Source organism: Vigna angularis, chromosome 3, assembly GCF_016808095.1.
Source record: "Vigna angularis cultivar LongXiaoDou No.4 chromosome 3, ASM1680809v1, whole genome shotgun sequence".
NCBI classification, from domain to species: Eukaryota; Viridiplantae; Streptophyta; class Magnoliopsida; order Fabales; family Fabaceae; genus Vigna; species Vigna angularis.
The window spans coordinates 17,233,415-17,302,476 of NC_068972.1; the positions used below are offsets into that span (position 1 = coordinate 17,233,415).

Genomic DNA, 69,062 nt, shown 5'->3' on the forward strand with positions numbered 1-69,062 from the left:
ATATAAAGTTTCACCTCAAAGCATTTTAAATTTGTACAAAAGATAGGTAGAACCACCTTTTGTAAGGAAATATGTCCACTGATTTTGACTTTATAATATGGCTATTGATACATGATAGGAAAAGGTCGTGTAGAGAAAGTGAGAAATGCAAAAACATTAAATGAATGGGATCTGGATCTACTATAAGACCTGTAAAATCTTATTCCAGGAAAATGAACCCTCCACCCACATAAAACAGCTCAAGTGTTAGCTCGATCCATTAATTTCATGATGATAATGCAGCAAGAAAGGACTATATATATGTTATATAAATATAAAAGAATGAATAAATATTGATTCTGTACTACACAAGGAATTAATATGAATTGAGAGAAAAATAACAGGTGCAACAGATATCAATAGAAAGGAATAGGTCGAATTAAATTTTTCTTTTTTATACATATGTGGTCATTTTCATGACAGCTGAGAGTCGTTGGCGATTTTACAAAGAACAACGGTAAAGTGTCCGTTACTGGGAGTTATTCTTTGCGGCACCGGCAGGGTTAGAAACAGTGCCTTCATTACCGGCCAACATCAAGTACTTGTCCTTGCGGGTGAGTCTGGTGCAGTTAAATCCCAACGCGGTTCCAATTTGAGATTGAACCTGATTAGCCACTTGAAATTTGGAACCTTGGTCAACGTGGGTGGTGGTCGTGTGAGAAAAGTGTGAAGGGAAGACATGGTGCAGAAGTTGAACAGTGTATACAGGAGAGGGATTCATGAGAAAGAAGAATGGGTCCAAGCATTTGAGTCCTCCAGCAGTGGTTCCGTGGAACATAGTAACGTGGGTATCAATTGCGACCGGCACGATTTCATCGCACATTTCTGAGAACAGAGGGCTGAACCTCAATAAATAGGGTTCTCTACAAGTGGTCCCCTCCGGACACACCACTAGGTCACCTTGACCCAGCAAGTGTTTCATCATTTTGGCATCCTCGTTGCGGTTTCTCGTTAACCGCACCGTTTTGATTGGAGACAGCACCTCAGACATCCTGCTTAGACTGTATGTCACTGCACTCAAGTTCCTTTGCAGGGAGAAAGAGATGTAGAGAGGGTCTAGCAAGGTTCTGTGGTTACACACGTAGATATTATTATTCTTATTACTATTATTATGGTGGGGGCGTGTGGGTGCAGATATTGTGAGACGTAGGCCAGTGCTGACCAACAAGGGTGTTGCCATGTTAAATGGGAGTGAGACGGCTAAGAAAATGCGAATAACAGAGAGGATAAAACCGTAGGGGAGCCACATGAGGATTGCTATGGAGTCCATTGGTGTGGGTCTGAGTGCTAATCTTCCATCATGAAAAATAACGGGTCTCGGGTATCTCTCCCTTCCGAGCTTTTGCCAGCTTCTCTTGTCTGCTTCTGACACCACCACCACTTCCTATTTATTGTTCACAAGGACAAAATAACATGTGAGTTTGAAATTTCGATACCTCTCATCACTTCTCACCCAAAGTACATAAATGCATGGAATAATAATACATGCATATTTTTTCATTCAAAACTTACCCACTCAACACGACTTTCGGTAAAAAAAAAACACATACACCACATCAGAACTACTTTACATTACAACTACTTTCGGTAACAAACTCTTTATTATTATTATTATTATTATTATTATTTTCCATATCTTTTGTATCATTTTTAATAACAACTTTTTCTTAAAACTCACCAAGACTGAAAAATAGAAAAGGATGCTCACTAACTCTACTAAAGAACGTGTTATTAACCTCCCTTTGAGTGAATAGATCATGAAGTTGAATATTGTTCTGCACTTTTTGATCAAATTATATATAAATAAGTTTATACTTTTTATGCGATGCAATATTTCTTTGTTAAGGAACAGAACGTACATGATTCCTTAAGATGAAAGAATTCAAAACTTGTACAACTGAAAAATTGTTATAATTTTATTTCAAAATTATTACTACTACTATTATTATCTGAATATAATATTTATTATTAAGAAACCGTTGTTATGCTTATTAAAAAAATTGTGATTGTCAAACAGATAATATATTTTTTTGCAAAAAAAAAAATATGTAACTTAAAAGGCGGGGAAAAAGGGGAAACCTTGCAGTGAGAGAAAAATTCATGGTCCCGAGGGTTGTTGTGACTTGTAATTCCGATCATATCAGAACATCCTTTTCCTTCTTTAACTAGGTCTAAGACATGCGAAGTTTTGTTGTTGTCCATCAGACCCAGGTAGTATCCACAGAACATTTTGAGCTCTCTTCCTACGACGAAATCAAACTCCAGGTATTCTCTCAAGAAGCTTTCCACCATCACTCGAGGGAGTCTGCTCACACCCACTTGCTTCCCTCCTTTTTTGAGTGTCTCAAACATTTCAGCACCAACGTCTTCCAACAAGAATTTTGGCAGCACGGACCGTCCCACTCTGAAGCTTGATGCTTTGATCCCCAAGAAGCATGTCATCACCATTATCTTCAACCCCATCTCGTTTCCTACTACACAAACAAAAGGGTATAGAAGAACCAAAACTATGGCCCTGAGGAGTCCTCCTGCTTCAAAGGCCACTAGCATGAAATATGGAAACAGAGAAGAGGATTTCAACAAAGCATTTTCCACATCAAACACCAACGTGTGATCGTTGAGGTCTGATCTGTGAAGGAGAGAGGAGAATTTGGGATATTTAAACTGTGTTGCACCCGAAAAAGAATTGCTAATTGTTCTGTAGAAACGAATGAGATTCTTGAATTGTATAAAGAGAAAACGGTACCAGAAAAAGAAAAAAGACTTGAAGAAAAACGCTTTGAACAATTTAGCCATGGAAACTATCGATATGGGACTTAACTAAACTCAACACGTTGCTAGCTGCTATATGCTGCCATTCTCAGTAGGGGAAGCTTGGTATTTATAAAACTACGGATACCTTAAGAATACCTTAACACCCATACTTTTGTGCTATTATTACCATATTGACATCCTAGTTTGTTCGGCTAGAGCTGGTCTCACATGGTTTGCCAACTACACTTTTTCTATTAGTTTTTGTGTTGACCAATTCCCCAAGTCCATTATAATGTTTGCCAACCTTTTTCGGCGTCTTCACTCGTTTAGTAAATATTACAAAAAAGTTTAACTCTCGTTGACTTGAATCACCTTGAGAATTTAAAAGATAAAAATGAAACAAGTACTACTATATGCTTGTATGCTGTAACAATAAATTTCTTTGTCGGCACACGCTTTCAAGTGGCATTATGTGGCAAAGGTTTTTACAAATCATTATGTTGTAAAGCTTTTCACAAATGATTCATTTCCAACAGCAGGAAATGGCTAGTCAATTAAGTCACATACATGATGATGGTAATAGTACATAGCTGCCAAAATTTGGGTAAAATATCTAAAAACAAATGATATAAGTCTTCAATGTGGAAACTTATTCCTGTTGCTCTCAGTAAACACCAACTTAGAATGCACGCTATGTTAATAGTCCCATTAGATTATTTTCATGTAAGTTTAATTTCATTAAAAACATGTGGATAAACTTTCTAATATCATACCAATAAAACTCGACCGAAATATGTGTATGATGAAAGAGTAAACTAAAATCAACATTGACAATTTTTTACATTATCTCTTACTCATGGTACAGGAATGACAAAGTGGATTGAGTTTAACAGATTGACCCATATTCAATTTTTATGAAATTAATATTACAAAATTTAATTTTAATACAAAAAATAAAATAAATTTTCTTTTAATTCAAAAATTTAATTTCAATCATTTAAAAATAACAAAACTTCTTCTTCCATCGTATAATTATTTTTTGTTGGCAATAAAAATATAATATCTTCATGATATATGATGTAAAACGACTTTGTCACGCAAAGGGCATGTTCTCCCCACCCAAGAGGCACTTTTTCAAAATTCCTTGTAGTTTAAGTTTTTTAATGCACAACTAATTGAAGATCTGAAACCCTTAGGTTTTTAATGCATACGTCAGGGAAGATATCGTAAAAGACTTATATGATATTGTTAAAAAAAATCATATAAAGGGGGTTAAAAGTTAATTCGAACACAATTTTAATTTTTTGTCCATTATATTATATTATGAGTTAAATATATTTTAAGTTTTCAAACTTTAACAAGAAATTGAGATTCATTTTTATATTTATTTTTAATATATTTTAATTTTAAAATTTTTTAAATAAATAAATATAATAATTTAAATCATTACATTAGATATTTTTATATGTCAAATTCGTTTCAGGACTAACATTTAAATTGTTTATACCATATAATATTTAATCTACAAAAAATTTAATATAATTAAATTAAAAAATTATATTCATTCATTTTTTAAAGTTTGAGAACTAAAATGTTAGAAATAAATTTCAATTTTATCATAAAATTCAAAAACTAAAAACATATTTAATTTTTAAATTATATATATCTTGAGCGAGGTTTTTTTTTAATGATCACATGAAGAGTTTATAAAAAAAAAATAGTTGGTTCATTACAATAAATATTAATAAATTTCATTCTTAGTATAATAAATATTAGCATATTTTAGTTTTAGTAGGTTTGTCTTTTTGTAAATTCATGGAATGTAACTGAATACATGATACTAAATCTGTTTGCATACATGAAGTATCATATTGTTAGCAAGTGTAGATGGGGAACAAGGCATGTTGGGCTAATGGATTAGATTACTCCAAGCGTTCTATAACTATATGTATTATTGGCTGATAAAATAATATTTTGTTTTTAGTAAAAAAAAGCTACATGCTTAGTATAATAATTTACTTTAGTTATGTTAATTTTATTTAAACTTCATTAATGATTAATTTAATTAAGCACATATAGTTAATAATTATCACTTATGTTTATTAAAGGAAAAACTAATGTTAATACGTAATTGATTTTAAAAAAATCACTAAAAATTTTAAATTTATAAAAGCAAAATACAAAGAATAAAAATTAAAGATAATTTATTTTAATAAACAAATTGATAAACATTAGTGCAAAATAAGTCTTTCACATATTGAGTTCAACATTAGAATACGAAAAAAAAAACACACGTTAAAGATGACCAGTTGTAGTTTTGTAAATAGATATTCAATTTAGACGTCACAATTTATACATTTCTAACATCATATGATCATTAGATGCGAAATTCTCTATTTATGACGTTATATTAAATAAATTTCATGAAAATGTTTGACACGAAAGTAAAATTGTACTTACATATGACATCGAATGCTCTAATTTCATATGTCAAAGAGTTATAAGACATCAGTTCATAGTTTTTATTAGTGTATAGTTTTGATTAGTTCATAGTTTTATTTATGATAACTTTAGCGTATAGTTTTGATTAGTTCATAGTTTTATTTTTGATACCTTTAGTGTATAGTTTTGATTAGTTCATACAGTCTTGAAAATGAGTTCTAGATATATGAAATGTCAAATCTGTGCTGGTTTTCTGTTTTTTAGGTTTAGTAAAACTATAAAAATGAAGGAATTATTAAAAAAACATGAGATGAATGTCAAAAATGATAAATTTCTATGTCAATTTTACTACTTTTTTCAATCACAGAAACTTGTGCTTAGCGGTAAAGGTGTAGTGCTCCATAATTATGGACATCGAAAAATCCTGATTTTAGACATCATTCAACGTCTTTTTTCTAATTTCGTTATAAAAAAATGTCATCTCTCGCTATGACGTCAAAATTTTGATAGATGACAAAGGTAAAAAATAACAAACATCAAACCTCGTTTTTGTAATAGTGAAAAGACATGCAACATGACACTCCTTGTAATGAGTACCAAATAATTAAGGAGGAATGAATGTCATTTTGTGCATCTAAAGTTTGTGGACTTATGGGTTTGTTTCTTAATGTCTTTTTACAATCACACAAGACATACATTTGTGATTTACAATTATAAATTTGTTATATGTTACATGAAAAAAGAGCATCCTAACAAAGGCAAAAGCTTAACGATACATCACGCATACTCTTACAAGATGGTTATACATTATTTGAGAAACATTTGAGAAAGTCTCGTGTAGAGTCTTTAGGACTTTGAGTCCCCTAACCTAGTATCTACACCTCATAGGTATAAGATATGGAAGGCTGCTTGAACTAAGTCTGATGGGCACATAACATCACAATCACCTGAATCGATATCTAGAAAAATTGTTAGTACAAACCTTAAGCCCAAAACCATAGTTCATATGAAATGTTTTATGTTTAAACTTGATTATGTGGTGCATGATGAGTTAGTTGAGCAAGAGACTAAAGATTCATTTATTCTCCATGGACGGAACGATATATACTCACAACAGCCATTGGAAAGTCAAAACACCCAAATCGTGTGCGTATATATATATATATATATATATATATATATATATATATATATATATATATATATATATATATATATATATATATATATATATATATGGGGTTTTCTAACGTCAATTGAAAAAATCTTACAAAAAATCAAAAACACTTACAAAAAATCAGAAACACTATAGCGTCAATTGAAAAAATCAGAAACACTTGCCTTTAAACAATCTTACAAAAAAATGATTTTATAATGAGTTTTCATCTTATAATTTTTGTCTTATCTAATTTTATCCAATTTTCACAAGCATAAAGGAATTGGTAATTGACCTGCAAAAAATCACAAATACTTGTTGTTAAACAATTTATTACAAAAAATGATTTTATAATGAGTTTTTATTTTATAATTTTTGTCTTATCTAATTTTATCTAATTTTCACAAGCATAATTACATCAAAGGAATTGGTAATTGGCCTGTAAAAAATCAGAAACACTCGTTGTTAAACAATTTCTTACAAAAAATGACTTTATAATGAGTTTTCCTTTTATAATTTTTGTCATATATAATTTTATCTAATTTTCACAAGCATAATGACATCCGAAAAAATTGGTAATTGGCCTGGAGGGTTTTTTTTAGATATGATGATTCAACATATGCAGATGATGATATTAGAGATATTAGTGAAGATGGTGAAATTGAAAAGATCTTGAATGTACTTTTTCCGGAAAGTGAATATGTCAATGACTCAACTCTTTACCAAGGCAAATTGTTTAAAGACAAATTGTTTAAAGGCAAGTGTTTCTGATTTTTTCAATTGGGGCTACAGTAGGATGACAGAGAAAAGGTTGGAGTGAGAGAAATGAAAGAGAAAGGAATGAGAGGGGTGAGTAAGGGTTTGGGGGATTTCTTTTTTTAAAATTTTTTTTAAGGAATCCATAATATATAAGAGTATTTTTGTCTACTAAAATCCCAACTGAAAAAAAAAATATAAATATAAATATATATATATATATATATATATATATATATATATATATATATATATATATATATATATATATATATATATATATATATATATATATATATATATATATATATATATACTGATTACACAAGTCAATATAAATGATTGATTGATGAAAATGTTTCATTTGTTCGTTCTCGCCTTTAAATCTTTTCAAATATATTAAAACAAAAACATATGAGTCACTCATAAATCTATCGTGAGATATCTGTCACAAATCTAAGTTTTTTTCTCAAGTCATTTTCTGTCACAGCATAACAAAAGACAATTGCAACTGCAACAAGTAGGATAGAATGCTAGCATTATTCAATCCTTACATCAACCAAAGTTTATTATAATTATATTACATTGTTTTTATTGGATTGAAATGAATTATTATTTTAGGTTGCCACTTTTTTAATACACTTAATCAGAGTTTGAATTGTTTATATAGATTCACAAGTTTGAAACTAGATAAGTTTTATATAAATCTAGAGAGAGGCATTCTGGTAATTAGGAAAAATAGTTTTCTTTTGTAGTGTATTAGATTATACTTTTTTTTTAATTTTCTTGTTAAAATATAGGAATCATAAATTTTATTGCCTCTTTAATTAAATTGTTTTAATAGTTTTATATCATAAAAATTTCAAGTTCGTAGTTTATTTTTTTATTTGAAATAAAGATTAGAAAGTCTATTTAATGAAATGTTAAAAAAAACTTATAAAAGTGAAAAAATTATAATCCACCGTTTGTTAAATTTTAAATATTGTAGTGAGCCGTCTGCGAGTAATTATATTTATAACGTTTCTTAACATTTTCCCATAATGAAAATTTTGTAATACTTCAAGGATAATAAAAATTCATGTCACATTAATACAATTTATATATACTAGTAAAATTATATATATATATATTACACGCATGTAAATTACCTTATAATAAAAAATAATAAAATTATTGTTGTTATTATTATAATTGAAAAATTAAATATAAATAATTTTTATAATTTTATTATAAATAGTTTTTATTTATTTTGTGAGTAATCTTTTGATTAAAAATAATTAAGTTTAAAAATATCAAATAGAAAAAAGATAAATTTAGAAAAACATACATGTAAAGAATAAAATTGAAACAATAATTATTTTAATTAAAAAATTATTTAAACAAAAAAAATTAAAAATAAATGTAGACACAAAAAGAAACCTCTTTTATATATATATATGAGTTTGCTAACGCGTACGCCTGTTTTTCAGTTGGTACATTTTAGCAATGTGTATCGGGCTTTAGTAGATAAAAATACCCTTATATATCATGGATTCTAAATTTTAAGGTTAAGGGTATTTTAATAATTTTCATTCTCAAAACTAAAAAAAAGAAAAAAAGAAACCCCCAAACCTTTACTCACCTCTCTCTTTCCTCTCAAGTCTTTCTCTTTCATCTCTCTCACTCCAACCTTTTATATGTCATCCCTATTGTAACCCCATTTAAAAAAATCAGAAACACTTGTCGTTAAACAATTTGCCTTTGTAAAGAGTTGAGTCATTGACATATTCACCTTGAGGCAAAGGTTCATTCAAGATCTCTTCAATTTCACCATCTTCACTAACCTCTCTAATTTCATCATCTTCATATGTTGAATCATCATCTCTGAAATAAACCCTCCAAGCCAATTACCAATTCCTTCGGATGTCATTATGCCTGTGAAAATTAGATAAAATTATATACGACAAAAATTATAAAATGAAAACTCATTATAAAATCATTTTTTGTAAGAAATTGTTTAACAACGAGTGTTTCTGATTTTTTTCAAGCCAATTACCAATTCCTTTGATATGATTATGCTTGTGAAAATTAGATAAAGTAATATAAGAAAAAAATTATAAAATGAAAACTCATTATAAAATCATTTTTTGTAAGAAATTGTTTAATCGCGAGTATTTCTGATTTTTTCCAAGTCAATTACCAATTCCTTTATGCTTGTGAAAATTGGATAAAATTAGATAAGACAAAAATTATAAAATGGAAACTCATTATAAAATTATTTTTTGTAAAATTGTTTAACGGCAAGTGTTTCTGGGTAAGTAAGGATTTGGGGGGTTTGTTTTTTTTTTTAGTTTTGAGAATGAAAATTATTAAAATACTCTTAACCTTAAAACTTAGAATTCATAATATATTAGGGTATTTTTGTCGTAAAATCCAATACATATTATTGAAATGTATCAACTGAAAAACATGTTAAACCTCATTCATATATATATATATATATATATAATATTATTCTATTGCATTTATTAATCTTTGATTGGATATATTGATAATTCTATTATTCCACATTATTATCTGACAACTGTTTTTAATGAATAATTTAATTATTAAAAACCAGTCCTCATTTAATTATTCAAAAGAAATTAGTTATGAAGAGCTTGGACCAGTCTAATAAGTTGGATTGTATGATTGAAGTTGATTTGAGTGCCAGAGTCCAATGCGATTCGATAATCTTATAAAATAGTAAAACCAGTAACGATGATAAAATATGGATTTCCAAAGGAGTGGAAGGAGCAAAAAGTGGTGTGTCTCCTATCTGATAACAGGAATGGAAGCAGAGCATGTCGATCGACCAAGAAATGGCTGTTTGAGCCGGCCACGGTTTGAAATCTATGTGAAAGAATGCGTATATGGCTATTGGATTGGATTTGGTCATATATTTTTATTGGTGAAGGCAACGAGGATGGGGACATAACCCAAAATCAGACAACTCTTACGTCCAAAATTCTTACATCATATCACAAGTTATTTGGGGAACAGTAAGCGACGTCGTTCGTTGAATCTGTCAAAGGATCCATTGTGCCGGCGCCATGCTTTTATTGTGGCTATGTGACCATGCTCTATGGACCATTCACCATACTTCAAAACATTCAAAACCCATGAAAAAACAAGGATTATGCATGACTCTATGTACCACTTCGAAAAAAGTCACGTGAAGTGATTCTATTAGCATAATCTTTTCTCATTTTCTACCACTTTCTACACCGTTCGTGCAGAAACTGTGGATCCTCCATTGTCGGCCATTTCCCGATATGCTCAAACTTGGACAGCATTATCTAGTTAGGCAAGAGTGGCCCCAAAACAATGTTTCAGATACACATATTAAGGAAATTTAATTCATGCATCCATTTTCTCTCAGGAACTATGGTTTTTCTGCATTCACTCGTTCACCTCCAACTCTTTCTTTTTTTAAATCATTAATGCATGAATAATTACCTTCCTCGTTGAGACTCACACATGCACTTTAACATTTTATGTGTATTTTTTCTAACTTCATTAAGAGTGTTTTTCTAACAAATAAAAGTGAAAAATATATGTTTTCAAATGATAAATAGTGAAAATTGAAGAAAAAAAGTAACATAGTTGATACTTGATCATCAGAATATATTTCCTTAAGGTATATTTTAAAAAAAATTATGGAAATTTTTAAAAATAATAATTTATATATCGTAATAAATAAAAAAATTACATAATCAAATAGTTTAATATAGTACGAATTTTTGTTCTAATAAAGTTGATATTATTTTAACATATTTATTACAAACTTTGACTACTTGAAAAATACTTATCTATTGTGACACGGATAATAAAATATTAATTGTTTTGTATATATTCTTTTCTTGTTAATGTTGACGGATGGATCAACTGTCGATCAATCGACTAGCACATAGATTGACTGCTCGATTGATCGATTAATTATAAAATAAATGTTGGATTAATATTTAGTTAATGTTGTATCATGATAGATTAGTAAAAAAGTAGTTTATAACATTAACTACAAAGATATAAAGTATGGTTGTATACAAATAAATCAATATATTTAGTATCTTTTTAAGCGGTCATCAATTAATTTTAGTATTGAAATATCGTATGTAAGTAACATATGAGTGGTGTTGAGTTATGGATCACCTATTGATTTTAACAAACTAGATAGGATTAGATTAATTTTGAGTCTTCTTTCAATAAATACGGAATTAATTTTTAACAAATTAATTTATAAAAACTATACAAAAAAAATTATTCAAATAAAATAATTAATGTAATAAAAGAAAATATAGATAAACAAAATAAACAAGAGATTTGATAAAAAAACTTAAATAAAAAATAAATAAAATTTAAAAAAAAAAGACATAAAAATAATAATAAAGAAAATATATTGATTTCACTTATTTTTCAAAATAGGATTCATCATTGTTTATCTAAAGATTATTGTTCAATTAATTATTGTCCTATATTTTCAAACTAATAAATGTAAATTCTCAATTAATTTATTAACATTCTCACTATTAACCAAAATACATTATCAATTAAAAGTAAGAACTTTGAAGATTAATCATAGTAAATTTAACTAAGGTTTATGTAAAGTAGACCACATGAAGAAGAGATATTAAGAAACAATCAAACAACAAAAATTGCAAATATTATCATGTTGTCAATGCTAGTTATGGTCTAACTAATTATCTTCCTACTTTTAAATGCTAGTAATAGATCTATGGCTTAAATTATAGGGTCTTAATCTTAATGCAAGTGATACATTCAAGCAATCACTGAGGAATCATATTGAAATTTAGTGATTTTAGGCTCTAAGGACATGCTTAATTGTGTTTTTATAAATAATAATTGAACCTTTACAAAAGAGGAATAAAGTAGTGAAATCTAGTTTCAACATGTCTTTATCATCCTGAAATCAACCTTTCTAATTTCAAATTGTTTCATAACATGTTACTTTGCAAAATTGACCTTGTTTTCTTAACCAAATTTGTTTCCACACCTTTCATGCATCATTTATTGTTTTATTCGAGTCAAGCTAGTTTGAGACTTTGTGTATTTTGCCAAATTCTTGTGGATAGAACATTTGTTATACTACAAACTACCCTAGTATGTTTGTTGGAAAAAAAATTGATTGTTTTGGTCCATCAACACTAAACATTAACCAAATAACACAATTGATAGATATAAGGCTCGTTTGGTTCCCAAGGGATATACTCAAACCAAAGGCATTGACTATTTTCATACTTTTTCTCTAATAGTTAAATCATTCCCATTCGGTTTATTTTTTGTCTTTAGCAAGTGTTAAGGGTTGGATTCTTCATCAATTAGATGCGAATGATGTCTTTATTCATGGTGAACTCAACGAAGAAATGTAAATGAATCCTCTCCCTGCTCATGCTCTTTCTCGTTCTGTGCAAGTTTGTAAATTTAGAAAATTTTTATATGGACTAAAGTAGGTTGATAGTCAATGGAACTCGAAATTGACTCAAACTATAATTGTACTTGGTTATGTTCAAATTACAACAACTCATTCCCTATTTGTTCACACAGAGTCATTTTTTCACAATTTTGTTAATATATGTTGATAACATTATGTTGGTTGGCAATAATCTTTAGGAAATTCAATGTACTAAAACTCATCTTCATAACTCGTTTATTAGTATCAAAGATCTTGATATTCTTTGATATTTTCTAGGTTTTGAAATAAGTTGTTCACGTTCTGGTATTGTTCTCAATCAATGGAAATATTGTGTTGATCTGATTTCTTATGGTGGCTTATTAGCTTGCAAACCCGCCACTTCTCCCATGGAACCATCTTGTTCCCTCTTTGACAATGAAGGTTCATCGCTTTTCAATCCTAGTGAATATAGAACATTGATTAGACGTCTGTTATACCTCACTCACATCACGCTAGATATCAGTTTCCCAGTTCATAAACTCAATCAGTTTGTTTCATCTATGGGAACCTCATATGACAATAACTCTTCATATAATAAGATATTTGAAAGGATGTCCTAGTCTTAGTATATTATTTCCAAAAGTTTAGGTTGATTCCAAAAGGTCTATCATGGGTTATGATAGGAGGCTAATTGTATATGAGAGGAGGAGGAAACGTTAGAAGTTAGTTAGCCTAACTGCTGTCAAGACAGTTAGGATAGTATTGTATAAATAGGGGCTGAGTCTGATGGAGAGGGGACTTTTGGCAGTTAGATTGTTGACAGGCTTTGTCCTGTGGAGGGGGTTAAGCCCTTTGTATCTGTAGTTGCACAGACCATTCTTGTATGAATAATACTCAGTTTAATTCCTTTGTCTATATTGTGTGCCTGTTACATGTGGTGTTGGAGGTTCTTGATTAGGTTTCACTTTCGAAAACCTATCAATTGGTCCGACCTGCCGGATCAAGACGGGAGATAATCGGTGATGGAGAGCAACATGGAGGGGAGATTAGATAATCTGGAGATCACGGTAGAGGAAATTAAGGAGGAGACGACAATGATAAGATGCGACCTGGAGCAAATGATGAGTTTGATGGGCGGAGGCACGAATAATCAAGAGGGAGGCTCCGAACGGGGTAATAGCTCAATGAATGATAACCATAAGAGGCGCTATAATGGGGAATACAGCAGAATTGGAGGAAAAGAGTTGACTTACCCGGGTTTGAAGGATAAGAACCACACATTTGGATTAACAGGGCAGAGCGCTTCTTCGACATACAGAAGGTAGCAGAGAAAGATAAGATAGAGCTCGCTTACATGAGTATGGAAGGTAGTGAAGAGCTATTGGTTCAAGATTTGGAAAGATAAAACCAAGAACCGTTCTTGGCCAGGATTAAAAGCGGTGTTGATAAACCGTTTTGGAGGGGGATTTCGGGGGACGGTGTACGAGCAGTTAGCGACGCTGCGACAAGAGGGGTCGGTGGAGGAGTTTACCCGGAACTTTGAGATGTTATTGGGACAAACGCAGGGCTTGTCGGAAGAACTGGCACTGGGATTTTTCTTGGCTGGGTTAAGGAAAGAAATCAAAGGGCAAGTCTGCATCCAGGACCCAAAAGAATTGAAGGTTGCCATAAGGATAGCGTGGGACGTAGAAGATGTTATATCCAGAGCGCGGGGAGGAGGTTGGAACGGCGTAAAGTGGAACTCAGGGGGTTTGCGAGCCTCGACCATAGTAGTTCGAGGAGAGGTGGAACAACAGCCTGCGAACCGTTCGGGAGGCAGGGCGGAGGCGAGCGGGTCAAACCGAAGAGAAGTTCCATTGCCGGCGAACAGCGTACGAGGAGGAGTCGGCGGAGGAGGCGACAATCGAGGGAGAATGGTAAGGAATTTGCCTTATCCCGAATTTCTTAAAAGGCGAGAAGAAGGGCGGTGCTTTCGGTGCAGAGGCCCTTTTGCTCCCGGTCACAGGTGTTCGGAGAATAGTTTGAGGGTGTTGCTCCTAGCGACTGAAGGCATGAACCAGAAGGAGAAGCCCATGGAGCTATCGGCTTGTTCGGCGAAGGGGTTGACCCCTCCCAAAACCATGAAACTGACTGGGAGGATAGGAGATCGGAGAGTGGTGGTTCTTATAGATAGTGGGGCCAGCCATAAGTTTGTCAGTCGAAGGGTGACGGATGAATTGTAGTTGTCGATAACCGATACACCACCGTACGCGGTGAGCCTCGGCGATGGGCACAGGAGAATGTCGACAGGACGTTGCGAGAAGGTGCGAATAAGCTTGGGGGAAGCTACGGTGGAGGAAGATTTGTACGTTTTCGAGCTGGGAGGAGTGGATATTATATTGGGGATTGCGTGGCTGGCGACACTGGGCGAAGTGGTAATAAATTGGAGGGAAATGTCCATGGCTTACGTGTTGGGGGGTAAGAAGGTCCGCGTGCAGGGGGATCCGGCATTGTCCAGACAGCTGGTGGAACCCAAGGCGCTGCTAAAGTTTGTGGACGCTAAGTCATGGGTGCTTGTTTAGGACTTGGGCCGAGTGGAGCAGGAGGGAAACGGTGAGTGGATGGGTGATTTGACAGCGAAGCAAAAATCTAAACTGGGTTTAGTATTGCAGGCGCACCATCTTGTATTCCGGGAGAGAGAAAACTTACCTCCACCTCGAGATATGGAACACCACATTGTGCTGAAGGAAGGAGTGAACCCTATAAACGTCCGACCTTATAGGTACCCCCATCTTTTGATGGGGGAAATTGAAAAACAAGTATCAGACATGTTAAAAGCGGGGATCATCCGGCCAAGTAAAAGCCCCTACTCCAGTCCGGTGATTTTGGTGAAGAAGAAGGATGGCAGCTGGCGCTTCTGTGTTGACTATCGGGCTTTGAACAAGGCAACCATCCCGGACAAGTATCACATACCTGTGATAGAGGAACTATTGGACGAACTGAGTAGAGCTAAATACTTCTCGAAAATTGATTTAAAGGCGGGATATCACCAGATAAGGATGGGTGAAGGTGATATCCCTAAGACGGCATTCACAACGCATCAAGGCCACTTTGAATTTTTGGTGATGCCCTTTGGCCTCACCAATGCGCCGGCCACCTTTCAAAGTGCTATGAATAACTTGATGCAGCCCTACCTCAGGAAGTGTGTGCTCATTTTTTTATGACATTTTAGTCTATAGCCCTATGTAGGACGCTCATATGACACAACTAAAAACAGTATTGCAGTTGTTGGAGCAGCAGAGCTGGGTGGCCAACCTTAGCAAGTGCGAGTTTGGGAAGCAGCAGATTCGCTATCTAGGCCACATAATTTCAGCAAGGGGTGTTGAGATGGATACAGATAAAATCCAAGCAGTGCTGGACTGGGATGAACCAAAGAGTGTGAAAGCTTTAAGGGGGTTCTTGGGGTTAACGGGATACTACAGGCGGTTTCTGAGGGGATACAGGAAATTGGCTAAGCCTTTAACTGAGCTGCTTAAAAAGGGGAGGTTTGTGTGGACGAAAGCAGCGGGAAAGGCTATGGTAGCGCTCAAGACAACCATTACGTCCGCACCAGTCTTGGTCCTACCCGACTTCAACCACAAATTCCACGTGGAATGTGATGCGTCGAGATGCGGTGTGGGAGCGGTGCTGATGCAAAACAGGAGGCCCATCGCCTTTTACAACAAGGCCCTGTCGGAAGGCTCCTTAAGCAAATAGATTTATGAACAGGAGATGATGGCTCTGGTGATGGCCATCCAGCATTGGAGACCATATATGTTGGGGAGACGGTTTGTCGTGTACACGGATCAACGCAGTCTGAAGTATCTGCTGGAACAGAGGATCACGACTTACAGCCAGCAAAACTGGATAGTCAAACTCATGGGCTATGATTTCGATATTGTGTACAAAATTGAAAGCTCGAATAAGGTGGCAGACGCGCTGTCAAGAAAGAGAGAAAGGGGCGTGAAGGACGTGGAACTACAGGCAATTTCCCAGCCTTACTGGCACGATTTTCAAGAAGCGTTGAAAGAGGTGGAAGAGGATGAATCGTTGAGGAAGGTCATTGATAATATCAAGAGGGACCCAAACAGCCATGTCGCATACACTCTGGAGAACGACAGACTCCATTACAAGGGGCGGATGGTGCTAGCGGCAAAATCGATTTGGATTCCAAAGTTATTAGCGAAATTTCATATGACCAGTACATGAGGGCATTCAGGGGTGTTCCGCACTTACAGAAGGATAGCTCAATCCTTCTACTGGATAAGCATGAAGAGAACGATCATGGAGTTTGTGGCGGGGTGTGTGATATGTCAGCAGCATAAGTATATGGTCGCGTCGCCCTAAGGCTTACTACAGCCCCTGCCTATTCCCCAAGTTGTTTGGGAGGAGGTGAGCATGGATTTCATTGTGAAATTACCCAAGTCCCAAGGCTATGACGCGATCTTAGTGGTGGTCGATAGACTAAGTAAATACACTCACTTTATAGCGTTAAAGCACCCCTATTCAGCGAGAACCATGGCGGAGGTCTTCACCAGGGAAATTGTACGGTTGCATGGTATTCCTATGTCAATTGTGAGCGATAGATATCCTTTGTTTCTTAGTCTGTTTTGGAAAGAGCTCTTTAGGATGCGGGGAACGCAGCTCAAGATGAGCACGGCCTACCACCCTGAAACCGATGGCCAGACAAAAGTTTTGAATCGAGTGGTGGAGGGGTACTTGAGATGTTTCTGCTCTGAGCAACCCAACAGCTGGAAGATGATGTTGTCATGGGCCGAATACTGGTACAATACCAGTTATCAAGGGGCGGCAATGTGTTCTCCCTTCGAAATTGTTTATGGTTGAGCTCCACCTTCACTGAGTAGATTTGTACCTGGGGAAACTGCGGTGGAAACGGTGGCACAAGATCTGATGACGAGGGATGAGGCGCTGAAGCAATTAAAATTCCATTTAAGTCGTGCCCAGGACTTAATAGTTCAACAAGCTAACAAAAAGAGGAGAGAAGTGGAGATCAAGGTGGGAGAATGGGTATATTTGAAGATTAGACCCCATCGGCAAGCTTCAATGCCTGTGCGTCTGCATTCCAAATTATCGACTCGTTATTTCGGGCCATTTCAGGTGGTACAACAGGTGGGAAGGGTTGCTTATAGATTACAATTGCCAGAAACATCCAGGATACATCCATTTTTTCACGTATCCCAATCAAAGAAGGCGGTGGGGAGAAGAGAATCGAGGGAGACCTGCCAACTGAGTTGCAGGCCGAAGGGCCCACATATTGGCCAATGCAAATTCTAGAAAGGAGGCACAAACAGCAGGGGGAAGAGAGAGTTCCACAGGTGTTAGTAGAGTGGCAGGAGGGTGGTAGAGATGGAGCCACTTGGGAAGATGTGACAACTATGCAGGAGCAATATCCTGAATTCAACCTTGGGGACAAGGTTGTTGAAAGAGAAGGGGGTAATGATAGGAGGCTAATTGTATATGAGAGGAGGAGGAAACGTTAGAAGTTAGCTAGCCTAACTGCTGTCAAGACAGTTAGGATAGTATTGTATAAATAGGGGCTGAGTCTGGTGGAGAGGGGACTTTTGGCAGTTAGATTGTTGATAGGCTTTATCCTGTGGAGGGGGTTAAGCCCTTTGTATCTGTAGTTGCACAGACCATTCTTTTATGAATAATACTCAGTTTAATTCCTTTGTCTCTATTGTGTGCCTGTTACATGTGGTGTTGGAGGTTCTTGATTAGATTTCTCTTTCGAAAACCTCTCAGGTTATTATGTGCTAATGAAAAACTCTTTAATCTCGTAGAAGTCTAAAAAGTAGTCTATAGTGCCCAGATCTTCTTCATAAGCAGAATATAGAGCACTAGTTTTGCTTGTATATGAACTTCAATTGTTGCAATATTTATATCTTAGTTTGCATGCTAATATTTCTGAATCTATTGTTATTGTGACAATAAATATGCTATTTGCATAGTTAATCCCACAAATTTATGAGAAGACAAAATATATTGAAATTTATTATTATTTTGTTTGGTCTAAACTTCAAAAATATCTCATTCATTTAATTCTCGTTTCTTCTTTTATTCAAGTTTGATACGTTCACCAAACCTCTACATTCCTGAATATTTCGTAACAATTTATCCAAGTCGAACATGAAAGATATACATGCCTGAGCTTGTGGGGTGCTATTAGATAGTAAATCTCATATTATATGATTTTTTTTTAGTTTTGACTATATTGTAATTACACTATCAATTGTAACTACATTTATGTATCTATTCTTATTCTTATCTTCGGAATTATGTTTTCTTTTTCTTGTTCATTTCAAAACTTTTCTTTCAATTTCAAAATTCTTTCACTTATAGCATCTATATTTACTCTTTCGAAATTAACTCTTATTTAAAACAAGTATCCTATATCATTTTCTTGCACTTTTCTTTCTTTTGCTTACATTCTTTACTTTAAGTTACTTGAAATTTTATGACATGATTGTACTTAATTTCTGCACCCTATCAAATTTCTTCGTGCATCCCATTATTCCAGATTTTATTTAATTTCTGCAACCTATCGAATTTCTTCAGCTCATCATTTTATATTTTATTTTTCGAAACATACTAAATCAATTACAGAAAAGGAGTAGATGAGTATATGTGAGTCTCTTCTGGAAAAATATTTCCAGGATTGACTATATGTATTCTTGAAAATAAAATCTGAAATGATGGGTGCAGAGAGAAATTTGATAGAGTGCAATATATTTGTTTAATCAAGGTTCTAAACTTGATAATAAAAAAACCCTTGAAGATGTGTAAGTTTTATTTAAGAAAGTCAGATTCTCGTTAAATTAAAAATATGTTGTTGTAGCTTCAATCATTGTATTGAATCTTATTATTTTGCATAAGATTATTTTACACTTGCAAGTTCATCAAACTAGAAAATCTTAGATTGTTGGTCTAAATAAATAAAAGTTCACAACTGGTATTTGTTACAGTAAAATAAATTTAAAATATTTTTTCTCGTAAAATACTAGGATAAATCAGCACTGTCATCGGTACCAAGGTGAACCAAAAAATTCAAATAGACGCACAACACAATCCATAAGCAGGACTCTCCTTTTTATTAACATTTACCAATCAAGTCACTATACAGCAAACTTGACCAATGGCTAAGATTCCTAATGGCTGTACAAGAAGTCATACATAATCCAAACTAGTAAAGAATAGACTAAACTCACATTGAAAGGGAAAGAACCTTCAAAATTTGCACATCATCTTTCTTGCAGAACTGCTACAATATAAGACACTAGGAGAACTATCAAATTGCTGCAATTTTGATGCAAAGTCATTACCATAGTGAGCATAAAAGTTTACTTCAATTACACTGCTGTGGGAAAGAAAAACATACATGAATGAGAGGCAGGTACATTTCCTTCATTAGTGTTGAAGTTCGCGGGAATGCGAACAGAAATCAAGCCTTCATCTGCTGCAAATTTAGCCTCAAGGGAATCCATTACCCCAACACTAGCACTACTCACAGACCTGATTCCTGCATGCAAAGTCTAATCAACATGAGTATTCCCTAAATACCAGGCTTCCAAACGAGATCATCAAAAATACTAGTCTAAGGTTTGATATGTAAGAAACCAGATAGCCTAGACTTTGAAGATAAACTTGTAACTTTTTTTAAAGGCAGGGTGAAGCCAAGAAAGCAAGAAAGATTTTATAAGATAAACCATGTAATGAATGCCAACTTTACATATAGTTACATGTGAATAAATATGAAAAGGTGAAGCTTAGTATTATTTAATATTATGCAAAAAAGTTTGGCCCTTACTAGGCAACAAGACAAGAACCACATCACAAAAGCTAATAAAAGGAATGAGACATTTTCAAAACATTTTGAAAAACTATAAAAAAATTCAATAACTCAAAAAGTTAGTTTACAATGTCTTAAGATGTTCAATCCATACTCAAGATGGCAGATCATAGGTCAATCTAACTCCCTCCCTATCATAATTACTCACAGTTTATCTTTGATTCAGTGTTCTTATAATTTGCATATCCAGTAGCACAAAATTCATTATGTATAGTATGGAATGATGATTTAATATCAGGATACATCCTCACAGTTGTGTATTTATATAGTATCATTGGAAAAACCTGAAAAAGAATAAGACCATTAAATGCATATATTGAATCATAAATGAGACTGATGTGGATACCTGCATGCATTATGCAAAATACCACTCATATTTTGTCAGTTCAGAATAAGTATTTGATTTCAAAGTAAAGTCTTCGATTTTTGCTATGATGAACGAGAGGTAAAAGAAAATACAGGGAAACAACAAAAAGTAAATCAGACCCCAATAATATGCCTATATTCTTGGTGATAATAAAACTACATTGGAAACTTCTCATTTAAGACAAATCTTAGCTGTAAGAGTCAAAAAATAGCCATTAATTTTTTCAACAGCGGTAGATGTAAATCAACTAATTACCGAAATATAATGTTTGGAGACATTGTAAGACATCGTGAGAGGTAATATAAGAAAAGAGCAAGAGAAAAAGAAGGGTGTAAAGTGTATGGTAAACTATGTTACAAGTTTGGGCCATCAACATAAACGTTACAAGAACCACAGTTGCAACGTAAATGAACTCAACCCAATGTACAATGACGGCAACTATGCTACAATTTGTGTACAGAACAAATGCTTCTCTCTGTTATTGTTTTTAAAACACCAATTTACTATCAGCGGGGATAGAAAATAGTTATTCAGTTCAAGTTTGTAAGTGGCTGCAAATATGACAAGACAGTAATTTGAGATTTTGGGGGGAGATGTGCTAGTAAATATTAAGTGTGTCTTTGAAGAATCATATTTACATTCAGAATAGCATACATACCAAATCATGAGATATTCTCAAAACAACTTCCTAGAAAGAAATCAAAATGAAAACGTGCATTAATCACAGCACTTGGAAGACAACCAATAGAAGAAAAGATTACTTACCATGGAGTATTATTACAAGGAAGAAGAAAACAGTAATGACCATGGCAGAAAGATTGGTATAAGTTGATGATGATGATGACTTGTTTGCTTTCATCTTTCTCACTGCTTTCATTTTCTTAACCCTTGCGCGCTTTCTCAAGGCAAGCTCAGCAAGTTCCTTGACAAACTTCTGATCACCAGCATCTAGTGAAGGGCCTGTGGGAGGCAGGGGTGGCTTTGGAGGCTTTTTGGGGTGGAAGGGTTTAATATTTTGTTTGTGATGGTTACCATGTACATTAGACCATTGCTGTTGAACAAAAGTCCTATCCATAAACACTTCTAAACTATTTTCATCTATAATCACAACATCTCCAGATTTTGCAGAATTTCTAAAAGATTCAATCTCAGTTTTACCCTTATCTGTTCCATCAATATTCGGAATCCCATTCCCCGCGCAGCTCAAAGCACCCTTTGATTCTTTATCACTAACATAACGATCCTTGCCTACATCCTCTTCGCTAGTGTTCCCACCACTTTCAAGGTCAAATTCAACGTCTTTCTCTCTTGGAATAGTATGGTCCATCTGGGGTGAATCAGTTTCATTAACAAGGAGTTTCAATTTGAAAAACCCAGCTCAGAATCACACCAAATATGAAAATTTCAATCGTAAAAAGTATGAACATTATGGCCAAAACAATGATTGAAAATTAAGATGGAATAGGAAAACAAAGACGGTAAATCGAAAATGAATAGAAGATAAAGAAAAAATAAGTGAGATGTACCTTGTGTCAAAGGGTAGAACCCTAGAAACATTCCAAACTAGGAATCAAATGCCCGCAGGCGCACTCATACACAAACGTGACATTTTTTTAAACAAATAAAAAAACCAACAATTTAAAGTTTTTCTTTCTCTTTTAATAATGGCCAATTATTTCTGTAACTTTCTTTTACTTATTTTTTAAAATAAATTTATTTTCATGTTTTTAATGAAACCCAACGTCAATGTACTGGTTTTGGATAGAGTCATAAGACATGCTCTTTGTTTCCAAATCACACCTCTGCAAGAAGACAAAAGGACGATTTCTCAATTATTTTCCACTCTGCCTACTTTTTTAAACAAAGGTCTAAATCATGTCTACTACATTCTTATTCTATAAATAAAAAATAAAGAATTATTTAACATATATTCATTTTATTAATTTACTTCAGAAATAATATTTTGTTATTAAATTGTAATTCTTTAAAAATTAATATTACCAAACGATCACTGAAAATAGAATTTTGATTAAATGAAGACTAGTTTGGATATAATATATCATTTAAATTCACTTTTAGTTTCGAGAATGTATCATTTTGATTTACATAAAAAATTTAATTAAAATTTAAACAATTTTATTTTACTGTCATATATCACTGAATTCTTAATTGTAAAGATTAACGTTAATGTCTGAGAGTAACATGAGGAAAGTTAGTTAATAAACTTTATTATTGATATATTAGGTAAATACGACATTATTTATTATTTCGTACTTAGATGTAAGATTCTCTGCTAGTAACTCAATCACATTAAGGAATACAAAATGCTTAATTTTAAAGAATAAATAAACATATTCATCGTTAAAATTTTATAAGAATCATAATTATGCATTTCCAAAATTGTGGAAACTATTAGAATTTTTTTCTACATTTTCTATTTGATAAGAACAAGTTTTGACTTATGGATGAATCCATTAACATACCCAAATTTGAAGGACTCGATTCATGTTTTAATCCATCAATTTGCTTTGACCTTTCCTTTCTAATCTATAGAAGGTTAAAGACACGATGAGATAGTTTGATCCATTATTTATTTTTATAAATAAATAAATAAAATAATAATAATTTAAAATATTATTTTTTATTACCTCATTAAAAAATTATAAATATATAATAAGATTGTAATTTAAATAATTTACATTTATAAATTAAATTACAATTATTAGTTATAATAAAGAAAGATAATAATTATTTTAATTTATTTGATTAAAAATATTAATTAAAATTGAAAAATTATTTATATAATTATATTATATTATATATATATATATATTTAAAAATAAAAAAATTAAGAAAACAAAAATTAAAATAAATTTAATAAACTAAGATTTTGAACTTCTTTAATTATGACGTGACTTTTTACCAATCTCATTAGTGGAATTATAAAGTTGGTTTTGTAATAAAAATGAAAGAAAAGATAAGAAAGATTGTGAGTTATTTTTTCTGAATAAGAATTATAACATTTACTTAATAGTCATTCGTTAAAACTAAATTTTTCTCGATAAATGTTACTGACAATCTCATTAACCTTATTGAAAATTCTTTGCCTTTAATCCATTTTTAAAAAAAATCACTTAAATCTCTTTGTGTACCTATTTGGACTTCTGGGGTCAAACCTTTTAAGTTGAGACCTTTCGAAATTAACGAAGTAACAAAATTAAAGTAGAAATTGACATCCTCTTAAAAATAAATTAATATTACACACAGTTGCAAGAGTTTTGATTTATATTGGTAATTAATTTAATTAATGTAAATATAAGTTTATGGGATCAACTAAAGATTTAATATAATATCCATTTTTATTTTAAAAAAGTAATCTTCGGTTAACCTTTATTTATATTTTAGTAGTTGAGATATTTTCTCGAAAGTAACAAAGCTAATTTTGCATTATGACTTAATACTGGCAATATGAAAGGTTTAATGTTTCGGTAGGTCCATATTTTCGTCTAAAATTTCAAATAGATTCTTTTTTTTTCGACGTCTCAATTGAGTCCTTATTTTGTGAAAATTGCATCAATTAGACCCCTACCATTAAATTAGATCTAACGGCGTTAATGTATATTTGACGTGGCACAGTAGATTATATTTTTAATTTTTAATTCATGTCGTTGAATGACGTGGATTTGAGTTGTTTTAAAAATAAAAAATTAGGAAAACCATCACCCCCTCCTCCCTCCTCCCTCCTCCACTCCTCCTCCATCGGCCCCTCCCTTTTTTCACTATCGGCCCCCTCCTTTTTTTCACCATCGCCTCCGTCCTTTCCACACACCCCTCCTCCTCCCTTCCCAACCCCAACGCCACCACCACCACCACCACTAACAACAACCCCAACACCGACACCACCACCAACACCTCCTCCGACTACTCTGTATCCCCTTCCGTGCACTCTCCAGAGAACACATCTGATCCGAAGAATTAATTGTTTAGTATGTAAACGATAATAGTAAGGATACGTGGAGGTAGATGTTGCCTAAGGGAATGAGTACTTTCAAGATTCCTGACGCCTGCATGTCAAAATCTAAGGGCCGACGCGCCCACCACCACAACCATAGACTAATTCCTTATAACTCTTTCAAACAAAACAGTAAAATCATGACTTTTAATTTTATTTTTCTTCGAGATAGGTGACCTAAATGCCAAACGGAGAAAATATAAGAACCCGTAAAAGTAAAAGTTTATCATTGATCCTACCTCAAAGCCCCTCTCTGCGACGCCCAATTTAGGTTTTCCAGTTTAGGTTTTTCCGATTGCGGAGCCATCCCGACAATTATCTCCGATTAATCCCAACAGTTATCTCCGATTACGGTGAGTCCGATTTCATTTACCGCGCTGACAACGAAGATTCTACCACCTTGCCCTGACCCATGGTCTTCATAAACCCTCAGAATGGTGGTCACCACGACCCCACTCTCACGCAGAGACTCCAGTAACTCTTCGGTGGATCCCAATTCTTTTTCAATTTTTTTATTTTTAAAACAACTCAAATCCACATCATTCAGCCACATGAATTAAAAATATAATCTACTGTGCCACGTCAAATATACATTAACGCCGTTAGATCTAATTTAACGGTAGGGGTCTAATTGATGCAATTTTCACAAAATAAGGACTCAATTGAGACGTCGAAAAAGAAGGGGATCTATTTGAGATTTTGGAGGAAAATAGGGACCTACCGAAATATTAAACCCAATATGAAACTTACAATGAAAAATAAATGAGGAATACATTGTTAGAATTAATTGATGAATTAATTTAATTATATGATTCCTGTAAAATATTGTAGCCGATTTAAACGTGATTTAATAAAATATAAAAATTTAATAATTATTGTGAGAAGTTATAATAAAAATAAAATAAAAGAATTTATTGTAACTATTTTGATGTCATGTGTTAATAAAAAGAATTAGAGTTTTATTTTTAGTTATAAAATTATTTATCAGTTAATCATCAAAAAAGTGTACAAGAAAAAGAAAAAAATAAAAAATTGGGAAAAAAAAGTTGGACAATAGAGAGATTAATAATGCATTCTCATTAAATCTCTTATAAATCAATGTTAATATCTTATCTCTTATAAATCAATGCTAATATTTTATTATGTTTTATATATATTAATATGTATGAATTTTAAGTCCATATGTGAATATTGTGATTGAGTCTTCTTTCTTTTTTCTTTTGCTCTTCTCTTCCTTCATCGTGATTATTATTATTAATGTCGTCTCATGATTTTCTTCAATCTCTTCCTCTTCCTCTATATCTTTGACTATCATTATTGTGATGATCTCCAACGCTCCACAATTGTGATATTTAGGATTGGACAAATCAAACTAAACTAAATTATATTAAACTGTAACTAACTATATTATACTAAACTAAAACAAAATGAACCATTTTAGATAATAACTGAACTGTAATGTTTTTGAGTTCAACTTTTAAAACCTGAACTTATATAATTAATTAATGAATCACTTGTCTCTAAAAACATACATTTGTTATTTATATACACTGAGAATGTGTTGAAATACAATATCTAAACAAGTGGCTAAACAAGTGGCAAGTAAGCATGGTCATACTATGTATTCATTGCAATTATTTCATGGAAATTATTTCATGGTGGTATTATTTTGAAATGTAACAAATTTTTATAAGTATCCGATGTTGTTTATATATGTTAATAATAGTGAATATTTGTGATATAGAAAATATAACCCAAAAGTAATATATATATATATATATATATATATATATATATATATATATATATATATATATATATATATTTGTATTATATTTTAGGTTTAATATCTCCTAAGGTCTCTATTTTCGTCTAGAATCTCAAATAGATTCTCTTCTTGTTCGGCGTCTCAATTAGGTCCTTATTTTGTGAAAATTGCAACAATTAGACCCCTACCGTTAAATTGGGCTTAACGGTGTTAAGCAAATGTTGGGGTGACATGCTGATGTTAGTGTTTTAATGACGTGGTAAATTGTTAGATGCATATGTGAGTCTGACATGGATTTTTGTATTTTTATCTTTTTAGTTTTACAAATTTATTTTTAGTTTTATTAATTTACAAAATAATTACCGGTTCTTAACTACAATTTAATAAAATTTAGTTCTTTTAAAATATATAATCAATTTTAGTATAAATTTAATAATATTATTTTATTTTAATAGTTATTATAGTTAATTTTTTAAAGAACTTTAAAAAAACAATTATTTCTTTATTTATCCATATTATATATATATATGTCGCAACCGGAATCGCGACGGGACGACGATCCAATAAAAAGAAGAGAGATATATTGAAAAGAGAGATTGGAGTCGCCACCATAGTTTATTCTGGAAAACTACGGAAAAACCATAAAATGATAAGGCATGGTCAAATTGAACCAGATTCTTGGTTCGGGAGTCGGTTACGTGTAGGGAAGGTATTAGCACCCTACAACGCCTGCCCTAAGGCAGTACCTTTAACTAAATGTGCGAATGTGGATGTGGTTTTCAAAGTGTTTAACTTTCCCTTAAAACAAAATTCAAAAGAAACAAACAATATTTTTTAGCTTTTTGGGCCCGACAAGGATTGACCTTGCTCCTACGTATTCTCATGTGAGAAATCAGGGTTACGTAGTTCTTTTAGAAAAATGCTTGAGAAAATTGTTTGGAAAATTGTTTGAGAAATTGTTTTGGATAAATTTTGGATTTTTGGGAGAGTGAGCCTGACAAGGACTGGCCTTGCTCCTACGTATCTCCACTTTTGATGGAGAATCAAGGATCACGTAGTTCTACCAAGGCAATATTGTTTGTTATTTGAAAAAGTAGATGTTTTTTAGTTTTTAAAGATTTTATATTTTTTGGTATTTTTTATTTAGGAGAATGAAGAGGTTTTTAGCACAAGGACGATGCGTGCGATCACACATGTGCCTAAACCTTTGAAACATATTTTTTTGCGTAATGAGTACTAGGCTGATGCGTACGATCGCACGAGCACTCACACGGCTTTTTTTTCTTATTGTTTTGCGTAATGAGTACTAGGCTGATGCGTACGATCGCACGAGCACTCACACGGCTTTCTCTTTTATTGTTTTGCGTAATGAGTACTAGGCTGATGCGTACGATCGCACGAGCACTCACACGGCTTTTTATTTATTTTATATTTGGGCAATAAGTACTAGGCTGATGCGTACGATCGCACGAGTACTCATACCGAGATTTATTACATTAAATGTTTTTTTTTAAGTTTTATATATTTTTTATTTACAATTTTTATAATTTTTAAGTAAAACAACACAAATAAGTTTACTAAATAAGACAAAGGGGTGAGAGTTGCCGTACAAGGGGTGAGAAAAATAATAATAAAAAAACAAAGCCCGACGTGAATAGAGATGCCGAACGTTCCGTCGCAGGCGATCGTGCAGTTCGTGGTAGAGACCGAACGTACGTTGGGAAAGGAGGTGAATGACGAGCGCTCGTTGGGGACGAGCGTTCGTTGGGTGATGATGAACGTTCGTAGGTGGAGATAACGAGCGGACGTTGAGAACAGGAGAAAAACGAGCGTTCATTTGATGGAGATGGTGAACAAACCGTCCGTTTGAGAAATGGACGAACGATCGTTGGGAGGGAACGCTAAATGGCGGGCGTTCGTTATAGAAATGACGAACGATTGAAAAAGGCTGGTGAATGACGAGCGCCCAAATAGAGAGCGCTCGTCGGAGAGTTGACGAGCGTTGAGAAAGGATTCAGAAGAACGAGCGCTAGTTAGGAGATGGTCACCAAACCGTTCGTTTGAGAAATGGACGAACGATCGTTGGGAGGGAACGCTAAATGGCGGGCGTTCGTTATAGAAATGACGAACGATTGAAAAAGGGCTGGTGAATGACGAGCGCCCAAATAGAGAGCGCTCGTCGGAGAGTTGACGAGCGTATGTTGAGAAAGGGAGCTTGGATGATGAGCGTTCGTTGGGCAATTGTGGACGGACGCTTGGAAACTGGCTGAATGACGAGCACTCGTTTGGGCGAGCGTTCGTTTGGGAAATGGGCGAACGGTCACTGGGGAGAGTTGACGGACGCTTGGGAACTGGCTGAATGACGAGCACTCGTTTGGGCGAGCGTTCGTTTGGGAAATGGGCGAACGGTCACTGGGGAGAGTTGACGGACGCTTGGGAACTAACTGAATGACGAGCGCTCGTTTGCGATCGTTCGTTGGGACGAGCGTTCTTCCTCTTCTCCGTTCGAAAACGGCAACCCAAGGAGGTGTTTACTTCTTCCACACGCGCACCGTCACCTCCGCCAAGACCGGCCGCTACCAGAGCGCTGATGGCAGCCTTAGATCCTACCAATTGCCGCGCCAAGCCCTCGCTTTTCTACCTCCCTCCTTCTCTTTCCTCTTGTTGTTTTCTCGACTGTACAATGGGTTATGTGTGTGGATGTTGTTCGGTGATGACGAAGGTGAAGGCTGATTTGGAGATGAAGATGATGAAGTGGGGAGCGGCGATGATGGCATGGAGGAGGATGACGGGTTCACGGGATGGTGGGCAGACGTCGGAGGTATAGTGGATGGCGGAGTTGAAGACGATGAAGATGAATATGAAGATGGTGGAAGTTTGAAGTGGAAGCGTGAAGGTGGTGGGTTTCGTGGTGACGAGAGAAGAAGTTGATGGTGGCTGGGATGGAGGCTGTTTGACAGTGGAGGTGCTATAGGGATGTTGGTGACACTCACGGTGGCTGATGGTGATGTTGGCCGTTTGGAGGTTAGGCCGTGAGTTGTTTCTTGGGGTTCTTTCGGTATTGACAGAGAAAGATGAGGGGTGATAGCCGTGAGGTATGGGTTAAAGATGATGGAGGTGGTGACGATGGCCAGAGGTTGGAGTTCGGCCGTGAGGTGTTTTTGAAAGGATGAAGATTCAGTTGGAAGTAAAGGCTGTGAGGTCAGGATGAAGAAGTAGAGGGAGTCAGTGCCCCCCAGGTATTGGAGATGATGAAGAAGAAGTTGAAGCTGTTGGCCGAATGGTGACAATGAAGATGGTGGGTGTTGGGGACCTGAAGGAATCGGAGATGAAGGCAGAGGAAGATGTGGGATTCGAAGGAGGTGTTGCACGGGGAAGAAAATGGATTTGGCGGGGGCGCATGGTTGGGAATGATGAGCCGAGGGGTGGCAAATGAGTATGGTTGATGATTGAGGGAGGGAGAGTACCGCGCCGAGAGAGTTCTCGGTGGTTGGGAGAGCGGTTCCAGTGGAGGACGGAATGGTTCAGTGAGGATGAAAACACTGTTCTACTATCTTTGTCATCCCATTTACTGTTTCAAAATGTTAATCGTAGGAAATGGACAGAGACGTGTAAGCCTATTTTTGATCGAAATGGCACAAAAGAAGCGGGTAAGAGTGGGTCCGGGGAGATGATGATGATAACAGCGAACATAAACCAATATCCACAACCAGAGGAATCAGAGACAGTCATAGGCAAACCTAGCAACTTCAACAGACATACATGCATACGTGCAAGAGCAAGCAAACAACTCGTTAAAACAACATTACTTACCTCTCGAAGATCCGTTTTCTATGGTAAGCTTGTGTTTCCAATGAATCCCCTCCTCCCTTAGGTAGCCGACTTCTCCCTTCTCTTTGCTGTGAATCCTTTCTCCCTCAACCGAGAATGGTAGCGGCTGCTGAACGTGTGCTTTCTAGGTGGCTTGTAGACCAAACTCAACTTGCTTCTTCTCCCATGCAACGTTACAAGAATGACCGTGTTCTTCCCTTAGTAGTGCAGCTGGTTGTGTACGTTCCAAGGGCAGTTTATGCGTGTGTTTGGAGGGAGGTTCCAGTGGGGAATGGAATGGTGATGACGGCAGAGGTGTATGATTGCTGATGGGAGATGAGTTTGGTGGCATCTGTTACAAGACCCGTATGATGGGTTCACAGATTTGGGGTTTCGAAGTAGTTATGGGAGATGGCTCTTGAAGATTGGTTCCTCTTTGTTAAACCTCGGGTCCTCCTCCTCAGAAAAATGGATGATCCCCCTCCTTCGTTCTAGTCTCCTCCTTTTATCTTTCAAGCTTGCATGGTGCCAAACACAATAGAATCACGGACGTTTTCTTGCTCCCCACTTCCAAAAAAAACAACTCCCGTGACTTCTAATTACTTCCCGTGACCTCTCCTTCATTTATCTTCAGCACACTTTCTTCAATCAAAGCTCCTTCTTTGTTGCCCACTGGAACAAGAATGTGTGTGTGGGTCATGCTCTGATACATTCTATTCCCGCATTCCATGCTCCAATATTTTAATAAAATGTACTCAGCTTCAATACAGTTTTATCTCTAGTGACTTCATACAATTAATTAATCACCACATTGTACATGGAGGGAGGGCCCTCCATTCTTATCACGGTGCTTCCCTTCTCGGCTAGGTGCAGCTCCAGTCCAGAATCAGCGTGCCATCATCTTCCATTCATCACCACCGTAGCTTCATTTGTCAAGCTTCTATCACGACACCACTTCATCTTCCTTGCTTCACCGTGCAATCACGTTGCAGTTGGTCCCAAACGTCCCAGTTCTCTGCTTGCTGGACATGCTTTCTGCTGCCTTCATCCGTGACCCTCTCTGCACTCTGCTGGAGCTGCTTCAACACATCCCCATCATTCTCCAAAATAAGTGGCAAGTGGTGGTTGTTGTTCACTCTCCCTCTCGGTGTGCTCTTCTTTTTTTCGTTTTTTAGTAACCTCTCTCTCTATCCTCGATGGCCACCCTCTCCCTATCCCCTCATAAGCCTCTCGTTGCCTCCTCTGGCTGCCATATGGAGCATGCGTATCAAGCGAGCACGGGAGGCAAGTGGAATAAAGTCTGCAGCATCAGCAACATGCAAGGCACCTGGGAGGCAACCACTAGTGGCTGCCATGGAGTCAAGCTTGTGTGATTGGAAAGCTGCAGGTGTGCATGGTGGCTGTCATGTGAGGCGGGAAAGCATCTTCTCTGCAAAGATTAGGGAACCACCGTGGCATCCCCCCTTTTTTATTTTTTTTTTATATATATATATTTTTTATTTTTCTATTTTATGTATTTTTGTATTTCGTATATATATAGTTTTTTTTGATTTTATAAAAATGAAACTAAAGTAAAATAAAGTTAATTAAAAAACAAAAAGAAAATAAAAGATGAAATAAAGATAAAATTAAATTAAAACAGAAAAGATTTTTTTTTTATTTTTTTTATTTTATATACATTTTTTTCAATTTTTTCTTTTTATGAGGAGAAAACAATAAAACAAAAATATTTAGTCAATCCGGACGAAATTGAGTGTTGACAGCTGTCCCTCTTTACTTAGATTTTACTAGATCGTATGATAAACAATGTTTTCATATTATCAGAGTAAAAGTAAGTAAAGATAGAAATACTAATTTCGTCTGGATTTCAAGATAAACAAGAAACAAACAGAGAATAAAACAAACAAACAAAACTGAGAAAATTGAAATGTGACAACCTCGTGGAAGGTCCACCAATGCTACAGATGCAGTGAATGAGGAAATATATTTTTCTTTTTGAAAGTAAATTTATTAATCAACCCGGACGAAATTGAGTGTAATCCCTCTTTACTTATCTTTTACTAGATCATATGATAAGTAAAGATAGAGATATTAATTTCGTTCGGATTTCAAAATACACAAGGAAAAACAGAGAATTTTCAATGAAAAAGAATTAGGAACAAACAGGGAATTTTTTTCATTTTTTTTTAATTAAATTTTTTTTGTTTTTTTGTTTGTTTTTTTTTTCAAATAAAATGAATAAGATTAAATGAATGAGAAATTTGAATTTGATTGGGTTCGACCATTGCCATGCAGATGGTCGTTTGAAAAAATGAAAATTTGTACCTGACCATTGCCATGCAGATGGTCGTTTGAAAAAAAGTTAAAAATGGGCTCGACCATTGTCTTACGGAGGGCCGAGACACCAAAATTCAAAAGTGCTTTCGACCATTATCTAGCAGATGGCCGAGATAAAACAAAACTGAAAAGGTGCTTTCGACCATTATCTTGCAGATGGCCGAGATAAAAAAAACAGAACAAAAGGTGCTTTCGACCATTATCTTGCAGATGGCCGAGATAAAAAAAACAGAACAAAAGGTGCTTTCGACCATTATCTTGCAGATGGCCGAGATAAAACAAGAGAAAAGTGCGCTCGACCATTATCTAGCAGATGGCCGAGATAAAACAAAATTGAAAAGTGCGCTCGACCATTATCTAGCAGATGGCCGAGATAAAAACAAGAGAAAAGTGCGCTCGACCATTATCTATCAGATGGCCGAGATAAAATGGGAGAACAAAAGGTTTCGACCATTATCTTGCAGATGGCCGAGATAAAATGGCAGAGAGAAAAATGTTTGATTGCTTTGAATTTGAAAATTGGAATTGGTTGAAATTTTGAGAAATTTTTTTGATTTTGATTTTTGATTTTTTTTTTTTTGGAAAATTTTGAAATTAAGAAACAAGGTGTTGCATTTTTGTACAAGGATTTGAAATCTTGATGTGCAAGAGAAACTTGGTTGATGTAAATTTTGAAATTTGGAGAAGAAAACTTTGATGCATGTTGATTTTTTTTGTCTCTTTGAAGGAAGGAAAATTGATGAATATACACGGAGGCAAATTCAAAGTTGATGAAAATATGTACATGATGTATCGGAAGATTATGAACTTATGACATTTTTTTTTTTGAGAGAGTCAATTTGTTTCCTTTGAAAACATCAAATTTATGACGATCTAGACTTCCAATTTCTTTTCAATGGACGTCCAAATTCTAAAGTCAACTGTGCAAAATGAAGCTTGTGTGCCTCGCATTTCTTGACGAGATACTAGTGTGTACATGCTTGATATCAGGGGTTGGAAAAATATGTGAAGGATGATTGGAAGGATTTGGAGAGTACCGGGATGGCTACTTGAGCCTCTTACTCCTTAAAACGGCTACAAAGGCCAATGTGAGGTAGTAGATACCCAGAAGCTGCTCTGGAACATGGTAGAAGTATTGGTATGGACACATGTATCTGAAATGAGAGGGAATAAGTCAGGAATCAGGGAGTGAGAATATCATGTGTGATTTGCAAATTGCCCCAATTATGGTGGTTTTAGACTTTGAAGTTCGGGGCGAACCAAGATCATGCAAGGCCCAACAAGGGATGCCCCAGTCTTTGTATGAACTTTGAATGTTCAGACGAAAAAATTTGAGATTTTACAAAATTGCTCAATACTCTGAATGGGCTGAAGCATATGAAAGTCACGCCTTGGTTTTGGGCATGAGTCAATTAAGCGAGGTTCCAAAAGAGGTTGCCCCCCACTTTGGGTTTACGAATGATAAGATGGACTCAAAATCATACAAAGCCCCAAAGCGTCTGCCCCTGTTTTGAGGGTGGATCTATGAATTTTGGTGCGGACAAAATCTGAGAGGCCCAACAAGGGATGCCCCGGTCTTGGTACGAACTTTGAATATACAGATGAAACAAATATGAGATTGACAAAGTCGACCAGTATTCTGAATGGGCCGGGCCGAAACATATGAAACTCACGTAGTTGCCCCAGTTTGGAAGAACAGGCGAAAAGGTTATGATAAGAGCTTACAAAGTTGTCCTAAGTTTGGGAATCGGGGGAAGAGTTTGGATGGGATTTGAATGTGTTCAGGAATTTGTGATGGATCTTGAAAAGATTGCCCCCAAACGGTTTGATTTTCCTTTGTAAAATCTTAATCAAAAGGGAGTTCCCTTCATCCGAGGACATTTATTTTTCATCATCATTTTCATTTTTTTTTTTTTTTGTTAATCATTTTTGTCTTGTCCCAAAAATTAAGCTTCATGAAAATTTAAGCAACCATTATTCAATCTGTGTGGACTTTTATTGGGCTTGTAATGTGGCTTGGGCTAAGGGGTATTGAAGGAAAGGATATAAAGGCACAAATAAATGTTTGTGGGTATTTTTGAAAAACAGGAGTTACCATCTACACTTGTATCAACTATTTGTCAAATCTGTTTTGACTTCCCTTGCTAATTTGCAAACTTCACTCTTTGTTTGTCATCACTTTGTGACTCTTTTCAATTTTTTTTGCTTTGCTTTTGCTGAATTCTCTTCATTTGATCACTAAGTGTGTTCTCCTTGCAATTTGAGTCGACTTCTACTGTGATGGTAACTCTTGTTTGGGTAAAATTTTGAAAAGAAAATTTCTTATTGGCTCAAATTTGGTATCAAAGGATATATTTTTGTTTGTTTTTTTTTTTTTTGGATGGAGAAAAATGGCCACACATCATTTCAAATTTTGGTTGTTTTATTTTCAAAAGATTAATTAAGAGACAAAGACTAAATGATCTCAACAGAGTCATTTTTCATTCTTTTTTCATTTTTTTTTTGTTTTTTTTTTTTTACGGATTCCAGGATCTCCCAAATGAAAGCAATGGAGGTAACGGAAAATCTGCTCTGAAGTAAAACTTGGTGTTTATTATTTGGGCTCAAGAACATGATTGGGCCAATCTCTTGGTATAGTGAGGGCTAAAGGATGATGTTTTCAAGCGATGCACACACAAATATCTCTTAAGAATATGTGATTTGATCATTTGATTCCAGGAGATTATGACATCCATTATACTTATTATTTTTTTTTTAAATCTCATAAAATGGATAATTTGCATCGAAAATAATTGACTCAACTTTTGCGTATTTTTTTGGTTTTATGCATGAAGAAAAGTAATATGAAATGAAAATGATGATACTAGTTGAAAAACAGATCTTTTGTTGCTTTAGCGAAAATTAGGTCTGGTGGCCAGTATGAAAACTGGGCTTGGGGGCCAGTGTGAAAACTGGGCTTGGTGAGCAATGCAAAAATGATATGAGAAAATTTGATTTAGAGAGAGAAAGAAACGTTTGGAAAATAAAAATGTTTTTTTTTTGGTTACTTTCTGACACGGGAAAATCCAGATCGGATCGGCCCCGAGGAGAAGTAACATAGAAGGAGGTTGGACTTACCAGGCACATTGACCCAATGGATCAAATGACCTGAGCCGTGTGAACTTGTCATAAGAAGATGACGAAGAACACAGTTTTTTTGCATTTTTTTCAAAGTTTATGAAACAAGCTAAAAGAAATTCATTTTTTTTTTTTAAATTTTTTGTTATGAGAGGATTTCACAAGATTGAACTAAAGAAAATTTTGCAACACCACCAGACTCAATGGGCCAAACATTATTCTTGTTACAACCACGACAAGACTCAATGGGCCCAACACTATTCCTTTTACAATAATGAAAAAAAAAACTTGAGACAAGAGTCTGAATTCCCTTTTTTTTTTGCACAAATATTTATTCACACAAATGAAAAGGGAAATTATGAATTGAGAACACAAAATAAACATGTATTTTTTTATTTTTCAGAAATTCAGATGGACTGGTTCAAGAGAAACCACATATGCCAAAAGGGCCTAATGGGCTCAAAAACTGTTCATCTTTCATTCTCAGATTTTCTTCTTTAACAACAAATTCAACGAAAATCACACAAGACAATTTGAACAAATGTACAAAACATCATTCAACAGCAAAAATGTGAAAACAAAGTATTTTTGACACATTTTCAAAAGAAGTAGACTCGAGAGACAACCACGAAGGTCATCGGGCCTAATGGGCTCGAGCACTGTTTTTTTTCAGATTTTTTTTCTTTTAACTACAAATTCAAAGAAAATCACACAGGACAATTTGAACAAATGTACAAAACATCATTCAACAGCAAAAATGTGAAAACAAAATATTTTTGACATATTTCCAAAAGAAGTATACTCGAGAGAAAACCACGAAGGTCATTGGGCCTAATGGGCTCGAGCACTGTTTTTTTTTCAGATTTTTTTTTCTTTTAACTACAAATTCAAAGAAAATCACACAGGACAATTTGAACAAATGTACAAAACATCATTCAACAGCAAAAATGTGAAAACAAAATATTTTTGACATATTTCCAAAAGAAGTATACTCGAGAGAAAAAACCACGAAGGCCATTGGGCCTAATGGGCTCGAGCACTATTCCTTTTTCAATATTTTTGATTTTTTTTTTTGATTAATTCAAAATGTAGAAGAAGAAAGAATAAAATCGAACAAAATGGCGTGATGTGAAATTACAAACATGCCAAAATAATTCTTCACTCAAATTTATATTTCAGAAGAAATGGGTTCAAAGAAGGCTAACATGACAATGAGGCCCAATGAACCTGAAAAATGTCCTTTATCATGCAAATGAAAAACAATTTTGAACACTTCAAATTTTACATCACTCCATTTATTATTTTTTTTTGAAAATTTTCTATTTATCATATTTTGATTTTTTTGTTTCATTATTTTTTTTGGTGAAATCGGATCATCCAAGAAGTCTGGTATTGGGCCGGATCGACCCAACAAAACCCTACCCGTTTTCAGATTTTCAAAATTTTTTATTTTTATTTTTATTATTTTTTTTTGTAAAACTCAGAAAGAAATCAGACCGACACCAGACGGTTGCAGCGACCGGAACTGTAGCCACAGTGGATTTGCTCAGCTATAAAACGGGTACCCCTTCGGCGTCTGAGCGACATTTTCCCGATCTCGCTCTCTCTCTATCCTTCTCTTTCTCCCTCTTCTCTCTCTTCTCTCTCTTCCTTGAGCGTCTGGATTCCGGGAGGAAACTCTGCCCCCGCGTGCTTTCGAAGGCTTCCCAATGCTGCGACGAGCTTCTGCAAGCCCTTCTGCTTCCGGGTAAGTCTTCTGAACTCATAATCTCTCTTCTTTTCCTTCTTTCCTCTCACACTTTCTTTGTTTTTTCTTTCTTTTCCCCTTTTCGCTTTCTCTGCCTTTCTTTCCTTTACGCTTTCTGTTCTTGCTGTTCTTTCTTGTCGCCTTTTCGAATTCCCTGCTTTCCTTTCCCTCTTCCCTTTCTGTTTTTTCTTTTCTGCTTTCCTTTCTTGCAAGCTCTTTATTTTCTTCTGCTTTCTGCTTTGTCTGCTTTTATTTCCGTCTTGCCCTTCTTTGCATTTCTTTCTGAGTCTTAAAACACTTAAAAACACAACTGTCTTAACTTAAGGGGTATATAGGCTGGAAACCAGACGTTAATCTCCCTTCGATTGAGGGTATGGCAGAGACAATCGGGTAGAACAACGCCACGTACCCCATAAAATCAGAAAACTTAAAAAGAGAATTTTATTTGTATGAATCGAACATGGACAAATGGACAAGGACAAAAGGACATAGATCCGTTTAGGACCCTCTTGCAAGGACCGTGAAACAGATCCGAGACCGGACACTGAAATAACAAAGACTGACCGGACAAAATAAACTAAAAGGAAACAAAAACGAATAAAGAAAACACTGAAAATACTTCTTTTTTTTGCTTTGTGCTTTTGTTTTGTTTTTGTTATTTTTATTTTTTATATTTTTTTTCTTTGTTTCAGAAAACTTAGAGAGGAAAGATGAGCGAGATGGAGATGGAGAGGTACACCAGTCAGCGGTGGCGACCTACCGACGATCAGGTCAAAATGATGACCCATATCTACAATTACGGGGTCACACATCCCAGCAGAGCCCAAGTCGTCGAGATTGCATCTCGACTAAGGGCTTTCGCAGATGCCACTGAATACAATGTGCACTGCTGGTTTAACAACCACGGCAATCGGGTCAGGCGCTGGCAAGCGGAGATAGACCCCACTGGCACTCAGTTTTCACAACTGCCGCTATACATGTATGGTAAGTACCCTGATCACCTCCATCTTTTTTTTTCATTTTTTGAAAATATTCTCCTCATCTTATTATTGACAAAAAATTTGTTTTACCCTTTTTTTGAAAGAATACGACTGGGTGATCATGAGGGCGCCGAGGCTGCTGAACTTGTTCCCCGTTCCGATCATCATTGACGATGACAGGGACGGACGACAAATCGCTCCACCCATGCCTCTCACATTCCGGACCAGAGCTCCCTCGACGGAGCTCTCCCTCAGACCACCGCAACCAGCTCGGGAATTTTTTCGCTGAATTGTTGTTTTTTTTTTTTTTTTTTTTTTTTTGGTCTGTAACTTAACGATCACCAGTGATCGAACCCCGAACATTGTTTATTTGCTTTTGTTTATTTTCTGCTCTTTTTTTGTTTTTTTATTTGAATTTGTGACTTTGCACTTCTTTGTTATATCTGTTTTTTTTTCTTTTTTATGCATTTTTATTTTATTTATCATGATGCCAAGATCGTATGAGTGTATCCGACCTTACTGTAATTTCCTGCTCCAATGATGAAATGAAATTAGATTTTTATGGTTTTTTTTTTTTTCAGTCTAAACAAAAATTTCTAATTTAAACGAAATAATGGAAAATCGGGTTTAACAGAAAAAAAATATCTACAAAGAAAATACGGAAAAAAGACTTCGAATGAAATGAGATCCAAAGCGAACACCATGAGCATGAAAAACAAAATTTTGAAATCATTATGCATATGAGACAAAGCAGAAATGGGAAGAGAGGAACAATGAACTCGTAAAACAATTTGAACAATTTGAAATTTTGATGACTCCTTTTTTTTTGAAAATTTTTTTTTTGTGCAATGAAATCGGACTCAAGCAAAAGCTTTCAAAAACGACTTCCTCTTTTTTTCGAGTTAATTGTCTTACTTGCAGTCATCAAATTAGTAATTATTTTCAAAGCTTAGAAAAGTGAGGAATGTCACATATCCGAGGTCTAACTTTGGGATTACATTTTGAATTTTTCTCCCGAGACATCAACGTACGCATGCTTGAAGAGACTCGCAAGTGAAAAATGGGAGTTGTTAGAATGGTTTGGGAGAAAACGGGATAGTCACGCTAATGTCACCTCATACGTTCTGTAAAGTAGACGAGTGCCGAAGCGAAACACGAGGTACCTAAAACGTTTCCCCGATTTGGTGTAATGAATATGATGATGAATCCATGATAATTTGTACAAAAACTCAAGTAAGATCCGCAAAGCTGCCTCAGTTTTTTTTTTTTTTTTTTTTTTTTTTTTTTTTTTTGCATGGGGCTCTGTTTGGAAGAAGTAGTGGGTATGAAAAAGGGAAAGCTAAAAGGATGGCCCCAAATGGGTTCGATATTTTTGTATGCTTCAGGCTAGTTGGCAAGGAAATCCTTTCTTCTTGAGACATTATTCATTTTCATCTCTCACTTCCCTCCCCCTTTTTTTTTTATATCACCCTTTCGGGTTTCTGAATCTAAGTGACCTATTCTCCCCTTTTTTTTCAATGGGTTTAAGGATCATCCTACTAGCGCAAGCGAGAAAACTTCTGGCCAAACCAATTTGCCCCGGGGTGAAGGTTTACTTTGTTACCTAGGGCATTGGCAATATTGTTGGGAGGAATCTTCTATTTTTGAAGGGTGATATTTTTCAAGCACCATGCGCACAAACGTCTCGAGAGAAAGCATCAAATTGTTATTGTTTATTAGACATTTGACCTCGGAAGAGTATGACACTGTAACCTTGCCTTTGATTATTTTTTCTATTTTCGAAAAACAAGAGTTTGACAATCTGCAAGAAGACAAATGACTCAGGATTTCTTCAATTTTTTTTTGTTATTAATTATTTTTTTTTTTTGACACCCTATTAGGATACGATTTCCAGTAAACCTTGGAGATACCAAGTAATGAAAGTTTACATTAACAGTTCATGGATGAAAGCGTGACATCAATGAGCATAAACCTCATAGGAAGACAAATTAAAGCTCAAGCAAAACAACATCAGTTCCAACTTTTACAATAACTTATGCTTTCCTAAATAATCCGAGAGTCCTCTTCACTCGTCCATGGCATTTGTAGAGGTGAACTCACGCCTTGCCACAGTGCTGGATTGCATTTCTTCAAACTTTAAACATCCTGAATCGATCAAAGATTGCACTTTACGTTTCAGAGCCTTGCATGGCTCTATTGAATGTCCTCACGCCCCTCCATGATAATCACATCTGGCATTTACGTCATAGCTCCTTGGATACGGAGGTCGTATAGGCCTGGTTGGACAAATCTTTATGAGGTTTCTGCAGAGAAGATCTGGTAGTAGCTCTGTATAGGTCATGGGGATAGGAGTGAAGTTGGCGACCTTCTCATCACGATTGTAATTTCTTCGTTCAGTGGCTCGACTAGACCCATAGGAATGCGACATTTGAGGACAGGCAATAAAATGTGAATTAGCTCTTCGTTCTTTGCCTTTCTCACGTCTAGGATCATACTCATTTAAACTTGCTACTAGCTCTGGGCCTAATGCAAATTTTCCATTTCTTATACCACTCTCAACCCTCTCTCCAATTACTACTATGTCAGTAAAACTTGAGGAGACTGAGATGCTTAACATGTGCTCATAAAATGGTGGTTGTAGAGTACTCAAAAACGTGGTAGTCATCTCCTTGTCGCTCAGACGCGGTTCTACTTGAGCAACAATCTCTCTCCACCTTTGGGCATATTCTCTGAATGATTCAGATTCTTTCTTCACCATGTTCTGCAATTGTGCTCTGTCAGGTGTCAAATCTTTATCATATCCATACTGCCTTAGGAATGTCTCAACCAGATGTTTCCATGAGTAGATGTGAGTAGTCTCTAAGCGCATGTACCAAGTTAGAGTTTCGTCAATTAAACTTTCTTGGAAGAAGTGAATCAAAAGTTTTTCATCGTGGGCATAAGCTGCCATTTTCCTGCAGTACATGCTTATGTGGCCCCTCGGGCGAGTATTTCCCCGATATTTCTCAAACTCTGGCAACATGAACTTTGGAGGTATCACCACGTCAGGAACTAAACATAGTTTTTTAGCATCTCCAAATTCAAAACTTCCTTCACCCTCTATGGCTCTCAACCTCTTCTCAGGGACTTCTAATATGCTCTTATCGTCCTTAAAATCTGTTGGTGTAATGACACAAGATGGAGACTTCGTCTCAGGTTCTTTTTTCATTATCATGCTCTCAATACCTGGTTGGATCGTCTGCCTATGAATTGTGAAAGTGGTTGCCCCAGGCTCGTCTTCTACTTCAGCTGCATTACCTTCGGCCTTTTGAGTGTCAAGATGTCTCGAGTCCACTCCTGAGGGTGGAGTATAATTCGGGGGAAGACCATAGGAAGGGAAAGTTTGTGCTTCTGGAACTCCTTGTTGTGATCGTTGTGTGCATAAACATCCAGGACTTTGTAAGGCATCCAGGGTCTTTAGGACCTGTCTCATTTGTTCCTTCAGCTGTCGGATATCGGCTTTCATTCCCTCTTGAACTTCTTCTTGGTTCTCCATGATTTTGCCACTGGTTCGTGTCCTTTAGGGTGTCTTAGATGCTTAGCTGTATTTTTTTTGTGAAACAAATTAAGAAAAAAGAAAAATAAAAATAAAAAAGAAAAGAAAAGAAAACATAGTTCAAATTCTCTAGTCAGAAACTATAAAGCTGTGAAAATATTTGCCCCGGTATAATTTTGGAAATTAACACGAAACAGAGTCAATAAGGTGGTTCATCATTCAGAAATCCCCAAAATGCGAGACATAGGAATTCTTGGTCATCACATTCTTCATTTGTCTGATCAGTTTCTCGCAGCAATTGAGGAATGTTTCAATCCCCTTAGGTGGGTTGATGATTGACATTACAGACCCAGCATCAGCTAATAGCTTAGGAACATTTTCAATGACTTCATTGATGAAGAAAGCTAATTGTGAGTGACTTGTCCTTCTTCAACGACATATTCCTTCATCTGACTCGTCAATCTTTATGTCCCCTTTTAGCTGAATGGCAACATTCCTTCTAGTTTTGTCACTGCTGCTTCTATCCACTGCTCATTATTTTGAAATTTCTTTTCGCAATTTGGGTAAGGGAAATTAATTACAATTTGATTGTCTTAACCCTTTCTGTGATTCATTGGCTAAGGGAAACTTCCATTAATAGTCCCTAATCTTGGGTCTCCCTTGAAGCGAACAACATTGCCCCCAAGTGTCTTTAACTTGATGAAACATTTCACCAAAAGTTCATTCCTCACAAGATAAAATGACCATGGAAGAAGATGAAGAATCCAATAGGCAGAAGGGAGTGTTCCCACGAGCCCTAGTAGCCCTCCAAACTCTCCTCTAAGTGAGATGCACCTCCAAAGAACCAAAGACCGTAACCCCTTCGTATTTCTGGATTAAATAGACATATCAGCAAAAGTTGCGCCCGTGGAAAAATCGAAAGTGGACGAGCGTCCACTGAAGTCTGGACGAGCGTCCTATTCTCTGGCCTGGACGAGCGTCCTATTCTCTGGCATGGACGAGCGTCCTAAATCTTGGACGAGCGTCCTATTCTCTGGACGAGCGTCCTAAATCTTGGACGAGCGCCCTCTTATGGACGAGCGTCCTCTACTGTCTGGACGATCGTCCTCTTCTCACGTCATCTGGACGAGCGTCCTCTTCAAAACGAGCGTCCTCTTCTGCTCCAGGACGAGCGTCGTCTTCAGAGAGATGGACGAACGTTCACTTGGCGTCACTCCGGCGCTGAGCGTTTCTGCATGTGTGACGAGCGTTTCTGCGTGCCTTGTGGTTGGTTCATCTCTATAATTTGTTGGAGACTCTTCCAAGCTCATTTTTAGCTCCCGCAATGATATATAATCTGCGATCTATGCTGCCAAGGGACACACCATTTAACTTATTCTTCGTTTAAACTTGCACAAAGTTGCGCCCATTCATTTGCTCCTTTCATATTTGGTTTACACTGCAATAGCTCAAACATGGGACACATGGCTTTTAAGGCGTCCTCAGTCACACGGGAGATGAACATGACATAACACTTTTCCTCCCTTCAACTCATAACAATGATTAAGGGTCCCATGAACTTCAGCCAGGATGGTAGTGACTGGATTCTCACAGCGCTCTTTGTATCCCACAAATGCATTCAAAGCGGCATAAACGGCGAGGTTCTTGACATTTAGGAGAAAGCATGACACCATAGAGGAGAAGAGCTAATACATCCGTAAACATTTCCCAATTTTCCTCTTAAGTCTAATGATGTAGGTATTCCTCTAAGTATCTTTGAGGAAGGCCCCTCACTTTGCTTTTGATTGTGAACTCGCTTTCCAACTTCATTGGGTGTACTTTCCTTATCCTCGCTAATTGCAAGATAAGTATATACTGCTCAAGGTAGCTGTATGGAGTCTTTTCCATATTTAAGACTTGCTCGAATTCTTCCACTGGTGGCACTAGTTGGAAATCTTGGAAAGTGAAGCACCTTAGTGGTGGATCATAGTACTGGGCTAAAGTAGTAATTACTGAGGTTTGGACCTCCACCTCTAACAGACTCAACAAATTCTTATACCCCACCAATATTATCCTCCTTTACTCGACGTGCATCTTTTCGTCAAAATGTATGAACTCAAATACCTCTTGACTCAAAATTCCATGTTAATTCCCATCTTTAGCTTAAGGGCCTTAATCAAAACTTTATAATTTTTGACTAGAATCCACAAAACGTGACAAGACTATATAAAAAAAAACATGAGCTAAGAAAGAAGGAAAAAGTAAAAAGAAAAAAAAAACGGATAAAGAGGTATGTACAAGGTGCGTGATTTTTATTAAGCGAACATGAGGGTTATAGGAAAGCACATTTCTCCCTTTTGTGCCTTATCAAAGGTTGAATATCAAAAGTTCTAAGGCCAAATATATGCACTCACAAGGATAGCTTCCTAATGCTTAAATCAGGCCACCAGAGCTATGGCTCTTTTCACTGTTTCTCCACAACAGTCAGAGTAATCAACTAGATGTGGAGACACAAATGAAAAGAACAGACTCTGGCTGGGGTTCTCACGATAGCCAAACAGGAAGTACATCCCAGAGTGACACCGCTACACAACCCCTCTATTTCTAAGTTGCGCTCAGACCCGGGTATAGGGCCTCACTCATGATATGCATATGATGTGTATGTGTGAAGGGAGAATGCAATTATACACCCCAAACCCTCACCTGCAAAACAACCAGAAAATTCCCAGGCAGATATAACATGTTTTCTACCCTAGGGTTCAATATAATCAAAAGAACATATATACAATAATGACAAATATCCAACAAAGATAAAGAAAAAGAAAGGGAAGAAAAACACAAAGAAAAACCACATTGAATTCGCACATCTAATTAAATGGCCTGACTCTCTGGTTTCCCCAGTGGAGTCGCCATCTGTCGCAACCGGAATCGCGACGAGACGACGATCAAATAAAAAGAAGAGAGATATATTGAAAAGAGAGATTGGAGTCGCCACCATAGTTTATTCTGGAAAACTACGGAAAAACCATAAAATGATAAGGCATGGTCAAATTGAACCAGATTCTTGGTTCGGGAGTCGGTTACGTGTAGGGAAGGTATTAGCACCCTACAACGCCTGCCCTAAGGCAGTACCTTTAACTAAATGTGCGAATGTGGATGTGGTTTTCAAAGTGTTTAACTTTCCCTTAAAACAAAATTCAAAAGAAACAAACAATATTTTTTAGCTTTTTGGGCCCGACAAGGATTGACCTTGCTCCTACGTATTCTCATGTGAGAAATCAGGGTTACGTAGTTCTTTTAGAAAACTGCTTGAGAAAATTGTTTGGAAAATTGTTTGAGAAATTGTTTTGGATAAATTTTGGATTTTTGGGAGAGTGAGCCTGACAAGGACTGGCCTTGCTCCTACGTATCTCCACTTTTGATGGAGAATCAAGGATCACGTAGTTCTACCAAGGCAATATTGTTTGTTATTTGAAAAAGTAGATGTTTTTTAGTTTTTAAAGATTTTATATTTTTTGGTATTTTTTATTTAGGAGAATGAAGAGGTTTTTAGCACAAGGACGATGCGTGCGATCACACATGTGCCTAAACCTTTGAAACATATTTTTTTGCGTAATGAGTACTAGGCTGATGCGTACGATCGCACGAGCACTCACACGGCTTTTTTTTCTTATTGTTTTGCGTAATGAGTACTAGGCTGATGCGTACGATCGCACGAGCACTCACACGGCTTTCTCTTTTATTGTTTTGCGTAATGAGTACTAGGCTGATGCGTACGATCGCACGAGCACTCACACGACTTTTTATTTATTTTATATTTGGGCAATAAGTACTAGGCTGATGCGTACGATCGCACGAGTACTCATACCGAGATTTATTACATTAAATGTTTTTTTTTTTAAGTTTTATATATTTTTTATTTACAATTTTTATAATTTTTAAGTAAAACAACACAAATAAGTTTACTAAATAAGACAAAGGGGTGAGAGTTGCCGTACAAGGGGTGAGAAAAATAATAATAAAAAAACAAAGCCCGACGTGAATAGAGATGCCGAACGTTCCGTCGCAGGCGATCGTGCAGTTCGTGGTAGAGACCGAACGTACGTTGGGAAAGGAGGTGAATGACAAGCGCTCGTTGGGGACGAGCGTTCGTTGGGTGATGATGAACGTTCGTAGGTGGAGATAACGAGCGGACGTTGAGAACAGGAGAAAAACGAGCGTTCATTTGATGGAGATGGTGAACAAACCGTCCGTTTGAGAAATGGACGAACGATCGTTGGGAGGGAACGCTAAATGGCGGGCGTTCGTTATAGAAATGACGAACGATTGAAAAAGGCTGGTGAATGACGAGCGCCCAAATAGAGAGCGCTCGTCGGAGAGTTGACGAGCGTTGAGAAAGGATTCAGAAGAACGAGCGCTAGTTAGGAGATGGTCACCAAACCGTTCGTTTGAGAAATGGACGAACGATCGTTGGGAGGGAACGCTAAATGGCGGGCGTTCGTTATAGAAATGACGAACGATTGAAAAAGGGCTGGTGAATGACGAGCGCCCAAATAGAGAGCGCTCGTCGGAGAGTTGACGAGCGTATGTTGAGAAAGGGAGCTTGGATGATGAGCGTTCGTTGGGCAATTGTGGACGGACGCTTGGAAACTGGCTGAATGACGAGCACTCGTTTGGGCGAGCGTTCGTTTGGGAAATGGGCGAACGGTCACTGGGGAGAGTTGACGGACGCTTGGGAACTGGCTGAATGACGAGCACTCGTTTGGGCGAGCGTTCGTTTGGGAAATGGGCGAACGGTCACTGGGGAGAGTTGACGGACGCTTGGGAACTAACTGAATGACGAGCGCTCGTTTGCGATCGTTCGTTGGGACGAGCGTTCTTCCTCTTCTCCGTTCGAAAACGGCAACCCAAGGAGGTGTTTACTTCTTCCACACGCGCACCGTCACCTCCGCCAAGACCGGCCGCTACCAGAGCGCTGATGGCAGCCTTAGATCCTACCAATTGCCGCGCCAAGCCCTCGCTTTTCTACCTCCCTCCTTCTCTTTCCTCTTGTTGTTTTCTCGACTGTACAATGGGTTATGTGTGTGGATGTTGTTCGGTGATGACGAAGGTGAAGGCTGATTTGGAGATGAAGATGATGAAGTGGGGAGCGGCGATGATGGCATGGAGGAGGATGACGGGTTCACGGGATGGTGGGCAGACGTCGGAGGTATAGTGGATGGCGGAGTTGAAGACGATGAAGATGAATATGAAGATGGTGGAAGTTTGAAGTGGAAGCGTGAAGGTGGTGGGTTTCGTGGTGACGAGAGAAGAAGTTGATGGTGGCTGGGATGGAGGCTGTTTGACAGTGGAGGTGCTATAGGGATGTTGGTGACACTCACGGTGGCTGATGGTGATGTTGGCCGTTTGGAGGTTAGGCCGTGAGTTGTTTCTTGGGGTTCTTTCGGTATTGACAGAGAAAGATGAGGGGTGATAGCCGTGAGGTATGGGTTAAAGATGATGGAGGTGGTGACGATGGCCAGAGGTTGGAGTTCGGCCGTGAGGTGTTTTTGAAAGGATGAAGATTCAGTTGGAAGTAAAGGCTGTGAGGTCAGGATGAAGAAGTAGAGGGAGTCAGTGCCCCCCAGGTATTGGAGATGATGAAGAAGAAGTTGAAGTTGTTGGCCGAATGGTGACAATGAAGATGGTGGGTGTTGGGGACCTGAAGGAATCGGAGATGAAGGCAGAGGAAGATGTGGGATTCGAAGGAGGTGTTGCACGGGGAAGAAAATGGATTTGGCGGGGGCGCATGGTTGGGAATGATGAGCCGAGGGGTGGCAAATGAGTATGGTTGATGATTGAGGGAGGGAGAGTACCGCGCCGAGAGAGTTCTCGGTGGTTGGGAGAGCGGTTCCAGTGGAGGACGGAATGGTTCAGTGAGGATGAAAACACTGTTCTACTATCTTTGTCATCCCATTTACTGTTTCAAAATGTTAATCGTAGGAAATGGACAGAGACGTGTAAGCCTATTTTTGATCGAAATGGCACAAAAGAAGCGGGTAAGAGTGGGTCCGGGGAGATGATGATGATAACAGCGAACATAAACCAATATCCACAACCAGAGGAATCAGAGACAGTCATAGGCAAACCTAGCAACTTCAACAGACATACATGCATACGTGCAAGAGCAAGCAAACAACTCGTTAAAACAACATTACTTACCTCTCGAAGATCCGTTTTCTATGGTAAGCTTGTGTTTCCAATGAATCCCCTCCTCCCTTAGGTAGCCGACTTCTCCCTTCTCTTTGCTGTGAATCCTTTCTCCCTCAACCGAGAATGGTAGCGGCTGCTGAACGTGTGCTTTCTAGGTGGCTTGTAGACCAAACTCAACTTGCTTCTTCTCCCATGCAACGTTACAAGAATGACCGTGTTCTTCCCTTAGTAGTGCAGCTGGTTGTGTACGTTCCAAGGGCAGTTTATGCGTGTGTTTGGAGGGAGGTTCCAGTGGGGAATGGAATGGTGATGACGGCAGAGGTGTATGATTGTTGATGGGAGATGAGTTTGGTGGCATCTGTTACAAGACCCGTATGATGGGTTCACAGATTTGGGGTTTTGAAGTAGTTATGGGAGATGGCTCTTGAAGATTGGTTCCTCTTTGTTAAACCTCGGGTCCTCCTCCTCAGAAAAATGGATGATCCCCCTCCTTCGTTCTAGTCTCCTCCTTTTATCTTTCAAGCTTGCATGGTGCCAAACACAATAGATTCACGGACGTTTTCTTGCTCCCCACTTCCAAAAAAAACAACTCCCGTGACTTCTAATTACTTCCCGTGACCTCTCCTTCATTTATCTTCAGCACACTTTCTTCAATCAAAGCTCCTTCTTTGTTGCCCACTGGAACAAGAATGTGTGTGTGGGTCATGCTCTGATACATTCTATTCCCGCATTCCATGCTCCAATATTTTAATAAAATGTACTCAGCTTCAATACAGTTTTATCTCTAGTGACTTCATACAATTAATTAATCACCACATTGTACATGGAGGGAGGGCCCTCCATTCTTATCACGGTGCTTCCCTTCTCGGCTAGGTGCAGCTCCAGTCCAGAATCAGCGTGCCATCATCTTCCATTCATCACCACCGTAGCTTCATTTGTCAAGCTTCTATCACGACACCACTTCATCTTCCTTGCTTCACCGTGCAATCACGTTGCAGCTGGTCCCAAACGTCCCAGTTCTCTGCTTGTTGGACATGCTTTCTGCTGCCTTCATCCGTGACCCTCTCTGCACTCTGCTGGAGCTGCTTCAACACATCCCCATCATTCTCCAAAATAAGTGGCAAGTGGTGGTTGTTGTTCACTCTCCCTCTCGGTGTGCTCTTCTTTTTTTCGTTTTTTAGTAACCTCTCTCTCTATCCTCGATGGCCACCCTCTCCCTATCCCCTCATAAGCCTCTCGTTGCCTCCTCTGGCTGCCATATGGAGCATGCGTATCAAGCGAGCACGGGAGGCAAGTGGAATAAAGTCTGCAGCATCAGCAACATGCAAGGCACCTGGGAGGCAACCACTAGTGGCTGCCATGGAGTCAAGCTTGTGTGATTGGAAAGCTGCAGGTGTGCATGGTGGCTGTCATGTGAGGCGGGAAAGCATCTTCTCTGCAAAGATTAGGGAACCACCGTGGCATCCCCCTTTTTTTTTTTTATATATATATATATATATTTTTTATTTTTCTATTTTATGTATTTCGTATATATATAGTTTTTTTTGATTTTATAAAAATGAAACCAAAGTAAAATAAAGTTAATTAAAAAACAAAAAGAAAATAAAAGATGAAATAAAGATAAAATTAAATTAAAACAGAAAAGATTTTTTTTTTATTTTTTTTATTTTATATACATTTTTTTCAATTTTTTCTTTTTATGAGAAGAAAACAATAAAACAAAAATATTTAGTCAATCCGGACGAAATTGAGTGTTGACAATATATAATCAATAAGATAACTCGGACGTGTATCTTTATTTCTTTACTTCTTACTTTCTTGCTAAAAAATAAAAAAAGAGCGAGTAAAAGTTTCAAACCAAACTAATATGTAGTTCAGAATTTGAAACAGTGAACTAAACTCCTAATAGAAAAAGTTTGGTTTTTTTAAACTGAACTAAACAAACACAGTATAACTCAGTTTTTATAAAAATAGATCATTTTTTATAATATAAAATAGTATGCATTATCTATCGTTTCCTATAACTAAGTTAACTCGCTCTAGTGATATTACTGATATGTCTTTGCCATTAGCCTCGACTTCTCTTCTTTCTTTTGATTTTTTTTTCTCATTTATATTCACTTAATTTATATAAAAAATGCATTAGATTGGACAAAAAATCTGACATTCTTTTCACTTATATATAATTTTGTCAATAATAATAAATTTAAATTATTGATAGATTTTACTACAAATTTTAAGATATATAGTTATTAACCAATTTTATCAAATGAATTTTACAATAATTGATTAAAACCTAAAGTGAGATGTTTATTAATCAGCCATATAAATTCTAATTTTCTGACAAATATTATCGATGTATTCTTTATCAACGAATATTTCTATTGATAATTGAAATTTTAAAATTCGTCACTAAAATTTTATCAGTAATTATAAAAGTTTTTAATGTTGTTAATTATTTTAGTTTCATTTTCCTACTAATAATGTTATCTAGACATTAAGAAGAACTTTTTTTTTTCATGTTGCAAAAGTCAAATGTTTGCAATAAAATCATATTGGGAATGCACAAAATAGAAACTTATTTACCAACTAGTAGACATAATATTATTCTTTCATAACTTATCTTGTTTGTATATTATTGTTTGCCTTGATTTTTTTTTTGCATCTGATTTTATTTTCCTTTGTAGTGCTTGTATGGTGAAACACCTAAAAGCCTATCAAACAAAAAAGATAGAACACAGAGCAAACATTGTCTTTGCTTTGGTGGACTCAATGATATTGAAATGAAGAACATTGACTTTAGATAAGTTTCATTATGTTTTATTACGTTGATAAAATGCTTGACATGGACATTGAACATCAAATTTTTAAGATATGTAAATTTATATTTATGAAGATCTTGCTGTTGATTAGAGAACAAATGTTGTTAGCTTTCTCGATATGAGATGACATAGGTTAGATATTGTAATTTTACTGTTGAAAGAAAATACTTTAAAGAAGGAATATTTGAGTTATTAATTTTTTTTATAAACTATCACAGCTAATTTTAATAGTTATAGATATACTTGAATTGCATGTATAAATTTTCATTTTTATTTTTGGTAAGCTTATTTTTTAAAATTTAGTAATAAATTATAAAATCATAGTTTATTATAAAATCACTTTTTAAAATCCCATTTACTATATTTATTTTATTTTATTTATTCACACATGTAAGTAAAAATAATCTAAAAGGTTAAAAATTCAAATTTTAATTTTATATTTAAATTTTGTCACTCGAAAATGTTAAAGCAAAATGGTAATGGGATTTAATGACAAACTCAGGTGTAGTTTCATATTTGTGTACGAACATCTAATAGTAATTTAAAAAATGCATAACATGAAATTTATGTTTCGTTTCTCTTGAATGAAAATAACTATTTTGTTCACGAATATAGATTTGTGTTTTCAGATGTTATGTAATGACTTATCATGAGAGTGTAGATATGTGAGGTTTATGATTGAAGATATATAATTTTGAAGTATTGTGATATCTCAATTATATATAGAAAGTATATATATAATAAGGACGTCATCATGCATAATATAGGAAAGCATTTGAGAGTAAATAGGATTACAGTCATCCTCAAAATAGTTTCAGAATTTAAACTTAAATTCCAAAGAGATCTAAATATAAGCTGGAAGGAAAAACGGTATCCCAAATTTCAGGAATAACTAATAACACCACCAAAGACTAGGCAGCAACATTATCCTCAACATCCAAAGTCGTCTCCAATGGAACCTCATCGCCATCTGCTCTCATCCAAATGGATGATCATCGCAAGAAGAAACATACACAAGCAATACAAACAAGCAAGGGTGAGCTAGATAAAAATCATGTTATTCAATCACACACGACATGTAAAAGCCACTCAAACATGATACATTGACATCACAAGACTCATTGTTTTATAGACCGACTCATCCGGACCAGAATGATTGTCGAGCTATGGCGGGTTATGCACTCATGGTGGCCTCTACTGCTTTGCAAAGCCGTTGCCAATGGGTTCCACCCTACCACACTCACAAGGTTAATCCGTTCTGCGCCCTGGAGCATACTGGAAGCCTCCAAGACTAGGACCTCCTGCTACTCCTCACCACATGGATCAATCCTCTCTACTTGAGAATGAAAAACCATTGGAGCGTCAGGAAAACCCCCAAGACTGAGCTACCATGCAATCATTCTACACTAAGGATCTCACCAAGAGATCCTATACAGATGAAACTTGATTTACAACTTGGATCATACTTTCATCACTTTGTAATCATATACTTTCTGCCACAATCAGCATATACACAATCTCAACAATATACATTACTCACCACTCACATTTACAAAAATAACATCTCCACAATTGAATCTAAGTTAATCAATACCAAGAACCAAACAACTTCAACTAACTCATAACAGCTCATAAAATACATCAATTTATACATACTTACAAGTAATATAATTATTGATTAACACTCATGTTTCAATATAAGAAACAACTATCCTTACTTTATTATATACATATATATATATATATATATATATATATATATATATATATATATATATATATATAACTATCCTTACTTTATTATATATATATATATATATATGATACGTACATTATTTTATAAATATATATATACTCAGGTTTTTAAGGTTCCTCTATCCTACCAACAAAGAAAGGCTCTCAATTATTAACAATTTATTTATTTAAATTATCTACCCTGTTCTCTTATGCTCTAAATCTGAAATGCTTAATTTTAATATTTTCACTTCGTCTCACAGCAACCTCAAACAGTACCTATACATCTATTTAATACTCATATACATGCTATTAGACCTTCCAACAAGATAAATTTCAGCCAACAAACTCATTCAAAACAAATTAAATTGATCACATCACAACATGCACAATTTCACAGTTTCAATTATAACACCCAATACAATAAAAGTCATAAAATAGTTTCACAATAGCACACCAGTTCAACATTCATATGCATATATTTTTATAAAATAAATTCATACAAAAATAATTAGCTCCTCTTACCTTGAAATTGAGCAGTATAGTCAACTAGAGTGCCCTAACCGTGCCTTCACAGAGAAAACTCAAACAGTGCCCTACAACCACCTAAATGGTGATGGAAACAACTCTTAGAGCTAGAATAGACAGAGAATCAAAAGGAGCACCATGCAACCAGTAAAGTTGCATGCCCTAAGTTCAAGAAAAAGTGGAGAAACTAACTTACTCGTCCAAATAGAAATCTAATCGGATAGAAGGGAAGCTCTCAACTCCGTGAGCGAAAGAACACCACCTATTTGAAATTTCAACGGTTCAAATGAGTGCAAGGGTAGAGAGAAGGCAGAACAAGAAAAAGAAAAATGGAGATGAGTTTAGAGAGAGAAAGGGGAACTGGAAAATGAACTCAGAGCTGGAAAAATGAAGCATCTTCTGAGGTCCTAGTGCCCTTAGCTTCTTGGGCCAGGCTGCAGGACCCAGTAGCCTTACATTTTCACGCTCTTACAAGTATTATCTTAATTAATATAAAAAATAAATAAATCAACCCTATTCGACTAAAATGATTTGAAAAATTGTGATGTTTTTTAAAGTTTCTATTAGTAGTTGTTGTTTGGTAATACAGTAAGATTCGGTAGTTATTCAATCATTTAAAAAAAAACTAAATGAAAATCATTTTTAAAATATACTTTTTTGTTAAAAATTGTGTTTTAAAACGATAGTGATGACATATGTTTTGTTTATCATTCTATCATGTTTTGTTTGATAATGAATGAAATCATTAAAATGTTAGTTGTTTTTAGAATACACTTGTGAATATTTTTTTATCTTCTACATTCTACTTCAAATATTTAGTATTTAAGAATTGAAGAGTTAAAGTTATATCTTCTTCGTGTTCTTTGGACGAAACAGGAAGTTAAACATTTTGTATTTTAGATTTGTTGTTATTGAGTGAATAAATACTTTATAGGCCATGTTACTCGTATAATAATGTTCAATACATTTTAAATTTAATTAAGTTTTAACTCTTATAAGTGTTTAGATAGAGATATTGTTTTTTTGTGTCCATTAAATATTTAAGGTTTAGAGTTTAGAATTTTTATTTTTTTAAAATTATTTTTAATTGAAATCATATTATAATATTTATTTTATATTAATTACAAATATATTTCTTATTATAAAAAAGTAAAATATAAGATAAAATAAAAATTATATTACCTGATTAAAAAAATAAAAAAATATTAAGAACTTAATTGAAAAAAATAAAAAAAAAAGTAGAATAGACAATTTTTTTTTTCATTTTTAAATATGCACAATCATAAAAGATTTGAAACAAAATTAAACCTAAATTTTTGTTTAATGTTTCCTTAAAATTTATTTTTTATTATGCATTTTCTTCCGTATACCTGATATTTTTAATTGCTATTTATACTTATGATTCTATTTTGATAAATTTCTTCGCATACAAAGTAATAATATATTTCTACATAAAATACATTTAGGAAGTTTCAAACTTTCCGAAAGATATGAAATATGTTTTAGAAAGGATTCTCAGAAAGAGTTTTTTTTTTCTGTCTTTTTCTTTGCAAATTTTTTTATATTTTTATCTTTGTTAGTGGTGGTAATAAAAGTGGGGGGAGTGGTAACGGTATAGAAAAGAGTTTTTAAGTCTTTTTATTTTATTGTTGGAGTGAAGTTAGTAATTGTGGGATTGTAAGAAGCAATAACCAGCATAGTGTATAACCGAATAGGTTTGGATTTCAGGACGATTAGGCCTGAATATTGTCTTTGGTCTTTTGTCCTTTGAATTTTAATCAAATTTAACTTCTCATTTTTTTTTCTTATGTAAACACAAAGTATGGTATAATCAATTAATGAATAGTTTAGATAAAATTATTAGAAAACTATTTAAATTATTATATAATATAAATTATATAATACTGATAATATATGATATAAGGAATTAAAGTATAAATGAATTAAAAATGTATAACTCTATCTAGTACAGCCACTACAAGATTAATATTTTCATTGGACTTTTTTCTCTCACTTAAGGAACCATGTTGAAGTCTCGAATATTTTTCTTGTTGCGCACACCAGACTTTTTCTCTAGCTTGAGGAACCAACATTTCACCGTTATTAGAGAATCTGACAAGATTTTGAATGTTAAGGAAAATCTCATGTTTAATTTGTGAAACAACATCATTAAAGACTCCTATATTTTTTGGAACTTTTATAATGGCTCCAACCGAAGGAGGGATAATAAGAAAATTTTTTAAGTTGAGGTCAAGGTTGGAGATTGATTGATAATGTGTTGTAAGAAAAGATAAAAAGAATATAGTTAATTATAAAATTATAAAATATAAATTAGCATGTAACGGTGTAAAATAACAGTCACATAAATCCAATAACTAATCTATAAATCAAAGAGCATGACTTAATTAATTAACTTATTTCTCATTTATTATTTCATAATATGCTTCATTTGTTTTGCACTATTTTTGAAACTAAAATATTTTTATTAACAATTTTATTGACATATGATTATTATTAAAGAAGTTGTAATTAAAATTTTATTTTAATATTTTAAATTGACAAACAAATCAATTTTCTTCTAAAATTATTAAATTCCATTGTATGAAAAAGAGGAAGAGACGGTGAATAAATATTTAAAATTTAAAAAGAAAAAAAATGATTTTTTTTTCAATATTTTGATATTTTAAAAGCCAGGATTTATCTTCATTTATCTTTTGCAACGGTTTCTATTTGGAACCTTCAAGCTACCTATAATAAATATGATATAAATAATCTTGGAACAACTAAGCCAAGTTAACATAACACATTTAATTTGGCAATTATTTGCTTCCTTGGGAAGTTGTATTTCAGGGTGTTTAGCTGATTCCTTGAGCTTCCTGCGCCAAACCGATAATAAATATGATATAAAATTATTTATATTTTTTTTATAATAGATATAGTTTATTTATGTGGGGAAATATAAATTTTATCTTATTTCTTATATTTTATATTTTTTTATTTTATTTTATTTTTAATAAATTTTCATATGATGGTAAATAATTTGAAATGGTATATAACTCAAATACCAAAATTTGGAGTGATGATAATATGAACTTGTTGGAAATATAATATCCATTTTTGTATTTTACAAAAATATCTTTGACTTTTTATTAATCTTTTAATTGACACATTGGTATGAAACAAATTTTCTGCATCGTGTTCACTTGAGGTGAGTTACTATTTACGCATTACTAAGAGTGAGGAATTGAAGGTAAAGTTGTGTTCACTTGCACTGAAATGCACGGAACGAATTAAGGTGAATTGTGGGATTGTATACTTTTCGATCACCCACTATGAAGACGAGATTTGAAAGGATCGAAGCGAAAAAGTCTGGTGTGCCCCTACATAAACATATGATTCCACTTTTTCGAACCTTAGTACATTAATATATTCGGTGGTAGATGAAGTTTGTTTTTTACATTGCAAGGTTGCAAGGTTGGTGGTAGATGAAGAAGATAAGGTTGATGGACAACTGATGATGAAGAAGGAAGTGGTTGATGAAGAACATGAAGCTGTGAAGCTGGAGAAGACGAAGAAGGTGAAACCGATTCCAATACGCCGTATTCGGTTACAGTGTAAAGAAGAAGGGAAAGCGTATTCGGTTCCCATAACTGCGTATTTGGTTCCCCATTTTGCAAAGTTGTTGTATTGATTCCCAAGGTGTGTATTCGGTTACAAAGACTTGTGTTGTGATGGTCCATATATGCCACAAGGCATGCACCTCCTGCCACTATAGAGATGAACAAAAGACCAGTTATGATCCATATGAATGTGCGTCCAGGACTAGGATCAGACCCAGACATTTGTGTTTAGGAATAATGTTTAAATATTCACGATTTCCTCTTTATTTTCATCCATTTTAAGCAGTGATAAAGGGTTAAGATGGAGGAAAGAGCATTGGGGTGGCATGGGGTGAGAAGCAGGTTGCATTTGGAGGTGTCCTGTTCTAATTTCTTCTGGTGTGGCACTTGCAGGGAAGCCTGAGAATGAGAATTTTTCTCAAATGGAAGGCGTGAAAGAGAGAGGGAAGCGGGTTCCAATTATGGTTATTCAAGTTGAGGTTACAGATGGTTTGTTTCATACATATGCTACTATTTCACATTCAAAACCCATTCTTTATACTAGTTATGTTATGTTTAAGTGTGAAAAAGAGTTGTTTTTACACTTATAAATGATCGCAATCTTATAATTATTCATATTATTACTCAGTGAAAAGTTGTAATAGGAAGTAGATTGTTATGTAAATTATTGTACAAGAAAGGGTGTATAATTTGGAGTTTGTCAACCAATTTTCGCAAAGCGAAAGCCAAAATTCGCACTGCCAGAAAAAGAAAATTCGCATAGCGCACCAGTACCTGTGCGCTGAGCGAATAAGTTTAGTTAAAGTGCAGCAGTTAAAGGAAATTCGCACAGCGCACACACACCTGTGCGCTGAGCGAATTAAGGAAGTTAAGTGGCTTTAAAAGACGTGACAGAAAGGCAAAAAGCATCTTCTAACACACGAAAATAGCCAGAAAAATACTGGAGAATTCAGGAGACGATCAGGAGACCTTTCAAGACATCAAGACTTCACTTTCTGCAAGGAATTGCTGTAAAGAGTACGTTTGAGATGTCTAGGATAGGCTAAATTTTCTGTTCATTGGAATTGGTTGTATGACGAAACGTTAATGTAAATTTCCTGTGCAATATATGTTTCTGTTCTTGTTCTTTTCTTGACTTGCTTTTGATTATACGGAAGTATTAATCTCTTTAAAAGTTCTTTTGTACTGGGAAGTATTTTTAGAACCAGAAACGTAAGAAAAGAAACTAAAAGTAACTACGCTAGGAATAATTATGTGCTTCTGGTCATTCTTAACATCTCAACTTAATGCAAAATTATCTGATGAATTAATTAAGGAATTAATAATTCAATGGATAATTTTAGAACTTGTTTTAAGGAATTAAATCAAGATACTCTCATGTGAATGCTTGAACAGAGAATATATGTTGTTCAGGATCTTACCGTAATGTTAGTCAAAGACCAATTCCAGTGATCTTTTATTGCATTTTTTAAATCTTAATTGTTTACGTTGTAAATTTCATGTTTAAATCCAAGTTGAAATCACAAATATCATCAGTAATTGATCTTGATAAATAATTTTTATTGAAATACGTAACTCAAATTCCCTTGGGAGAACGATACATTTTTACTTATCACTGTATTACTTGTAACGATTTGGTATACTTGCCAAAAAGTTATCAATACAAAATACTCAAATTTAACAAGGTATAGGATAATACCGTATTAGCACACGTCAATAATAATAATAATAATAATAATAATAATAATGTAAGAGCCTGAAAATAATAAGGCTATTGGGCCTTATGTTGAAGCAGTCAACCCATAAGCTAAGGACCCATGACCTTAGGAAGGGATTTTCTAAAAATCAGAATTCCTTCATTTTGCCAGCTTTCTTTCTCTCTCTAAAACCCTTGTCCTAAAATTCTTTCTGCCTTCTCTTTAGATTTTCTCTTTACTGAACCGATCAAATTTTGATTTGAAGGTGTTTCCGCGCTCGCTGCACCAAGGGCTTCAGTTTGAACCGAACGTTTTTCCATTCCGACTGGTAAGTATTTTTTTCCTTTTCTTCAACCGTTCTTAAACCTAAGTCATGCAACTTGCTGGTCGCCTGTTACTGGTAGTTTTTCCTTTAGTTTCTCTGTCCCTTCCAACTCTAAGAAATGTGCTCTGCACCAATTTTTGGTGGCTTATAGGTGCTGTCAAACTCGCCTCTGTGAGGAGGTACTGCTAGAGCGTTCCTAGGAGTGGTACTGTTAAGCTTTCTAGGTAAGGGGAGCTAATTATTTTTGTATGAATTTATTTTATAAAAATATATGCATATGAATGTTGAACCGGTGTGCTCTTGTGAAATTATTTTATGACTTTTATTGTATTGGGTGTTATAACTGAAACTTTGAAATTGTGCATGTTGTGATGTGATGAATTTAATCTGTTTTGAATGAGTTTGTTGGCTGAAATTGATCTTGTTGAAAGGTTTGGTGTAAGGGTTCTGTAATAGCATGTATATGGGTATTAAATAGATGTACATGTACTGTTTGAGGTTGCTGTGAGAGGAAGTGAAAATATTAAAATTAGGCATTTCAGATTTAGAGCATAAGAGAACAAGGTAAATAATTTAAATAAATTAATTATTAATTGTTGAGAGCCTTTTTTTATTGGTACGATAAAGGAACCTTAAAAACCTGACTTGGCACATCCTTGATCATAGAGCAGCCCTGGTGAGCAATTGGGGTAAAGAAAGATCTCTACTAGGATGAAAATAAAATAAAACAAGTTGATTGTAGATGCATAAAGTTATCATATGTTAATTTCTAGTCAATTATAATTTTAGAAAATCAGTCACTGTGTGTTTGAAATTTAAAGTAAAAATCCATATATAAATATATATATTAGTTTAATATAATATAAAAATATATATTTATAACGTTAGGTATCATATATATATATATATATATATATATATATATATATATATAATAATAATAATATAATGTAAATATATATATTTATAAGATAAAATACGTAATATATATATATATATATATTAGTTTAATGGTGCGTTGGTATTTCCAAACAATAACTCCAATATTCATTTTGCACTTTATGATTTACAGGGTGGGCATTTAGTTATGATTAATTTAGAATCCAGAGTAGCCTTGATTACAGCAAAACAGGTGCTTGAAAAAAGAGTTTGATATGCTTCTAATATAGCATATATATATATATATATATATATATATATATATATATAATAAAGTAAGGATAGTTGTTTCTTATATTGAAACGTGAGTGTTAATCAATAATTATATTACTTGTAGGTATGTATAAATTGATACATTTTATGAGCTGTTATGGGTTAGTTGAAGCTGTTTGGTTCTTGGTATTGATTAACTTAGATTCAATTGTGGAGATGTTATTTTTATAATTTGTGAGTGATGAGTAATGTATATTGTTGAGATTGTGTATATGTTGATTGTGGCAGAAAATATATGATTACAAAGTGATGAAAGTATGATCCAAGTTGTAAATCAAGTTCCATTTGTGTGGGATCTCTTGGTGAGATCCTTAGTGTTTTAGAATGAAAGTAGGAGCTCAGTCTTGGGGGTCATTCTGAAACTCCAATGGCTAATCATACTCAAGTAGAGGGATTAATCCATGTGGTGAGGAGTAGCATGAGGTCTTAGTCTTGGGGGCTTCCAGTATGCCTCAAGGCCCGTAACAGGCTAACCTCGTGAGTGTGGCAGGGTGGGGAACCCAAGTTTCATAAGTCACCACGAGTGCAGGATCCGTCATAGCTCGACTATCATTCTAAAGTCCGGACGAGTCAAGTCTAGAAGATAACATGCTAATATGTATGCCTTAAACTGCTTTGATTTAAGTTAACTCTTGTATGTTATGTGCTTGATATGATGCATGCTTTTATATAATTAGCTCACCCTTGCTTGTTTGTGTGCTTGTTGTATGTGTTTTGATGAGGTTTCTTTGGAGGCAACATTGGAGAGAAATGAAGATGATGCTGCAGCTTAGACTCACTAGGAATTCTTAGTTCTCTTATGTCATTTTGAAGAACCTTGTTATGTTTTAAGTTTCAAATTCTGGACATATTTTGGAATACTCTAGTGCTTGAAGTTTTAATTTCTTAGTAAATTCTGGAATACTCTAGTGCTTGAAGTTTTAATTTCTTAGTAAATTCTGGAAGACTGTAATCCTATAATACTTTAAGTACATCTCTTAACTGCTTTCTAATATTATAAATTGGTGAGGTCTTTGCATATATATATATGCTATATATTTGGGATGTCACAAATAATATTGAAAAAGAAAGAGTAGTAAAGTAGTGTTTTCTTTTAATTCATTTAGTACATTATAATTCTTTTTAATTTTTTACTCTTTATAAATATTTTTACAATTAAATATAACATTAACAATTATCATTTTAATTTTTTATCAATTAAATAAATTTTTTAAATCTATCACATCAATCAAATCCTACCCTAATTTTCACAAACTTTACCTCCAAACCAACTCTCAATTACCTCTAAATCAACCTAAATAAACGACAAAAAATTTATCCTCAAATTCATTCAATCACTATCTCCAAAATCATCTCCTCAATCTTCCTCTAATGAACAAAGCATTAACGTTATGAAAAAAAAAAATCATTCAAACAACATTAACGTTATGAAAAAAAAAAATCATTCAAATATTAGAACATGCAAATTTCACACAATTTAAATAACAATGATCAAAAAATACTTTGTTTTCTGGCCTTTAATTTTTCGTATAGTTTCTATTCGTTAGAACTCTAATTTATATTTTTCAAAAAAAAGTTAAAAATAATAAATTAGTCAATAGATATTTTAAATTTATTCTTATTGCATAAAATTAATGTTTGAGTGATATTTTGATATCATATATACTTATATTCTCAAAATACACAAAAATAAAAATTTTATATTATTTATTTCAAATATTTATTAATTTTCTAATAAAAAACCTTGATTAATTAAAGATATTTTATAAAATAGGGATAGAAAATTATATGATTGTAATACTTACTAATAAATATCATTGTTATTCCAAAGTTTGAATTATGTAATTTATGAAATGCAGATAAACTCTTTCACTTGCCCCAAACGTTGAGTGATATTTTGATATCATAAATACTTATATTCTCGAATTACACTAAAATAAAAACTTTATATTATTTATTTCAAATATTTATTAATTTTTTAATTAATGAAAAAATCTTCAATTAATTAATCATATTTCAAAAAATAGAAATAGACATGATTATAATATCTACTAATAAATATCAGAACTACTTCCAATGTTTGGATTACGTAATTTATGATATGCAGATAAACTCTTTCACTTCCCCATCAAATCATTCATAGATTCTCCATCAAATCATTAATAAATGGTATAAGAATTGGAAAGTCACACTTGAACCTATCTTGTATATATATAGCTGTGACTTTTACATTATGTTCCCAAAGAGGTTGTAATCCATAGTAGGTATATGGACTCTATTCAGAGTTTCAATCTTAATGGGGAGCAAATTACGACCTATGTCACCAAGAAGAAGAGAACAATCCTTGAGGTTCTGGAATCTTTTTTGTTTTCCTCAGAGTCCGAGCAAAAGGTTATTGGGATCGATATTGAGTGTCATCTGTCAAAGGATGTAGATAAAACCAAATGCGTCACATTGCATCTTTGTGATGGAGACTCATGTCTTATTATCCAGCTTCTACATATGAATTCCATTCCCATGTCTCTGCTTAATTTTCTTCGTCTTCCGAATTATACTTTCGTGGGTGTTGGCATTAAAGATGATTTGCATAAATTGGAGGTTGAGTATGGGATCAGATGCAAAAATGCAGTGGATCTGGGGCCTTTGGCTGCTACTGTCATGAAGATGCCTCGTTTGAGTGGTTGTGGCATCGATGAACTAACCCGTGTGGTTAATAATCTTGATCTTCGAAAACATAGACCTTTATCTGCTGTCTTTAAGGATTGGGGTGAATATGAACTAGGCAAAAAGCTTGCCAAACTAGCTACTGTTAATGTTTACTCTTATTATAAAGTTGGTAGCAAATTGCTTGAACCTTACACTTCGTAATGTTCAATTATGTTCTGCCTTTAATTTATTTTAAGAAAGTTTGATGATTTGCTCATAAGTTTATATTTCTTTGTATAAATATATATATATATATATATATATATATATATATATATATATATATATATATATATATATATATATATATATATATATCTATGTATATATAATGTTTACATTTTTGAATATGGAAATTCACCATTTGTGTTAAAAGAAATAGTTTAAATTATTTTATATTTGCATTGACATACAAATAATATTAATAACATTAAAAAATATATTTACATTGATATACAAGTAATAGGAAATAAGTATACTTTGGAAAGTTAAGAAAATGGAATGAAAAGAAGTAGGGATGGAGTATGAGTTGAAAGAGATAATGGTTTGAATGGAAAAGCTATGGGCACTATACGAATGACACAACTCTTCACATCTCACTAAATAAGGAAAAGAAGGACAGTTGGTACAGGAGGGTGGAAATGATGACTTCTCTCTCTTCCATATTAATAGTTTCCAATTTCTTTATTTTTTCTTTTTTTCTAACAATCAAATCCCCTCATTTTTTGAGCTAATGTTCCCGCCTCGCATTGACCCCTCAAGGCAAATAAGGGTTTATGCAGCTCAGTCATTTTGTTCCCTCCACCACCAACGCTCCCTACAATGGCTCCATCGGGTACCGTCTCTCCTCCGACACTTCCATTGCCAGCCGCACCTTCCTCACCTCTCTTCGCGGCATTGTCACCGATTGAGTAGCTGTATTAATTTTCACCGATGAACTCCCAAAGAAGATACACGAGTCAACAAAACTAAATTCATGTAAACCAGGATGTTCGACACATATATGCTCGGAACCTTTCTGCAGACAAGACAAAAAGAACATAAATGAATTTTGATGAAGCTTCAACTTAATGGCATCTTTGGATGTGCTATATTTGTTGCACCTGAATTTTCAAATTCCCAATTGACCCAGGTTGAGTCAGGTAACCATCAACATTGTGAGTCGAGATAACATTGACCAAGTAGCCTTTTTGAACAAAAAGGATTCCTTCTACGTCTTCAGCACCAACATTTACATTTATGAAGTTCTGTTCCCAGCACCAATTATCTTTCAATGTGACCGATTCGGGGAACTGTGTTTGACCTAAAACAAATATTATTACAGTGGCCAAAACATATATACATCAGAACTTTCCAAAAAAAAGTGACATTGGACCAAAAATATAACGAGAAAGCAAAAAAAAATATCAACCTCAAGCCTGTATTTTTCAGGAATAACATTTGAAAACTGAAATTCACTATACTCTCAGTGGTCAAAACTGAAATTCACTATACTTCTAGGAATATACAAATGGACCACATTCCTCCTTGCAGGATACAACACCATGAATATTGACCAGAGCCAAAACAAAAGCCCCGTCACTAACAACACAGCAACCGCTCCTAAATTCTGCTTACACAACCCATTGCGGCAAGACGATTTGCTTTTGCTCCCTTTCTCTTCACTGTTAGAAGGAGCCGGAGAAGGAGGCGTCGACTTCACAACATTCGCCGTCAGGTTCATCAGACTCATCGCCGGAGGAGGCGGTGGGGCCGCCCCTGTCGCAACATCAAAGGAAGAACCAAAACTCCACCACTCTATTTTGTGAATCTCTGTGCTACCCTGCGTAGAACCTGAGAACCCCACATACATAAAATCACTCAAATACTTATCCACATCGAGACTCGTCGACAAAACGGGATCTTTCGATTTCAAATTGGAATACGAAACCCACACGTGTCAGCTTCTCAATTCCTTTTGCTGCATCAAATCCAGCGGCATCATCGTCACAAAACCTTCTTTTAACGCTAGGGTTTGCCATTTCGGCACCGCGCAGCTCTACGGCGAAATCGACCTCAAAAATGAACAATTAGGCGAAATCACTGAGATAGGGGAGAAATTTCCGCCGTCCCCAGCGAGATCCAGGCAATTCGAAGGCGTTCGGGGGTACATGGCACCGAAATTTCAAGCCTCCGGAGTTGTGACTCAGAGGTCTAATATATACGCTTTCGGAGTGGTGATGTTGGAGCTCTTGTCCGGGGAAGAGCCACTGAAGTTTAAATATGACGAGAACACGCACAGATTTTTTAGGACGTAAGTGATCAAGACGGCGAGAGGCGTGGTTGACAGTGGTGATGGTGGCGTACAAGGGAAACTATGTGGCACTAGAGTGGATTTGACTGTTAAGAAAAAAGAAATAAATCAAATTGGAAATCATTATCATGGAAGATAAAGAAGAAGCTGCATAGCTTAGGAGAGAAGAGAAAAAATACATCCACTTATATAATTAGAAAGCAAAAGCAATTCCCGTACTAGCGGAGATAAGGCCGTTGTCAACTTAATGGATAAGATTTGATTGATAAAATTTTTATAATTTTGAAATTCAATCTATACAATTTTTTAAATCGGATATTAAACTAAAAAAATCCACTTAATATAGAGATCAAGTAAATCTTTAAATTTAAATTAAAATACCCTTTGTCAAAGTCAAAATCCTAGACATCTTCCCTTTTCAGTTTTCTCGCTTACACTACATCTTGCCCTCTCAATAATGTGTTCATGCACCTCCATTCTTCTATCTCAGTTCTTGCACCTTCTTCAACATTTGTGTGTGAGTGGTTGCACCTTCCTTCACATCCCGTCAATGAGTTCTTCCACTTCCCTCGCCTTTGCATTCCCTTGCATCTTCCCACATCTCCATCTCTTACATCTCTATACACCCCATTCAATCTTGATTTTCACTGTACCTCTATATGAATATGGTGATGCATGAAAAGGGTTAAGGAAGAATTAGAGGGCTTACCCGCAAAAAATAAAAATAAAAATATAATTTATATTTTATTAAGTTAAATTTAATTAAAATTAACATTAATTAGTATTTTATAAGGTTAAATTTAAACAAAATTAAAATTTATTTTATATTTAATTTAATATATTATATTTTATTTAAATTTTATTTTAATAATTTATAAAAATATATTTTTTTAAATATTTGTGGGTATCCACTAGTATTCATGAATATATGTGGGTTTATAATATCCGCGGGTATTTTTTAAGCGGGTATCCGTGCGATTAACAGGTCGGATAGCGGTAAGATTGGGCATAGTATACTAAACTATTCTAAACTATAATTAACTATATTTTTAATAAGCTAAAAAACTAAACTATTTAATATAATATTTAAATTGTTTAAAAATTTAGTTTTTAGAAACTGAACTATATTAATTAACTAATAATTGAACTGAATTTTGTATTGAAAGATTAAGCATGCTATCAGCTATATAAATAATTGTTTTGCTATACTCTATTGATCGTTATGCATTTTATAAACTTACGGTAAGTATCCAAAGGTTATGAACTTAAATAATTATTTACAATATTAATAATATTAATAAAGATCAAGACACTACCGTTTCAATTCGAATTTAAAATATAGGCTAGTTTACTTAACAAATTTAGTTGTGATTAAATTTGAATGTTAAAAGTTCACTGTGCTTCATATTAATTTTTTTATAATCTTAATTATTCACCAATTAAGACAATGAATAAATTAGACAAATAAAGTAGATATTCTTCTTCAAATATTATTTATTTTATTATTTTAAATATAAAACAATATCTTTAAATATACCATTTTATTATTTTAAATATTAAATAATATCTTTAAATATACCATTTTTATTATTTTAAATATAAAATAAATAGTATTTTAAATAATATCTTCAATTCCACAATTTAAAGTTTGTAATTATATATTTACCGCTTTTTGAAATTCAAGCTTATGTTTGAATGCCATCATTATGTTTGAATGTAAAGTTTAGTTTAGATATCTATTTTAGTTATTGAATGGATAGTATAGTTGAGTTATTAGTTAATTGATATAAGTTCAGTTTCTTAAAATTAAACTATAAAACAATACATTTTGGATATTATATTAACTAGTTTAGTTTTTTTTAGTTTATTATAGTACAATTAACACTAATGCAAAAAAGACTTTTTATACCTGTTAAAATAGGCTTTTTATACATATTATTGCGTAGGTATAGAAAGTTTTCCATTTTATATCATTTTCTAGAACAGGTATAAAAATGGATCACTTTTACACCGGTTAATTTAGAGAGGTATAAAAAAATCATTTTTATACCTACTATTCTCATTGTCATAACAGGTATAAAAAATCTAACTTTTATACCTATTATTGCCCCGATTGGAATAAAAATTTAAATTATGATAATTTTAATTTAGATGTATTTTCTCTTTATTTTTATATATGTCAAACATCATCATCATATCAAAAAAAGAAGAGACAAGAGAAAATCATTAGAAAACAACACAAGATTTATTACTATGTTCCTTAAAATCATACATAGCCCCTATAACAGAATAAGTGTTTCAGAAAGAAAATATCCCTCGACAAAAAAGAATAGGTTTTCTTCGTATTTGGTATCTCAATTGAGTCTTTATTTTATGAAAATTGTAACAATTAAACCATTATCATTAAATTGGACCTAATAACATTAGTCTATGATTGACGTGATATGGTGAATTATGTTTTAATTGAGGTGGACTGTATTACTTGATGTATGTGATTTTTATGTGGATATTTTATTTTCTTTTTAAAAAAAGAAATTGGAGAGAATGAATGAAATGTTGGGAATGAATTAGGGATTTAAATTGTTCGAATTAGGGATTGGGATTGGGAAAACTTCGGTATGAAATTGTAGGGGTTCATGGAAATTGGGAATCAATTGCACAAATTGGAGATTCAAATTGAAAATTAGGATTCATTCACAGCTAACATTAATACAATCGCGAAGTATGCATCACGATTTCTGCAGGTTGAGTTCACATCCTTGCCGGTTAAAAAGATGTTTCTGGTGACTTGGAGATTGTTCTCAATGGTGCTTCTACCTTCCGCTTGGCTTCTTGTGATGTTGGTTCAGACAAGATCACTTTTTCTTTTCTTCTTCAGAGGCGCCACTGTCATCCCTAGTCACTGTGACCCATGGCTGCACCCATCAGTGTCTCCATTGACGCCACCACAATTAACCACCACTGAGAACCCGAAATCACGATAAATAGAACCCAAAATGTGAATCAAAAACCCAAATCTTAATTCGAAAACCTACCCCCAAATGCAAGATCAAATGCCAAGCACAGAGAAACCCAAATTAAAACCCTAGCCCAAATCACGGAATCAAAAATCTGCATTGAAGATTCCAGAAACCCAAATCAAAACCCTTGTCACGACGTCGTCGAAAAATCAATCTCGCTGCTACAACACTCACTACAAAATGAGAAGGGAGGACGCGCCATCATCACGTCATCGTAGCGCAAGCGCAACATCGTTGCCGTCAGAGCTCGCCTCCATCCCGCGAAACCCAACCCCAAAGAAGAAGAAAGGAGAAATTTCTCCCTACGTCGCAGCTGAACCAGAAGGAATAGGAAGAAGAAAGTCCTCCCCTAAGTGAGAAACTTGTAGTAGACCAACCAAAAGAGAAATGACCCCTTAAAGCTGGGTCCATTTACGAAAAAGAAACTCATAAGGAAAAATAAATTCTCTAAATAAGGTACTCTGAAAGTGATTAAAAACATACATCACCATGCCACATCAACCTTCTATTAACGCCGTTAGGTCCAATTTAACAACAAGAATTTAATTGTTACAATTTTCACAAAATAAGAACCCAATTGAAATACCGAACAAATAAAGGACCTATTTGAGATTCTGAACGAAAATAATGACTTACCGAAACATTAAACCTTAATTTCAATAGTAAAATCCATCCAAAATTCAGATAATAAACCAAAAGACAAAAAAGAATAACATGGGAAAGTCTAAAAGAAAATCTAATTGATATCGAAAATAAAGAAAACAATGGCACAACCACTAATTATATAAGAATAAAAGA

General features: G+C 34.7%; 4 protein-coding genes and 2 long non-coding RNA genes across 8 annotated transcripts; 1 reads left to right on the top strand and 5 right to left on the bottom strand.

The window, feature by feature from the left end:
• Positions 1-395: 395 nt before the first annotated feature.
• LOC108325022 (probable glycerol-3-phosphate acyltransferase 3) lies at positions 396-2,901 on the bottom strand. Its single transcript, XM_017557998.2, has 2 exons — positions 2,119-2,901; positions 396-1,423 (listed from the first exon to the last, which is right to left on the bottom strand). The coding sequence occupies exons 1-2, from the start codon at positions 2,833-2,835 to the stop codon at positions 509-511; spliced, it is 1,632 nt and encodes a 543-aa protein (XP_017413487.1). The 5' UTR covers positions 2,836-2,901; the 3' UTR covers positions 396-508.
• A 16,785-nt stretch (positions 2,902-19,686) lies between these two features.
• On the bottom strand, positions 19,687-22,465 carry LOC108325290 (uncharacterized). 3 transcript variants are annotated; one of them, XM_017558337.2, is made up of 4 exons: positions 22,357-22,443; positions 21,596-22,157; positions 19,993-20,133; positions 19,687-19,910 (listed from the first exon to the last, which is right to left on the bottom strand). In XM_017558337.2, exons 2-4 carry the CDS (start codon positions 22,155-22,157, stop codon positions 19,903-19,905), a joined length of 711 nt encoding a protein of 236 aa, XP_017413826.1. In that variant the 5' UTR covers positions 22,357-22,443; the 3' UTR covers positions 19,687-19,902. The 3 variants fall into 3 exon arrangements, with proteins under 3 accessions (XP_017413826.1, XP_017413825.1, XP_017413827.1); XM_017558336.2 differs by lacking the exon at positions 19,687-19,910 and having other exon boundaries at positions 19,917-20,133; positions 22,357-22,465; XM_017558338.2 differs by lacking the exon at positions 19,687-19,910 and having other exon boundaries at positions 20,007-20,146; positions 22,357-22,465.
• Positions 22,466-40,807: 18,342 nt separating this feature from the next.
• Positions 40,808-42,136, bottom strand: LOC128195803 (uncharacterized). The gene has a single exon (XM_052874480.1). It carries the CDS (start codon positions 42,134-42,136, stop codon positions 40,808-40,810), a length of 1,329 nt encoding a protein of 442 aa, XP_052730440.1.
• A 9,744-nt stretch (positions 42,137-51,880) lies between these two features.
• Positions 51,881-53,758, bottom strand: LOC108325793 (uncharacterized). Its single transcript, XR_008247996.1, has 3 exons — positions 53,588-53,758; positions 53,389-53,469; positions 51,881-52,465 (listed from the first exon to the last, which is right to left on the bottom strand). It is a non-coding gene; the product is annotated as an uncharacterized LOC108325793 (long non-coding RNA).
• An 8,755-nt stretch (positions 53,759-62,513) lies between these two features.
• On the top strand, positions 62,514-63,113 carry LOC108324672 (uncharacterized). Its single transcript, XM_017557613.1, has one exon. It carries the CDS (start codon positions 62,514-62,516, stop codon positions 63,111-63,113), a length of 600 nt encoding a protein of 199 aa, XP_017413102.1.
• Positions 63,114-63,419: 306 nt separating this feature from the next.
• On the bottom strand, positions 63,420-65,420 carry LOC128195981 (uncharacterized). Its single transcript, XR_008247997.1, has 3 exons — positions 64,363-65,420; positions 64,055-64,254; positions 63,420-63,969 (listed from the first exon to the last, which is right to left on the bottom strand). It is a non-coding gene; the product is annotated as an uncharacterized LOC128195981 (long non-coding RNA).
• Between the last annotated feature and the right edge of the window lie 3,642 nt (positions 65,421-69,062).

Bases quoted from the DNA above. Each gene is read 5' to 3' on its own strand.
- LOC108324672 (XM_017557613.1), top strand. From the start codon at position 62,514: ATGGACTCTATTCAGAGTTTCAATCTTAATGGGGAGCAAATTACGACC.
- LOC108325022 (XM_017557998.2), bottom strand. From the start codon at position 2,835: ATGGCTAAATTGTTCAAAGCGTTTTTCTTCAAGTCTTTTTTCTTTTTC. The intron at 1,424-2,118 runs GTTTCCCCTTTT...AACAATAAATAG, and splicing joins AATTTTTCTCTCACTGCAAG to GAAGTGGTGGTGGTGTCAGA.
- LOC128195803 (XM_052874480.1), bottom strand. From the start codon at position 42,136: ATGGAGAACCAAGAAGAAGTTCAAGAGGGAATGAAAGCCGATATCCGA.
- LOC108325290 (XM_017558336.2), bottom strand. From the start codon at position 22,157: ATGGACCATACTATTCCAAGAGAGAAAGACGTTGAATTTGACCTTGAA. The intron at 20,134-21,595 runs GTAAGTAATCTT...CTTTGCATGCAG, and splicing joins CCTTGTAATAATACTCCATG to GAATCAGGTCTGTGAGTAGT.